The 52,716-nt window shown below is 45.0% G+C and overlaps 1 protein-coding gene and 1 non-coding gene across 2 annotated transcripts; both read right to left on the reverse strand.

Annotated features, from left to right (window-relative positions):
• Nucleotides 1-15,039: 15,039 nt before the first annotated feature.
• Nucleotides 15,040-15,146, reverse strand: LOC135270698 (U6 spliceosomal RNA). Its single transcript, XR_010338827.1, has one exon. It is a non-coding gene; the product is annotated as a U6 spliceosomal RNA (small nuclear RNA).
• A 9,207-nt stretch (nt 15,147-24,353) lies between these two features.
• Nucleotides 24,354-39,912, reverse strand: ATOX1 (antioxidant 1 copper chaperone). Its single transcript, XM_012466316.3, has 4 exons — nt 39,850-39,912; nt 32,784-32,859; nt 27,261-27,431; nt 24,354-24,490 (listed from the first exon to the last, which is right to left on the reverse strand). The coding sequence occupies exons 1-3, from the start codon at nt 39,853-39,855 to the stop codon at nt 27,307-27,309; spliced, it is 207 nt and encodes a 68-aa protein (XP_012321739.2). The 5' UTR covers nt 39,856-39,912; the 3' UTR covers nt 24,354-24,490; nt 27,261-27,306.
• Nucleotides 39,913-52,716: the final 12,804 nt, after the last annotated feature.

Below are 52,716 nucleotides of genomic sequence, written 5' to 3' on the forward strand. Positions count from 1 at the left end.
TTTCTGTCACTTACAGCTCAACCTGACTGATAGAAAAGCAAAACTGATGAAGCCTTCAGATACTTTTTTTTTTTCAGAGTCTCACTCTGTTGCCCAGGCTGAAGTGCAGTGGTGATCATAGTTCATTGCAGCCTCAAACTCCTGGGCTGAAGCAATCCTCTTGCCTCAGCCTCCAGAGTAGCTAGGACTACAGGTTTGTGCTACCACAGCTACTTTTTTTTCCTTTTTTGTGGAGACAGGCTCTCAGTATGTTGACCAGACTGGTCTTGAACTTCTGGCATGAAGCAATCCTCCCGTCTTGGCCTCCCAAAGTGCTGGGATTACAGGCATGAGCCATCTCATCTAGCCAAATAAGTTAAAATTTGATACGTAACATTTATAAGTGTGTCTATTGCTTCTTATTTAAGATTTCCAAGCAAACCTTGTATCTAAAACAGCAGTTCTTAAACTTTTGGTCTCAGGGCCCCTTTATTTCCTTAAAAATTATTAATTCCAATAAACAAAAGTTTATTGGAATTTAGTAGATGTTATTTGTCAATATTTATTGAATTGGCAATTAAATAGAGAATAAGACCTGGCACAGTGGCTCACATCTGTAACCCCAGCACTCTAGGAGGCTGAGGTGGGAGGATCATGAGATCAGGAGATCAAGACCATTCTGGTCAGCATGGTGAAACCCTGTCTCTACTAAAAATACATAAATTAGCTAGGCATGGTGACGCATGCCCCTAATCCCAGCTACTCAGGAGGCTGAGGCAGGAGAATCGCTTGAACCAGGGAGTTGGAGGTTGCAGTGAGCCAAGATCACACCACTGCACTCCAGCCTGGAGACAGAGAAAGACTCTGAAGACTCAGTTTCAAAAAAAAAAAAAAAGACAGAGAGAATAAAAGAGAAGCTTTATTCCAAGGGGTACACAAAAATAGGTTAACCTGATAGCACAAAGGTGTCAGACTAGTTGACCTAAGGACTTTTGAGACTGGAGTGCAGTGGCATGTTCTCGTTTCACTGCAACCTCCACCTCCTGGGTTCAAGCGATTCTCCTGCATCAGCCTCCCAAGTAGCTGGGATTACAGGAGTGCACCACCACACCTGGCTAATTTTTTGTATTTTTTAGTAGAGATGGGGTTTCACCATGTTGGCCAGGCTGGTCTCAAACTCCCGACCTCAGGTCTCGAACTCCTGACTCTGCCTGCCTTGGCCTCCCAAAGTGCTGGGATAACAGGTGTGAGCCATCATGCCCAGCTGACCTAAGGACTTTTTAAAACCTAAGAATGCAGAAGTTCACATCTCATTAGTCATCAGAACACGGTATCATTACATGTTAGGTAGCCATGGGTCATGTAACCTCTGGAAAACTCTACTGTGCACATATAAGAGAATGATAAAAGTAAATAACATGTTATTTACTTTTAGCAATATTATGAAAATAGTTTAGGCCTACAAGACCCTTAAAGGGACCCCAGACTGCACCTGGGAACTGCTGATCTAAAACATGGATTTTGGCCAGGCACAGTGGCTCACGTTGGTAATCCCAGCACTTTGGGAGCCTGGGGAGGGCAGATCACTTGAGATCTGGAGTTCAAGACCAGCCTGTCCAACACAGTGAAACCTTGTCTCTACTAAAAATGCAAAAATTAGCTGAGTGTGGTGGTGCACACCTGTAGTCCCAGCTACTTGGGAAGCTGAGGCAGGAGAATCACTTGAACATGGGAGTTAGAGGTTGCAGTGAGCCGAGATTGCACTTCATTCCAGCCTGGGCAACAGAGTGAGACTTCGTCTCAAAATAAGGAGTGGGTGGGGTAGGGTGAGGCAGGAGAATCGCTTGAACACGGGAATTGGAGGTTGCATTGAGCTGAGATTCCACCACTTCACTCCAGCCTGGGCAACAGAGTAAGCCTTTGTCTCAAAACAAGGAGTGGGTGGGGAGGGGTGGGGTGGTTCACACTTGTAATCACAGCACTTTGGGAGACTGAGGCGGGCAGATCACCTGAGGTCAGGTGTTCAAAATCACCCTGGCCAACATGGTGATACCCCGTCTCCACTAAAAATACAAAAAAAATTAGGCAGGCATGGTGGTGGGGACCTGTTATCCCACAACTCAGGAGGCTGAGGCAGGAAAATAGCTGGAACTCAGGAGGTAGAGGTGGCAGTGGGCCAAGATCTCACCATTGCACTCCAGCCTGGGCAACAAGAGCAGAACTCCATCTCAAAAAACAAAAACCAAAAACAAAACATGATTTTAATCAAATATTTAAGGAAGCTCTGACACTTTCAGTGATTTAAAAGTCTCTTAATAGGATGATGTCTAAGATTCTGCAGTAGAAGTTCATTTATGATTTATTGGGTTTGAGTTGGGGCCACCAGCATCCATTTCCCTTTCTTGGGAACTATGCCTTGATTTTCCTCTTGGCTGATACCATCTCCTACACTCTTAGCCCCACTTAGAAAAAGGGCATGTGACTAGGCTAAGCATGCCATTCCCCAGGGCCATAGTAACTCTTTCAGGGATGGATGTGAGATGGGATATAGGACTGCAACAGAGAATCTGGCATTCTCCTGGCCTTGACTAGGAGTGCATGTGAGATCCCGAGTGGCAGGAGCCTCCTCAAGGCCACAGAGGGAGGCTGCATAAACATGAGGCCAACAGGAAAGACAGTAGAGTAGAGAGAGAGAGAGACAGACACACAGAGAGAAACAGAGACGCAGACAAAAACAGAAAGAGAGAAACAGAGAAACAGAGCCAGACAGAAAACGGCAGACAGACAGAGAGAAAGAGACACCAAGAGAGACAGAGAGAAAGAAAGAAAGACAAAGACAGAAACAGAGACACAGAAGATACTCATCTTGGAACACTAGTCCAAGCCCCTAAACTAGCCTGGGGCAGACACTGTTACTTGTCTGCTCAACGTCCATTCTCCTCTTCTGCCTAATCAACAGACTCTCAATTCTGAATGGGAGCTCTGTGTCCAGCTCAAAGTACTAATCTTTCTAGACTCCTCTGCACTGCAGAGAGACCACAGGACGTGCTTCTCACCAACGAACTTAGAAGCAGAAATCAGTGCATGGAGCTTCTGGGGAAGCTTGTGAAAGAGGGAGACTTTGCCCTTTGTCCCTCTTCATCCTTCTTGGATGACATATGCAATACAAAGTGGAGCCCCAGGAGAATGGAATCCAGAAGGAAAGGCTGACAGAGGAACTGCAGCCTGATGATGGAACCCAACACCATCCTCACATGGCCAGATTGCTTGCAAAGTGAGGTAATAGCTTCTGGAATCAGGCGTCAGCAGAATGTAGTCCTATGTGATATACAGCCCTGCTCCTGGACTTCTCCTTTCCATGAGCCAATAAATCTCCTTTTTGCTTATACTAGTTTGGGTTGGGTTTTCCGTCACTTTAGACAGAAGAAATCCATTTCTGACTTGGAGGAGACATCCTGTTTACTCAACAGGTAAATGACATCTTCTCACATCTATGAGACAAGGTGAATAATAATTGTCCCTTTAAGAGAAAGAAGATGATATTCCTTACATGTGTGGCTGAGGGGGAATTTCAAAGCAGGAGGTAGAGAGAGGAAAGACATGTGACGGGGTGAAGAGGAGCCTTACAGGGAGGAGAAAGTTTCTTCTGGCTTCAGAAGGGAGCTGAAGCAGTGTCTGGGGCTGCTCTCTGGGTCATAAAAATAATTTTGATGACTCTATAGCCAAGCTATGTAGGGGAAGCTCCTCCAACTTTCAGCAAACTGTAGTTGGCCGTTACTCTTCTGAGGCATGTGAAGAACTACATTCTTCTAGGGGCTGGGCCTCTTCAAGACTTTTTCTCTTTCCTGGAGAGGGCAGGGAGGTGAGTGGGGGAGGATCAATGTGAGCATGAGCAAACTCTGTTTTTCGTTTGTTTGTTTTTTGAGATAGTCTTGCTCTATCACCCAGGCTGGAATGCAGAGGCACGATCATAGCTCACTATAACTTTGAACTCCTGGGCTTAAGTGATCCTCCCGTCTCAGCCTCCTAAGAAGGTGGGACTACAGGCACAAGTCACCATGCTCAGCTAATTTAAAAATTTTTTATAGGGACAGGGCCTTACTTTGTTGCCAGAGCTGGTTTTGAACTCCTGGGCACAAGCTCTCCTCCTGCCTTGGCCTCCCAAAGTGCTGAGATTACAGGCGTGAACCACAGTGTCTGGTCAAAATGGAGTTTTTTGTTTTGTTTTGTTTTTGAGACAGGGGTTTTGTTCTGTTGCCCAGGCTGGAGTGCAGTGGCATGAACAGGGTCATTGCAGCCTCAACCTCCCAAAGTCAAGTGATTCTTCTGCCTCAGCTCCCCAACCCAAGTAGCTGGGACTATAGGTGTGCACCACCATGCCAGCTATTTTATGATTTTTTAAATAGAGCCTGTTGCCTAGGCTGGTCTCTAACTCCTGGGCTCAAATAATCCTCCTGCCTTAGCTTCCCAAAGTGCTAGGATTATAGGCATGAACCGCCACACCCAGCCTGAAATGGAGTTTTCTATGAATTATTAATTAGATCCCTTTTCATACTCTTAGGGATATAAAAAATGAAGATTTTAGAGCTTTTGTTTATTTATTTTTTTCTTTTTCTGAGATGGAGTCTTGCCCCGTCATGCAGGCTGAAGTGCAATGGCGTAATCTCAGCTCACTGCAACCTCCGCCTTGTGGGTTCAAGCAATTCTCCTGCTTCAGCCTGTTGAGTAGCTGGGATCACAGGTGTGCCACCACGCCCAGCTAATTTTTTGTATTTTTAGTGGAGATGGGGTTTCGCCGTGCTGGCCAGGCTGGTCTCAAACTCCTGACCTCGTGTTCCACCGGCCTCGTCTTCCCAAAGTGCTGGGATTACAGGCATAAGCCACCGTGCCCAGCCAATTGCAGAGCTTTTAAATGATTTGTAACTGCAACACTTGTTTGCTTCAGTGTGGCTCTGCACAGACTGGGCCATGTGAAGCTTTGGGATTTCCCAGGGTCATGTTCTTTACAGAAGCAGGAGGTCAGCCCTACTGGTTCCCTCACACTATTCCAACTTCCCTGACCTCTAAACAGGCTACACAGCATCCTCCAGCCCCAACTATCCTCTCAGAAGAGTTGTTGGAATAAGGACAAAAACAACACCCTCTGTCTCTAGGTCCTTCTGGAACGTCCTCTAAGATACAAAGTCTCCTCTCAGGTCCATTAGCCCATCCCATCCTCCCTCTACTTCTGACTGGATTAAAAGCCTTCTGTACTGGAGGAGAAGGAGAAGCCTGAAAAGCTGACCAGCTGGACCACTAGAGTTGCTCCAGTGATTCTCCGAAGTGCCTCTCATCCTGAGACTTTCCTGTTGTCCTTGAGGCCCAACAGATGATTTCCCCAGCCCCCTTCCTAGGGAAAAGTAAGTGACAGCAGGCAGGAAGGTGTCGGGGGCCGGTGAGAACGGCACGTCTGCCGGGGTCTCTCGACCTGCAAGAGGGTCCCAATACCTGGAAGAGAGAGTGCGCGGAAGAAAAGACAGGACAGCTGGAGTCTGGAGGGCTGGCCCTAAAACCAGCAACTTTATTGTACACTGAGTTAGTATATATATCTTTTCCTACTTCATTTTACAGGAACATTCTTTGCCCCACCTCATTTACATAAGCATTCTTAGTCCCATCTCAATTATCAGAACAGATGCCATTATCTTAATAAAGGGAAGAGAGAGCCATCCGGCTACAAGCTTAGGCAGCGGAAAACACACAATGGGTACAATCAAGTCACACAATGGGTACAATCAAGTCATGGAGGTGGGTCTCATTATCAGGGTGAGGAAACCTATAGTTAAAATGTTAATGATCTATGCAAGTCATCAGAGAGGCGATAGACCCATTAACTTTGCAAATAGCAGTCACAGGAACAAGCATGGGACCCATCAATAGAGGGTAAACAAAGTCATAAAACTAGCCCAGAGCAGGTACTTCAAGAAACAATGCCTAGTAAAACCACACAGCCTTCACCCAGCATTTTAGGTCAGTGGACCAGAAATAGGCTTCTGCAAACTCAAACTTCTATTAAATCTCTCTTTCACTGGTCTTGACTGCTTCCAGGGGGTGAGAAACATGTCCGGGCTCAAGCTCCATTATGGCGGGGACACCGAGTGGTCTCAACGCTGGAGCGATCCCCACAGGAAGGCCCTGCTGCTGCAATGCCACTGTGTGCACAACCTAGAAAGCTGTGGCAAACAGAGACTTGTTGCAGGTTGCTCAGGCAGCTCCCCCAGATGGCACTGCTTTTCAGGGAAGTTGTGCCTCAGGTAGTGACTATCTGGGACTGGTGCTATGCCAGTGGTAAAAAGAATTTGCCAAGACAGTTGTAGGTAAGCAAAGCAGATTTGTTAGCAGAAGTATGAAAGTACATTGCAAGGGTGCAAGGAGCAAGTCAGCAAGAGAGGAGTTGACTGCAAGGAGACAAGGGCTTGCTGGGGAGTTTTAAGGATGGTGCTTGTGCTGTGTGCTGAAGAGCGCTTTGTACAGTACTGATAACACCAAGGTTGCAGTGAGCTAATGCACATTTTTCTACCAGCCAAGGTGTCTGGTGATAGTTGAACACAGGAAGATTATGAGTTATTTGCACAGAAGGGTTATGTGTCCTGGAGTATGAAGAAAGGCAGACATATAGCTTATCTGCTTTTTCTTTTTTCTTTCCCCTGCTCCCATCAGCCTGACTCCTTTTCCCTACTTAGGACTCCACAGGTTGTGGTCCCCACTACCTAGGGTTATCATATTTGCAGGATTTGAAGCTGCATCTGATCAGTTTGCAGTGTTCATGAATTGCTGCACAAAGAAAGACAGATACTCCTGGAAAATCCCAACATGTCCCACCCCCCCATCTGAAGGACAAGCTTTTGCACTAGCAGAAAGTTTGTTTCTACACTTAAACGCATATTATTCCCTTGCCAGGGTGTTGAATTAGACATCAAGAGGTTGGTGAAGGAGCACAGAATTGGAACAAAGGGTGATCTGAAGGGATGTGACATCTAAGTGGTGTGATGAAGTGTCCCTGCTCCTGTAGTAAAGTCTATCCTCACACAGTGGGAGGCATTAGTTCTTAGCAAAGAAGCTGAAGTGCAGCCTCTGCAATGCATTGTCTACACTCAAATTCTGATCCATTTTGAGTAACAATGTGGCCCTGGGCAAGTTACCTTTTTAGGTTGCAGTTTCATCTGTAAAATGACAAGAAAGAAAGCATTGGAACAAGTTAGTACTAGGCCCAGTCCTGCTATAAGTTACCGGTCACGTCAAGTAAATCTCTCAGCCTCTTTGGATCCATGCTTCCTCCTCTGAAAAATGAAAAGGGTTGAATCAAGTGTAGACTCTTCTACTATAACAATCTCTGAAACTCTGGAGAGAAAGTCTGAGCCACTCCCCACTAAGAAGCTGTTGCTGCTTGGATGCCTGAGTTTTCAATGCCTCAGTAAACTATATCACCTCTGGGGAACTCCCAGCGCAAGAGGGAAGACTGCTGAATGACAGAGTGCTTTTCATGATACTTGGCTAGGGCTGTGCTAACTTACACAATGAGCACAGTTCTCAGTCCTGAAGGCAACAAGAACACCCCTGCCAGTCTCCAGAGAGAAAACCCTCTGTAAGCTCATATATGGGGGCAGGACTTCCACAGAATTCTGGAATGTCAAAGCTAGAAAAGCTCTTAGGGAGTTTCTGGTTCAGGGTTTTTAAAGTCACATTCTATAGGTCTGCAGTTCCACCAACTATTAAAATTCATCTTATTTTGTATACCAGAAACTGCATTTAAAATTGTGGTTGAACAACAACAAAGACACCTAAATCAGTCAAATGTGAACAATCAGAGACCAAAATTCATTAATACACATCGTGGCAGATTCTGCTAGTGGTCCCCTTTTCCTTTGTTGTAGAAACTACACTTGAGTAAGGCCATAGTGCCCTGATTAAACTTCATCTCCCAGCCTTCCTTGCACATAGGTAAGGCAGTGCAATTAAGCTTTAGGCAATGGGATGTAAGCAAAGGTTGTGAGTATGACTTCTAGGAGTTTTCTTCAAGTGAATGAGAATGCTCTTCTCATTCCTCTTCTAGCTAGCTCTAATATGGACATGATGGCAGAACTCAATCAGTCATCTTGGACTTTGAGTTGACAGAGAGGAGGCGGCTTGGTCCTGATAATCACTGAGTTACCTTACTGAGTCACTTTCTTATAGTGAGTGCACTGGACCGCTCACCTCCAGATTTCATTTACATAAAGGAGACATACGATTCTGTCTTATTGAGGCCACTTCTGTTTGGGGTTTTGTGCCTTTTGCAGCTAAATGTAATTGACATATTTGTGTTCTCAGTGATTGACTGTATAATGCATTAGTAATATAATATAAATATAAAAAGAGCTTACCAAATAACCCTAAGGAAAACCACTCAGTTCAAGAAAACCACTCAGGTCAAAAAATAACAGTTTGCAGCCACCGTAGGAGCCCTCTGTGTGCTGTGTCGCAATCACAACCACCTCCTTGCTTCGAAAAGCAACCTCTGTCCCAACTTGTACAGTAAACATATCCTGTTATACAGTAATGACGTAACATTTCCTTAAAAAACATTTTGGCCAAAGACTACTTTTATCTGTTTTATTTGAGATGCTGCTTAAGACTTTGCTTGGAGAAGGGGGCGGGGGGAAAATAAATAAATAAAATTAAAAAAAAAAGACTTTGCTTGACAGAAGGCTTCTTCTAATAAAAAAGTTGGCCAATAACTGAAATAGTCTGACCCCCTCATTTGACGGAGGAAGAACATGAAGTCAGAGAGGGTAAAGAACTTTCTTGTTTTAAAACTGACAAATAAAAATTGTATATATTTATGGTGTACAACATGATGTTTTGATGTATGTATATATGCAAAAGGACTTTCTCATGTCAACTAGCAAATTAGAGGCAGAGTGGACTAGAACTCATGTTCTCCCTGACTTTTTAACATTTCATTTTCCAATCTGTTTCAGGGGAAGCAATCCTAGATACAAGGTACCAGCCATGTGCAATGACTCAAGGATGGAAAAGACTTGCAAATAAAGTCTCTAGTACAGGACATTCTATCTTCAACAAACACAAAACCTGCCTCTTTCCACTCAAATCTCAAGGGAAAGATGCTACCAAGGACCTTGACAATGGTTCTTCCCAGATGGCTTTGCATTTTAACACAAAGAAACATGTCAGCAAAGGTGGGGTCAGACACAGAGTGACACAGTGGGGATGCCGATCGGATGATTGGATGAAGTGATCTTCTTAGGCTGCCTCAGAACCCAGCACCAGGGCATCTCCCCCATAGGTACTGTGTGCACTGAGCCTGACACACAGAGGGCCTTGGAGATCACTGTGGCTAAGGGTGATGCTGAGTCTCTGGAGATCAGAGGTTTGAAATGCAGAGATGCAGGCAAGCCCCAGCTTTCTTGGCCATCTTCGCTAGACTGTTCTGACCAGCATGCGGCTGCTCCTAACTCAATTTCTGGAGAATCCTTCATGCTTATGAAAGCCAATTATTTATTTTTAAGATGGAGTCTCGCTCTGTCACCCAGGCTGGAGTGCAATGGTGCAATTTCGGCTCACTGCAACCTCCACCTCCCAGGTTTAAGTGATTCTCCTGCCTCATCCTCCTGAGTAGCTGGGATTACAGGCAGGCACCACCATGACTGGCCAATTTTTTTGTATTTTTAGTAGAGACAGGGTTTGGCCATATTGGCCAGACTGATCTCAAACTCTGACCTTGTGATCCGCCTACCTCAGCCTCCCAAAGTCCTGGGATTACAGGCGTGAACCACCTCGCTTGGCTAAAAGTCAATTATTTTATATTATGACAGATGCCTGTCATGCTTTTGTGTAGGAGATGGCAGTGTCCAAGATAACTCACTAGCTGGATTCCACAGCCTTCTTTATCTCAGATTCTTGGAAGTTTCTGGGTCAGGCCATTTCTGCCTTTCCCTATAGGTTAGAATTGGCAGACAACATTAGCAAAGATGTGACTACGTGTTCTGTGGGGGAGAAAAAGGGGTTCCAAGGACTAAAAGTTTGGGAAACAGGTGCATACTTTATTTCCTTTATGAAAAGTCTCAAGTACAGTATTAGTATGTTAAAGGATCTGAAAATCTCTACAGTAAATAATTTTGCTTGATTTTGATGGGTGTGGCATTTTTCAAACTTGTTTCGGCTTTAGGACCTCATGTTTTACTAATGGCATTCTGCACATGACAGTTTGGCAAATGATACTGCCACCTCTTTGATGGATAAAGCGTGTATTAATATACATAGGATAGACAACATGGCTGGAAAATCACCTTTCTGGCCCAGGTAGCCATCCCTTTGGAAAAGTACTGAATTATCTCCGACTCTGTAAAAATCCATTTCTAATAGCCCCAAGAAGCCACTGCAGAGCTGATCTAAGCCAGTCTGAGGTGGGTTCCCCAGGGAGAGCTGGCTGGGCCCCACAGCCTGGCACCAGACTTATTGTACCATGATCCCTGGCCAGCCGGCAGCCACCCAGTGTGTGTCTTGACTTGTTTTTCCTTCCTTTCCCTCCTCCTTTTAGAACACAGCTGAATGGCTCCAGTCTCTCAGCCTTGCTCCCAGCCAACACTGGACCTCTCAAAGTCTGGCCAACTCCTCTTCCAGCGCCTTGATAAACAACCCCCTCATGCTGGGAACCACAGCAGTGGGCTGTTTTTCTCCCTCATGCACCCCAGGAAACCTCTCCTCTTTGCCTGGGCTTTCTTCCCAGGGCCCTGGCTGCCAACCCATTTTACACCCATCCAAAGCCCAGTCAGTCACCTGAAGAAAAGGAGACTCACAGAAGGGCCAAGATGAAAGACTCTTTAATCCTGTGGCTTTTTGAGTTTTGTTTTTAGCAGGAAGACCTTATTTTCAAAACAAATTATTACGCAGAATTTACCAGTTTACAGAACAGATGAATAAAGACATTTATGGCAGACTTATTTATTGTAGCACAACACCAGAAAGACACGAAAAGTCCATCAGTAAGAAACAGATTTAATAAAGTTACAGTGAAGTCATACAATGGAATACTATTCTGCCATCTAAAAGCATGAGGCACCTCCCAACAATAATAGCACGAGTTCTGAGAAAATCTTTGTTTTATATGGACATGGTTTGGTTAACAGTTCATTTTAGGGCAAAGGCCAAGATTACTACTTGTCTTGTTAAAATTTACCATCTCTTATTCAAACTTGTCTAATGTTTATTTGGAACTTAAATATGGTGACCAAATATCCCAGTTCACTTAGGTTTCCTGGGATATAGGACTTTAAGTGCTAAAACAGAAAATTCCAGGCAAAGGAATGAGTTGGTCACCCTATACTTAACAGAAATCAACATGTTCTTTTAGAAAGAATAGGTAGATTATTACTAATTTTAGCCCATGTTAACAAGCCAGTATATTCATAAATAATACTGAACCAGTATTTGTACTTTAAATACGAGGACAAAACCACATGAACTGATATGAAACATGAAACTATCTCAAGATATAGTAAAAAGCAGGGGGAAAAGACAAGTACAGAACGGTGAACTGAATATGCTCTCATTTTTAAAGTTCTTTTCTCTCTCTCTTTTTATCCCCCTAAAGGTCAGAGCAGGGGAGCAGTGGGGGATCTGTCCACGTAATAAAATGAAGTTTGTGACATCTTGTCTATGTGTGTACTCCATCACAAGAAAATGGCTGGGCTGATTTTCACCAAACTTTGAGAATATGTTTGGGATAGTCTGACTTAATACAAATTGTTTGGCATGTGAAAATCGATCCTAGTAACCCTGGAGAGGAAACGCGAAGAGATAAGCAGCCATTCCCCGAAGCTGACACTAGTTAAACAGACGAGGCCTATGAGATCACCAATCAGAAAAGACTAACCAGGCCAGTCACGGTGACTCATGTCTGTCACACCAGTGCTTTGGGAGGCTGAGGGGGGCAGATCAGGAGGTCAGGAGTTCGAGATCAGCCTGGCCAGCATGGTGAAACTCTATCTCTACTAAAGATACAAAAAATTAGCTGGGCGTGGTGGCACAAATGCCTGTAATCCCTGAGGTCAGAAGTTTGAGACCAGTCTGGCCAATGTGGTGAAACCCCACCTCTACTACAAAAGAAAAATACAAAAATTAGCCGAGTATGGTAGCAGGCACCTGTAATCCCAGCTACTTGGGAGGCTGAGGCAGGAGAATTGTTTGAACCCTGGAAGTGCATGTTGCAGTAAACCGAGATCATGCCATTGCACTCCAGCCTGAGTGGCAGAACAAGACTCCATCTCAAAAAAAGAAAAAAAGAAAGAAAAAGAAAAAGAAAAGAAAAGATTAACCAGATAGCTTCAGGTTTATTGACAGGGAAAACAAAGACCGGTTTCCAGTGAGTCTCCAAAATAAAAGCCCATAAAGTAGACTCCCCAAATGGAAGGCCTCAGTCTACAGGCTGCCTCCCACAGGGGTGAGTACAGTCAGATGTCCATGTGTGTAAAGATGGCTCATGGTTTTCTGAATTAATTAGCTGGGCATGGTATGTACCTGTAGTCCCAAATATGCAGGAGGCTGAGGTGGGAGGACTGCTTGAGCCCAGGAGTTTGAGGCTGCAGTGAGCTATGATCATATCACTGCACCTAGGCAATGGAGCAAGACAGAGTCTCGCTCTGTCACCTAGACTGGAATGCAGCAGCGGAATGCACCACCACTAACTTTCATATTTTTAGTAGAGATGGGGCTTCACCATGTTGGTCAGGCTGTTCTTGAATAACAAAATTTTTAAAGTAGTTCTTCTGAGTAGAGTAGCTCTTTTGGGTATTAAGTCTTTCATTTGCATAGACAATTCCTGAAAGACGCATATGAAATGGGTAATAATCAGTGTCTCTGAGGAGGAGGACCATGGGTCTGAAATGAACAGAATGTATTTTTCATTATGCATCCTTTTGAGTTGGAAATATTTTCCGTTTATATATCAAGTCCTTTTTAAAAAATTAGAAAATATTTTAAGCATATAAAGAAACTGTAGAGATAACAAAGTTAACACCTCCTGGTTTTGACAAATCTTGACATTTTGCAATAAATAGTTCATACAGACCTCTCTCTCTCTCTTAATAAACAAAATGCACATACATATATATAATTGAATTATATGTATAATGGAAACCCAGTACTATTCCTTATTCTCACATACAAAAAGAAGTAACCAATACCTTAAATTTGGAGTTTATCATTCCTATACATATTTTTGTACTTTTAACACATATGTATGCCTCCCCAAATGATATATTTAGATTTTAAATTCTGACTGCTGTATTGCCTGATGTATAAATATGGTGTGATATAATTACTGCTTTTATCTTTTCAGTCTCCCTTAGATGGATATTTGTTTTTTGTTTTTTGTTTTTTTTAACAATTTACCATGTATAACTTTTTTTTTTCTTTTTAAGACAAGAGTCTTGCTGTGTCGCCCAGGTTGGAGTGCAATAGCACAGTCTTGGCTCACTGCAGCCTCTGTCTCCCAGGTTCAAGAGATTCTTGTGCCTCAGCCTCTCGAGTTGTTGGGATTACCGGTGTGTGTCACCACATTCGGCTAATTTTTTTTTTTTTTTTTTTTTTTTTTGAGATGGTGTCTCGTTCTGTCACCAAGGCTGGAGTGCAGTGGCGCTATCTCAGCTCACTGCAACATCCACTTCCCAGGTTAAAGCGATTCTCCTGCCTCAGCCTCCCAAGTAGCTGGGACTACAGGTGCCTGCCACCATGCCAGGCTAATTTTTGTATTTTTAGTAGAGACAGGGTTTCACCATATTGGCTAGGCTGGTCTCAAACTCCTGACCTTGTGATCCACCCACCTTGGCCTCCCAAAGTGCTGGGATTACAAGCGAGAGCCACCACACCCGGCCAATTTTTTGTATTTTTACTAGAGATGGGATTTTGCCATGTTGACCAGTTTGGTCTCAAACTCCTGGCCTCAGGTGATCCACACATCTCAGCCTCCCAAAGTGCTGGGATTACAAGTGTGAGCCACCATACCTGGCCTACATGTATGACTTCTATGATTAAAAGAAATAATGGACACAACAATAATCATCAATGTCTGCTAAAACCATGAGTTGAAGAGCTGATGGGAAGTTTATAGGATGGACTAGTCTGATAACACCTGAATCCATCTCTCCATCTTGATTACACACAGAAAGACAAGCAGATGTTATGTGCTGCCTGATATTATATAAGAGGATTTCACAGCACCATCTATGAAAGATTGTCAGCAAAAAATCAAAGCTTGTTCTGATGAAGCATAAACCTAACCACCATTTTACAGGAACTTCAGGGGACTGAGGAGCACATTGCACCATGGGATGCACTCAGTAAAATCTAGAATGACAGAAGACCCTCCTACACAAAAGACCCAACTTTCTCAATAGATAATTTGCAAGGAGAAAAACAAAACAGGGCAGGAGTAGGGTTGCTACAGACTAAAAGACACAAGAAACGTCAACCAAATGCAATGGATGGACTTTGTTTGCATCCTGATTTGAACAAACCAAGGGCCTAAAAAAAGAATAAATAAATAACAATAGAGGAAATTTGAACACTGGATATTTTATGATATTAAGAAATTTGTATTAACTTTTAGGTGTCATGATGGATAAGTTTGTTTTTTTTTTTAAATCCCATCTCTTAGAAGAAATATAATAATACAAAAATTATTCGGGGGGGTGGCCACATCTGTAGTCCCAGCTACTTAGGAGGCTGAGGCAGGAGAATTGCTTGAACCTAGGAGGCAGAGGTTGCAGTGAGCTGAGATTGTGCAACTGAACTCCAGCCTAAGCAACAGAGCAAGACTACGTTTAAGAAGAGGAAGAAGAGGAAGAAGAAGAAGGAGGAGGAGGAGGAAAAGAAATACAATAATAAAATGAAATGATGCTATTTGTTTCAGAATAACCCTGTGGGCGGAGGGGGGTGAGGGCAGGCAGTGGGAGATGCAACAAAACTGGCCATGAGTTGGTAATTCTTTGTTTTTTTTTTTTAAATTTTTTTAATTAACAAAAAAATATGGAATGCTTCACAAATTTGTGTGTCATCCTTATGCAGGGACCATGCTAATCTTCTCTGTATCGTTCCAATTTTAGTATATGTGCCGCCGAAGCAAGCACAAGTTTGTAATTCTTAAAGCTGGGAGATGAGTGTATGGGTTTCATGATATTATTCGCTTTACTTTCAGATATTTTTGGAAACTTCCATAATAAAATGTTTAAATAAAATCCAACTAGTTAATTACAACAAAAAGAGGTGTAGTCTTAGTAGGAAGATGGGTTGGAGCCCCACTCTCAGTTCCTCCCTTTTCCCTGAGGTACCTTCACAGAACCTTAGGTCTCTGTAGAACAGTTTGAAATCACTGATCTAGACCATGGATAGACAATTTTCTTCTGAAAAGGGCAAGATAGTCTAGGCTATTGGGCCATATGGTCTTCATTGCACTATCCAACTCAGCTGTTATAGTGTTAAAGCAGCCATAGATAATACATAAGTGAATATGACTGTGTTTCAATAAAACTTTATTCACAAAAACAGATGGTGGCTGGATTTGGCCTGCAGGCTGCTGTGTGCCAATCCTTGATCTAGATCAACCCCTTCCTTTTATTTGTTTTATTATTATTATTATTATTATTAATTATTATTATTATTGAGACAGGGTCTTACTCTGTCACCCAGGCCAGAGTGCAGTGGTGTGATCATAGCTTTCTGCAACCTCAATCTCCTGGATTCAAGCAATCTTCTCACCTCAGCCTCCTGAGTAGCTAGGACTACAGGCAGCTGCCACCACCTGGCTAATTTTAAAAATTTTTTGTAGAGCTGAGGGGTCTCACTATGTTGCCCAGGCTGGTCTTGAACTCCTGGCCTCAAGCAATCCTTCTGTATTGGCCTCCCAAAGTGCTGGGATTACATGCATCAGCCATCATGTTCAGCCTAACCCCTTCCTTTTAAAGTTGTGGAAAATGAGACCCAGAGGGTTAAAATGGCTCAAGATCACACACACACACACCCCCACCCCAGGACCTTGCAAGAGCAACTGCTGCAGATCCCAAGACTTGACTTTAGGCCTGCATATCTTTGGTGTTATGGGCAAATGAAAGCAAGCATATGGTAGGTGGGTGGAAAAAATCAGGGAAGCACAAGCTTATGTATCAGTTAGTGTCAGGTTCAGCTGTATGTATATACCAGTAAGCTGAAAATAACAGTAGCTGTCGCAAAAATGAAGGTTATTTCACTCTCACATAGAAACAAAGTCTGGAAATAGACAGTTTAAGGCTCATGTATAGAATTTATCATCTTCTAACTGAGTGCCATGGTGCATGCCTGTAGTCTCAGCTACTTTGAAGGCTGAGGCAGGAGGATCACTTGAGCCCAGAAGTTTGAGGCTGCAGTGAGCTATGCCCTCAGCACTGCACTTTGGCCTGGGCAACAGAGTGAGACCCTCATCTCAAAAAATAATAGATTAATAATAATAATAATCTTTGGAGACCTAGGTACTATCCTTAGCCCATGGCTTCAAGGGCTAAGGAAGGTGACAACATGGCCTGATATGACTACTAGTCCCACCATTACATCCTTCTTTCAGGCAGAAGGAAGAATATAGAAGGGTGAGGGCTTCCTAATGGCATCAGCTCATTTTAAGAAGTCTTTCTGGAATTTCTTTGTATCTCATTAGCCAGAACTTAGTTATATGTCACACTTAGGGGTAAAGGAACCTGGGGAATGTCATCTTTATTTTAGGTTGCAATGTGCCCAGCCATAAATTGGGTTCTATTACCAAGGAAAAGAGGATGAAAGACTTTTGAATAGACAATTAGCAGTCTCTGCCACAAGTTATTTGAACAACTGTGAGTTGGTCCTTTTCACCTGAAAAACTCCAGGCCTGGGGTGTTTAATGACTATGACAAAGCAGCATGAATTAATGGAAAGAGCACCCCAAGCTGCTCCCACTTCCCTATATGAACTCAGATAAGTCTTGCTCTGTTGCCTAGGGTGGAATGCAATTATCCTGTAATATCATAGTAAATTGGGTATTTGCATTAATAACAACAAAAAATGAGGCAGTAGGACTTTTGATTTCAAAAGGACTGTCCAGTTCTAAAACTCTTGAATTCCCAAAGCCCCTGACATCTCTGAGGCAGAGGCAGAGGCTTGAGGTGGCAGTAGGAGGGTTTCTCAGCTCTCAGGGTAGTGGGTGGTGGGGTGCAGTGAATTTGAGCTTTTAGTGACTCTGGGCTGTGCTTCCAGCCTTAACCTTCCACCTCCAGCCCTCCTTGCCATCTCAATGACTTTAGTGGCTTCTCTAACTACTAGGAACACAGGGAGAAGCATAGCTTCTGTTTTGGTTAAAAAAAAAAAAAAAAAAGTCATATACCCACAAACCAGTGCTTCTGTGAGGGTTGTTACCAAATTGGACTCTGGAAGGGGCAGTGACTGAGGAAAGTGCAGGCTTGATGTTGGGAGTAGCCTGATCTAGCAGGCTTAGTCCTTTTACAAAGTTGTAAGATCCAGGGACACGTTCTCAAAGGTGTAAAAGAGAGAAGCCAGGCCAGGTGCAGTGGCTGATGCCTGTAATCCTAGCCCTTTGGGAAGCTGAAGTGGGAGGATTACTTGAGCCCAGGAGTTTGAGACCAGCCTGGATAACATAAGTAAGACCCCATCTCTATAAAAAATATTTTAAAAATTAGCCAGGTGTGATGGCAGGCACCTATGGTCCCAGCTATTTGAGAAGTTGAGGTAGGAAGATCGCTTGAGCCCAGGAGGTCGAGGATGTAATGAGTGAGCTGTGATCACATCACTGCACTCCAGCCTAGGTGACAGAGTGGGATCCTGTCTCAAAACAAAAAACACAACAGAGAAGCCAGGCTTTGTTGAGCCCCTACCACTCCGGGTACTTTATGTGCATTACCTCCAATGTAGGTGCCATCCAGAGCCACAACTCCCAGATAAGAACAGAGGGAGAAACTCACCTTGGTTCCCACTGTACGATTCCAGGCTGTGCTCCCAGCCTTAACCTTTCACCTCCAGCCCTCCTTCAGTAACTTCCCTCAGTAAGCTCTCTCCTTACCAAGTCAGGAACCCTGTGAGTTGGCATAGGATTAGTGGAGGCCCAGAATGGTGTGGCTTTTCCATGTTTTCTCAGCTTCCACTCTCAAAAAGTAATCAACAAAAGGCCTAGTGACCAGGTGGTCATCATCATTCAAAACTCTGTTTCCAAGGAATGACTGAGGGAGGGAATTTGGGATCTGCCTTGGGAGGTAGAGCAGAAAGGGAGTAGCAGGGAGGAGAAAGGGAAAGACTTCTGCCTCTGAGGAACCAACACAGGGAAGGGCTAGGCTGATGCCATATGCATCAGGACAAACCCAGCCCAAGTCCAGAGAACTGACAGGGATGTAAAGGTTCAACATCAGAACTTCCCCTGGCAGAGCCATTCAGAGCAGAGCCAGCAGCTCACAGTGCTCCCTTTCAGGGGCAGGGCTGGTGTGCAGGTGAAGGAAGGCTCACGGACCACCCATCAGAAGGAGGGCATGTGGACATCAAGCTGGGTGGCTAACTAGATCGTCTCTGTTTCCAAGATCCTATAATGATAATAACAATAGTGAAACTGAGCTCCTTCAATGGGCACATGTCATCTCCCTCCACTCTAAGAAGATATTACTCTCACTTAACAGGTGTGAAAACCAAGGTCCTGGACAGTTCTATTTATTTATTTTTCAGAGATGGCGTCTTGCTCTGTCACACAGGTTGGAGTGCAGTGGCGTGATCATAGCTCACAGCAGCCATGACCTCCTGGGCCCAAGTGACCCTCCTGCCTCAGCCTCCCAAGCAACTGAGACTACAGGCACCTACCACCTTGCCCAGTTAATTTGTCCTGGACAGTTAAGCTACTTGCTCAAGGTCACACATCTGGTAAACAGTCTGTTTATCCGCAGAGTCACTAGTCTTATCCAAGATACAGCCTACTTCTAGGCATCTAGGGATCTGTGATTCTAAAAGGATTAAGATCCTTGGAACCCATGATAAACAGACCAATGGGAGGTGATATCCTTATTTTTAAAGGCTTTGATTTTATTGTAAGGCCCTAGTCAGTAGTCATGGGATTTGCCGAGGGACATAAAGACTTTCCTTCTCTGAAGAAGCAGATTAGAAAACTTGTCCTCTTAAACTAAGTGGCCACAGCCCTTAAAGACATGGAAATCTAAAAGAAGCTCTGATGGGCACTCCCAAGAAATTACAGACTTGGGCTTTTTAAGACACTGGCACTAATTAAAGGAGAATGTCACGGAGAGGGCGGTGACCTGAACAACCATTCACCTCCTACACAGCACAATCTTGAGGTTCCATTTTGCTTTTCATAACATGCCAGGGGTAGAAAGAATCTAGATCTGAAAATTTTCAGACTTCAGTTTTCAAACTTCTAGTCATATAATTGTGACTTTTTGGTCAAACAAAAAGTTTTATTTGTGGAATACCATTATCAAGAATTAGGCACATGAAGATTTTTAATTCTCACAATAGTCTCAGTACTGTTATGACCCCCATTTTCCAGATAAGGAAATTGAGTTGCACAAAAGAATCGGTAACTTTCCCAAGGTCACAGTTTTGTTTTGTTTTTTAAGACGGCTCTGTTGCCAGACTGGAATGCAGTACCACAATCTTGGCTCACTGCAACCTCTGCCTCCTGGGTTCAGATGATTCTCCTGCCTCAGACTCCTGAGTAGCTGGGACTACAGGGGAGCACCACCACACCCGGCTAATTTTTTGTATTTTAGTAGAGACAGAGTTTCACCCTGTTGACCAGGATGGCCTCAATCTCCTGACCTTGTGATCCGCCCTCCTCAGCCTCCCACAGTGCTGGGATTACATGCATGAGCCACCATGCCTGGCCCAGGTCACACAATTTTTAAGTGGTGAAGGAATTTAAATCTGGATCTGATGAAGTCCAGAACATGGCTTTGTATCACTGGGCTATAGGAGGAAGCCCATTAGATAAAATTGTAAGTTGGGCCAGGCACAGTGGCTCATGCCTGTAATTCCAGCACTTTGGGAGGTCAAGGCAGGATGATGACTTGAACCCAGGAGTTTGAGGGGGCAGTGAGCCGCAGTTGCACCACTGCATTCCAGCTTGGGCCACAGAGCAAGGCCCCATCTCTAAAAAATAAAAATAAATTAAAAGATAAAAAGTAAAACTATGAGTTGAGCTGGCTTGGCTTGGGTTTGGGTGTGTTGGCTTGGGAGAGTCCAGCTCACTGAGACTTTCCTTTGTGCCCTGTATGGCCCTTGGAAACCTTAATAGCACCAAAGCAGTTTAAAAAAACTGGAAATAAATGTCCTTCGATAGAGGAATGAATCACACCTTCTGGTATATTCATTCAATGGAATACTTAATACTCAGTGATAAAAAGATTAAAATTTCAAAATATGTTGAATGAAAAAGCTAGACAAAAATGAGAGCATACTGTGTAACCGCTTTTATATAAGACTCTAGACAATGCAAACTAATCAATAGTGACAGTATGCAGATTGCTGGTTACTTGGGGGTAAGGAGAGGGTGGGAGGGATTGCCAAGAAGTACCAGAAAACTTTTTAGGTGATTAACATGGTCACTATCTCAATCGTGGTGATGGTTTCATGAGTTTCTCTCTCTCTCTCTCTCTATGTGATATATGTATCTTCATTATACACTTTATCCTTTCAGTAGGAGATAGCAAAAAAAAAAAATTTTACACTTTAAATATGGGCAGTTTATTGAATGAAATTATACCTCAAAATAGCAGTTAAAAAAAACTTCAGCTGGGTGCAGTGGCTCATGCCTATAATCCTAATACTTTGGGAGGCTGAGGCAAGCAGATCACTTGAGCCCAGGAGTTCGGGACCAGCCTGGGCAACTTAGTGAAACCTCGTCTCTACAAAAAAAATACAAAAATTAGTCGGGCATGGTGGTGTGTGCCTGTGGTCCCAGCTATTTGGGAGGCTAAGGTGGGAGGATTGCTTGAGCCCAGGAGGCAGAGGTTGCAGTGAGCCAAGATTGTGCTACTGCACTCCAGCCTGAGTGACAGAGATCCTGTCTCAGAAAAACAACAACAACACACATACACACCACTTCAAAATTCAAAAGACTTGCTCAAGCTCACTCAGCATGCTGATGGGGAGTCAGGCCAGACCAGAGCCCCGCTGTGGCTCAATCCACTGTGAGGAAGGACGCTTCCCCCAGATACAGCCCCCAGGTTTCACCCTGAACTGAGGGCCAGGGTAGTTTCTCTCCAGTCATGGTAATGTGGGTACTGGACAAGCCAAGGCTCTGGCCACCAGGCAAATGGGTAGGTCAACAAGGCAAAGTTGGTGGGAGCTTCACCCCATCAGGCACAGAAACAAGGGCTGGTAACTGGGAACACCCTAGGGGAGGCTGTACTCACAACCAGGGATCTTTGATGCAAATATAAACCTGCTAGAAGGATTAGAAGAGACAATCTGTAAAATTATCTGGGCCCACATCTACCATGTGTGAGTGACTGTCCTAGTCCACTATCTTATGGAGACTAGGTAAGGATGGAATGAGATAAATGCAAGGGCATGACACTTTATACAGGCATCCCCCAAATGGTAGCCATTACTCATCTATCAATTATTCCCTAAGTGCTTGCTCTGAGAGCAGAGGGAACAGATGCTTGGGCTGATCCTCGAGGCCAGGAAAGATTCGTGGACAGAAAGCTTCGCCACAGCACTGAAGTTTTCGAGATAAATGCTTTGAGGGCCAAGAGGAGAAATAAATTACTTCCAGCTGTGGAGAGGTTTCATGGAGGCTGTGGTATGTAAGGGAGGGAAAGGAATTTGTACATGGAGACAAGGGGGGCTGGTGGAGATCATTCCACTTACGGGGGCAGCATGAACAAAAGCAAGACACCTGAGGAGCGGGCTGGCTGGCTGCAGTGAGGAGTGGGAAAGCCTGGAAGGGTAGGCTGGGGCCAAGTGCACGGGGAAGCCCCAGAGAAATATGTGGACACATCTGCTCCCCACCCCCACCCCTGCAGAAGCCTGAGCTCCGCTCTGTGATCTCATTCATTCTGTGGACAGCCAGCTGGGCTGCTGGCAGGCGGGGGAGCTTCTCCAATGCTCTGTGGCCTTGGAAGAACAGAGCCAAGTGCCTCAGCTGGAAACTTGGATTTCTGCTGGGGGTGGTGGTGCAGAGAGGACTCAAAGGAAATGAACCCCTCTGAGAAGCACTCGCCCTAACAGGCACCAGTGTCTCAACTCTTGGGCGTTCCCAATGGGCCAGCCAGTCTGCACCAGGCCTCCCAGGGAAATTGAAAATGGAAAAAATCCTCAAGTTTGTTCTCTTAGAGCCCACAGAAACTTTTTTGAAAGAAACGGTCTTAAACTTCTCTGTGGATGGACAAGTCCACAAGACATTGCCATCTGGTGGCCAAGAAATGCATTTACCTTGTAGGCTGGGAAGGAGTCCCTGTACCCCTGAGGGACCACAAAGTCAGAAACGGCCCGGAGATTTGTTTAGTACTTCCATAATGGGACGAAAATTATGCTAGCAACCAGTTTAGAGTTAAAATAAAGTGTTATTTCTGGCGACCAAGTTCCCTGAAGTGCAGGCATTATACATTGTGCAGATGAGGAAACTGCCTGTGAGACAGATGCAGTGGCTGGTCCCATGTCCAGGCTGGTCAAGTGCAGAGCCAGGTCTTATCCCAGTCTTCAGGAGCCCTGGGTCCCCAGTAAGCACCCAATAAATGGTTAAAGTGGTGATTCTCAACATGCGATCCCCAAGAGCCTTTCAGAAGGCACAGGAGGTTGAAAACGTCTGTAAGATGCCTTTTCCTCCTTAACAATTGTATAGTGAAGTTTTCCAGAGTCTAAATGAATGCAGTGACTCTATCTATTCCCAATGGCTAATGGGATGTGTGCTTGGGTATTTTTCTTTTGAAAATTCCTGTTTTAATTTCTAATGTAGTATAACCCACACAACCAAAACTGAGATCCTCAATAATTTTTTAATTTTTTTTTCTTTTTTTCTTTTTTGTGATGGAGTTTTGCTCTGTCGACCAGGCTGGTGTGAAGTGGTGTCATCTCAGCTCACTGCAACCTCCACTCCCACCCCCCCACCCCTGCCTCGTTTAAGTGATTCTCCTGCCTCGTTTAAGTGATTCTCTTGCCTTGTCTTCCCTCAGCTGGGATTACAGGCACATGCCACCAGGCCCAGCTAATTTTCGTATTTTTAGTAGAGATGGGGTTTCATCATGTTGGCCAGGCTGGTCCCGAACTCTTGACCTCAGGTGATCCACTGCCTTGGCCTCCCAAAGTGCTAGGATTACAGGCGTAAGCCACTGCGTCCAGCTGAGATCCTCAATAATTTTTTTTTTTGAGACAGAGTCTCACACCGTTGCCCAGGCTGGAGTGCAGTGGTGCAATCTTGGCTCACTGCAACCTCTGCCTCTCGGGTTCAAGTGATTCTCCTGCTTCAGCCTCCCGAGTATCTGGGATTACAGGCGCCCACCACCACGCCCAGCTAATTTTTTGTATTTTTAGTTGAGACAGGGTTTCACTATGTTGGCCAGGCTGGTCTCAAACTTTTGACCTCATGATCCGCCCACCTTGGCCTCCCAAAGTGCTGGGATTATAGGCATGAGCCACCACACCTGGCCTGATCCTCAATAACTTTTAAGAGTATATGAGATCTACTTGGCTGGTCGCAGTGACTCACGCTTATGATCCCACCTTGGCCTCCCAAAGTGCTGGGATTATAAGCCTGGCCAACATAGTGAAACCCTATCTCTTTCTTACTGCTAGATTAGCGTTCCCTTCAAATTTGAGTGATTTTGAACTAGCAATCACTGCTTAATAAATTTACATGTATCACCTCATTTAACCCCCACAACCACCATTTGCAGTAGATGCGATCATCACATTTTATGTCTGTGAACACTGAGAGGTTAAGTGGCCCAGCTGGGAGGTACTGGAGCTTCAACTCTATCCCAGGAAGGTTGTCTCCACAGCCTCTTCCCACTATTCCACTTGCCTTAACATTTGATAACCTTTTGTGTAATTCACTTGATACACAAAAATTGTTCAAAATATAGAGTCTATGAAACTGGTGAAAAGAAAGGGAATCACTGATCTGGGTCAATGCCTCCACTTTACAGGTGAGGAAAAAATGAGGCCCAGATAGGGTAAGTGATTTGCTAAAGATCACACAGCAAAGAATCAGAATCTACAGGGTGTCTGACTCCCAGGTGGGAACTCTCAAAACTCAAACCCAAGTAAACATAACCAACTACATGTGAGCAAGCAATACCAAGACCAGGCAAGACAACATCTCCAACAAAAGCAGCTCAATTTTATTTCGAGGAAGCTAGAAAGGAACAGAACAACTGAGGGTCTCTGCAGGAACACCATTGCTCAGCAAGACTGCCAAGTCCCAGGTCTGTCTGGAAGCCAGGGGAGGATCAGGAGCCTAGGAAAGATAGAAAGTTAGCTGGAACAAAGGCGCCATCTGCTGTGCACATAGCAATATTGCAAAGGCAATAAACGTTGCACTAAGATAATGTAATTCCTTTTATATGACATGTCCAGGGTAGGCAAGTCCAGAGTAGCAGAAAGCAAATTAGTGGCTGCCAGAAATGGAGAGATGAGGAGTGGGGAGTGACTGCATAATGGATAGAGGGTGTGTTTCTGAGATGATGGAAGAGTTTTGAAACTAGAGAGAGATGGTGGTTGTACAACATTGTGAATGTACCAAATGGCACTAAATGATAGACTTTAACCCATTTATGCCTAATGTTTCATTAGTGGAACGCTAAACTTGTGGGAGTTAACTTATATCCTACTGCTCAAGATCATCACCAAGGGGCCGGGCGCGGTGGCTCACGTCTGTAATCCCAGCACTTTGGGAGGCCGAGGCGGGTGGATCACGAGGTCAAGAGATCGAGACCATCCTGGTCAACATGGTGAAACCCCATCTCTACTAAAAATACAAAAAATTAGCTGGGCATGGTGGTGCGTGCCTGTAATCCCAGTTACTCAGGAGGCTGAGGCAGGAGAATTGCCTGAACCCAGGAGGTGGAGGTTGCGGTGAGCCGAGATCGGGCCATTGCACTCCAGCCTGGGTAACAAGAGCGAAACTCCATCTCAAAAAAAAAAAAAAAAAAAAAAGATCATCACCAAGGTTTGATTTTTCACACAAAAAAGTGCAACATGCAGCATAAATGGGTTAAAATAGTTAATTATAATATCTTGTGAATTTCATCTCAATAACATGAGAAAACATGTTTCCTATGAGAAAAACACATTAAGCTACATGTGATTTACATCTAACAGATAATATTTTTTGAGTTAAAAAAAATTCATATGCCCAGGCCTGGAGTTTCTAATCTAAGATGTGTGTATTAGGACTCCCCCATGTATATAGTTGGCTCAGGAAGAGGTTTTTTCCTTCTCTCCCTCCATTCCTTCTTGTTAGAGAGCACTTTTATCAAATACAATCTTACAGAAAAGCCCAATATGACATAGGGCTGTTTGGGAGCTCTGGAGAGTCCAAACATATGAGGGGAGCCTTCATATGTGGAGAGATTTCACAGCAACCCCCACAAGGCAGGAAAGCAGGTTGGAGGTTTCAGCCCCATTTTACAGATGGGAAGACCAAATCTCTGTAATACAAAAAGTGTCCAAAGTCAGTGTGAAATGAGGACAGAGTTAGAATTAGAATCCTAGATTCCAGGCCGGGCACAGTGGCTTATGCCCGTAATCCCACTTTGAGAGGCTGAAGGGGGTGGATCACAAGGTCAGTTTGAGACCAGCCTGGCCAAGATAGTGAAACTCCATCTCTACTAAAAATACAAAAATTAGCCTGGCACAGTGGCAGGTGCCTGTAATCCCAGCTACTTGTGAGGCTGAGGTGGGAGAATCGCTTGAACCTGGGAGGCAGAGGTTGCGGTGAGCCAAGATCGCATCACCATACTCTAGCCTGGGAAAAAAAAAAAAAAAAAAAAAGAATCCTGGATTCCTGGATTCCTATTATTCATCCTGGGCTCATTCCTGCACATGGGTTCTATCTATGGATGAAAAGTGCATGATGAAAACAGATGCCTGTGACATCTTGTGACTTGCATGTGATGTCACCATATGGTGACAGAACACTCCTGTGGCTCAGGTTCCAAATGTACACCTTTGGGAGGGAACTATCAGTCAGCTGTGGCTGGCTCCTATCTGGAGAGTCTCCTGGACCCATTCACAGGGACAATGCCACCAGTAACAGTTACAGAAATCCAATTCAGGATATCTGACTGTCTTCCTGCCTTTGCCACTCACCTGGGTGGGGCTTTGGTTGAACCACTTCCCCTCTCTTGGCCTCATTTTTCTCAATCACAGTCAGGGCACCAAATCACATGAGGGATGTGGTGATCATTGCAGTTCGTGAGCCAAAGACACTAGGAGGGCCCTGCTGAGACTGTGGCTGGATCAATGAATAAGGTCTGCCTGGTTCCAAAGTGAAGAGTGCTGGCACAGTGCCCCTTACTGCCTCACTGGATCACATAAAAGTGAAGGCAACATCTAGCTCAGACATGCTATTGTTTTTGTACCAGGCTGGACAGAGGGCATGCTCAGGAAGCTGACAACAGTTTCAAGTAGAGAGAGTGGCACAGTCTGAATTAACTTACTTGGTCAGGGCACAAGAGAACAAGGCCCAAGGCAAAAGTGTCAACTCTGATGAGACAGTTTATCAAAGCCAGAGCCATGCGTAGTGATATGTGCCTATAGTTCCAGCTACTTAGAAAGCTGAGGCAGGAGGATGACTTGAGCCCAGGAGTTAAAGGCTACAGTGCACTATGATCACACCTATGAAGAGCTACTGCCCTCCAGCCTGGGCCACATAGTGAAACACTGTCTCAAAGAAACAAACAAATCAAGAAGCCAAAGATGCATTGCTTAGGGTCATATACTATAAACTTAAACCCTGCTAACCATGAAATGCAACCCCTACTCCTAAAGAGGACTCTGGGAGACATTACGCAGTGCTCTGTCCAATCACAGGGGCTGTAAGGATTCCCTGAACTTGTGATTTGCATTAGACATATATTTGTAACCACTCCAAAGAAAGTGGACAGTGGATTGAAAAGAACCCAGGGGCTCTCCTGCTCCACTCAAGCTCTCAAAGGCCAAGGTGTTAGCTCTGATGAGAAGTGTGAGCAGCAGGTTTGTTCAGCAAGTGCTGGAGCCTTACCCACCTGCCCCCTTTGGTCCATCCTGCGGGCTGTGGGGACCAGGTCCCTGCTACTCAAGGCCAAGGTAGGAAACAGTCTTTCCTGTTTTCTTCAGGGTTGCAAGCAGAGTGTCCATGCTGTGCTCAGATTCAATGCAGACCTTCTTGTTGGGCAGGTCAATGTCATACTTAACTCCTGCAGGAAGAGGAAATGGGGTGTGGGGAAAGGAAGCAGAGACCCTCCCAGTTACAGCAAGAAAGAGTTCATGCTCTAAATTACTACTCACAACTACCCCTTCCCTTTCCTCTAGAGCAGGGATTGGCAAACTTCTTCTGTAACGAACCAGAAAGTAAATGTTTTGGGCATTGTGGGCCACATATGCACTCTGTTGTATATTCTGTGTTATTTATTTATTTTATTTTATTTATTTTTGAGACAGAGTCTCGCTCTGTCGCCCAGGCTGGAGTGCAATGGCGTGATCTCAGCTCAATGAAACCTCCGCCTCCCAAGTTCAAGAGATTGTCCTGCCTCAGTCTTCCAAGTAGCAGGGATTATAGGCACCTACCACCACAACAGGCTAATTTTTGTATTTTTAGTTGAGACGCGGTTTCACCGTGTTGACCAGGCTGGTCTAACGCCTCAGCCTCACAAAGTGCTGGGATTACAGACGTAAGCCACCACGCCTAGCCATTCTGTCTGTTTTTATAATTCCATTCTTGAATGTACAAAAATAGGCTGTGAGCAGGATTTGGCCCATGGGCTGTAGTGTGTTCATCCCTGCTCTATACTAGGGCTTTTTGAGACACAGACACACTCTGTTGCCCAAGCTGGAATGCAGTGGCACGATCTCAGCTCCCACTGCAACCTCCACCTCCTGGGTTTAAATGATTTTTGTGCCTCAGCCTCCAGAGTAGCTAGAATTACAGGTGTATACTACCACACCTGGCTAATTTTTGTATTTTTAGTAGAGTCAAGGTTTAGTCATGTTGGCCAGGCTGGTCTTGAAATCCTAACCTCAAGTGATCTGCTCGCCTTGGCCTCCCAAAGTGCTGGGATTACAGGCATGAGCCACTGCACCCAGACAATTTTTTTTTTTAATTGCAAATGTAATATAGACACATTTTTTTTTCAAAAAAGCAAACATTTCTAAATATAAGTAGAAGGAGTAAGGCCCCCTACTGATCCTACCCCTAGAGAAAAGTACGGCTTCTATCCAGACTGTCTCAGATAGACAAATGAAAAATAACTCCTCCAAATGGTATCATACTGTATAAACAGGTCTTGCTAATATTTTACTTTTCTTTTTCTTCATTAATTTTAATTTTTTTTTTTTTTTGAGACAGGGTCTCACTGTGTTATCCAGGCTGGAGTACAGTGGCACAATCAGGAATCACTGCAACCTTGAACGCCCAGGCTCAGGTGATCCTCCCGTCTCAGCCTCCCAAGTTGCTGTAACTACAGGCACACGCCACCATGCCTGGTTAAGTTTTGTATTTTATGTAGAGACAGAGTTTTGCATATTGTCCACGCTAGTCTTGAACTTCTGGACTCAAGCGATCCACCTGCCTAGGCTTCCCAAAGTGCTGGGTCTACAGGTGTGAGCCACTGTACCTGGCCCATTCTCTTTTTTTTTTTTTTTTTGAGATAGAGTCTCATTCTATCATCCAGGTTGGAGTGCAGTGGGGTGATCTCGGCTCACTGCTGCAGCCTCTGCCTCCTGGGTTCAAGTGATTATCTTGCCTCAGCCTCCTGAGTAGCTGGGATTATAGGCATAAGCCACCATGCCTGGCTAATTTTTGTATTTTTAGTAGTGACGGGGGTCTCACCATGTTAGCCAGGTTAATTTCAAACTCCTGACCTCAGATGATCCACCTGCCTTGGCCTCCCAAAGTGCTGGGATTACAGGCATGAGCCACTGCACCCAGCCCCATTCTTTTATCAAAAGCTACCATCTTCCACAGTGTGGAAGATCTTCCACACATCTACTTAATTAATCCACTGCTAAAGGTCACTGAGGATGCTTCTAAGTTTCACCACTATCACAATAATGTTATAGTAAACATACTTCAACTTGTCTTAAAAAACTTATAAAAATATTTTTATACCATGAATTCACAGAATGGAAATTGTGGGGCAACAGATGTTTGGCACATTTTTAATGTTTAATAGACATTGCAAAATCACCCTCCTAAATGGCTATGCCAATTTAAAGCTCCCCAGCAGCCCATGGGAGGACTTAGAGTTTTATTCTGACAAAAGAGTGTAGAAAGAAAGGAAAACTCTTGGTAGGTTCTAGGCCTGGCCCCACAATTGACTTGCTGGGTGACCACGGTTGGGGGGGTGGAGAGGGTCGGTGGGGGGGTCCTGCTTCTTACAGCCCTCAGCTACCTCATCTGTATATGAAGGAGTCGGGGCTGGCCAGCTCATGTGGTCTTTCCAGCTCAAGGATGCCACTAGTCTGTGATTCCTCAGCCCTAGCACTGTTCTTTCAGGGTCCTAAGCAACTCAGAAAACCCTCCTGACCCTTCTCAAGAGGTCATATAAGAGGGGACAGTAGGAAAAGATGGGGACAAAAGATGATGCTGAAGCTCAAAGGCAGATCCTCCAGCAAGGGACCTTAAAAATCATATGGTTGGCTGAGCATGGCGGCTCATGCCTGTGATCACAGCACTTTGGGAGGCTGAGGTTGGTGGATTACCTGAGGTTAGGAATTCAAGACCAGCCTGGCTAACATGGTGAAACTCTGTCTCTACTAAAAATACAAAAATTAGCTCAGTGTGCTGGCATGTGGCTGTAATCCCAGCTACTGGGGAGGGTGAGGCAGGAGAGTCGCTTGAATCTGGGAGACGGAGGTTGCAGTGAGCCGAGATCGCGCCATTGCACTCCAGCCTGGACAACAAGAGTGAAACTCTGTCTCAAAAGAAAAAAATAATTAGCCAGGCTTGGTAGTGGGCACCTATAATCCCAGCTACTCAGGAGGCTGAGGCAAGAGAATTGTTTGAACCTGGCATGGGGAGGGAACGCAGGTTGCAGTGAGCCGAGGTCGCACCACTTCACTCTAGCCTGGGCAATAGATCGAAACTCCATCTCAAAAAAAAAAAAAAAAAAAAAAAGCATTAACAGCAAAAGCTGATACAGATATACAAGATATAATTCCCATACTACAGCTGGGGAAACCCAGGCCTGAGGAAGAAGTACCCACAGTCACGTAGCAAGTCAGCAGCCAGGTTTTTTCCACTACCTCAGGTTCTTTCACATTAAGATCCCAGTTCACAGGGCTAGAGGCCAACCACTGACTCACTGTGGGACTCTGGGCAAGTCACTTCTCCTCCTGGGCACTGGCCTCAATATCCCCATTCCAAAGATGGAAGTACAGCTCAGAGGACTGCTAATGAGATCACGTCCATGTGGAAGCCATTTGAAAACTTAATGTCATTATTATTTGCGGTTTAAAAAAATTTTTTTAGAAGATTGTGTGATAGTTCATGTCAGGGAGAAAGAAAAGGAAAAAATCTGAGAAGGCTGACTGAGCGCAGGCACTGCCAAAACTGATCACAACTCAATTATTACCTCATTCAGCCCCAGGGCCAGATCCCAGCCCTCTCTGGGCCTCAGTTTCCCCAGCTGTGAAATGACAAGGCTAGATGAGAATGGCTGTTCAAAAGAGGTGCTTTAAGAATATCTGCAGGCCAGGCATGGTGGCTCACGCCTATAATCCCAGCATTTTGGGAGGCAAAGGCAGGTGGATCACTTGAGGTCAGCAGCTCAAGACCATCCTGGCCAACATGGTGAAACCCCGTCTCTATGAAAAATACAAAAACTAGCTGAAAATCACCTGAACCCATGAGGTAGAGGTTACAGCGAACCGAGATCACGCCACTGGACTCCAGCCTGGGCAACAGAGTGAGACTCCGTCTCAAAAAAAAAAAAAAAATCTGCATGTGAGTGATTCAAAATTAATTAAAAACATTTTTTTTGAAGTAAAGAAATAGAAAAGGACAAAATTTAAAAATTGTTACCATTTTAAAAATCTTTCTTTTTTCTTGGAGACAGGTCTTGCTAACTGCAGCCTCAAACTCCCGGGCTGAAGTGATCCTCCCACCTCAGCCCCACAAAGTAACTGGGAGGACAGGCATGTGCCACCATGCCTGGCTAATTTTTTTGCTATTTTTTGTAGAGATGGGGTTTTACCATGTTTCCCAGGCTGGTCTCAAGAACTCCTGAGCTCAGGCAATCTGCGCACCTCAGCCTTCCAAAAAATGCTGGGATCACAGGTGTGAGCCACTGTGCCCAGCCCCATTTAAAAAATCTTAACAGAGGCCGGACACAGTGGCTCATGCCTATAATCCCAGCACTTTGGGAGGCCAAGGCGGGCAGATCACCTCAGGTCGGGAGTTCGAGACAGCCTGTCCAACATGGAGAAACGCTGTCTCTACTAAAAATACAAAATTAGCTGGGCATAGTGACACATGCCTGTAATCCCTACTTGGGAGGCTGAGGCAGGAGAATCACTTGAACCCACGAGGCGGAGGCTGCGGTGAGCTGAGATTGCAGTGAGCTGAGATCGCACCATTGCACTCCAGGCTGGGCAAGAAGAGCAAAACTCTGTCTCCCTGCCCAAAAAAAAACTTGTTTTCTTTTTTTTTTTTTTTTTGGTATTTTTAGTAGAGACAAGGTTTCACCATGTTGGTCAGGCTGGTCTTGAACTCCTAATCTAGTGATCAACCAACCTCAGCCTCCCAAAGTGCTGGGATTACAGGTGTGAGCCACCACGCCCAGCCCAAAAAAAAAAATCTTAATAGAAAACGACACTCAGATGTGTCATGCAGTACACACTGGAGATGACCAACATTTTAACTAGTACTGCTATGGCTCCAGAGCTAGTCCAGAGCTAGTTAATTTGGCTAAATCCCAGCTCTACCATTTACTGGCCATGTGATCCCAGATAAATTACTTAACCTCTCTGAACTTCAGCTGTCTCCTGTTTAACACAGAGCTAGTCAAAAAAGCTATCTGAAATGGCTGTGGTGAGGATTAAACGATGTGATCCACATAAGCCACTCATAAACTAAAAAGAGTGTCTGGGTGCCATGGCTCAGGTATGTAATCCCAGCACTTTGGGAGGCCCAGGTGGATCACCTGAGATGAGAAGTTCGAGACCAGCCTGACCAACAAAGTGAAACTCCGTCTCTACTAAAAATATAAAAATTAGCTGGGCGGTGCCTATAGTTATTGGCAGGTGCCTATAGTCCCAGCTACTCGAGAGGCTGAGACAGGAGAATTGCTGGAACCCAGGAGGTGGAGGTTGCAGTGAGCCAAGATCGTGTCACTGCACTACAGCCTGGGCAGTGGAGCAAAACTCTGTCTCCAAAAAAAAAAAAAAGAAACTAACAAGAGTACTTGGCACATGCTAAGTACTCAATACATTTTAGTTTTACTGTTATGATCAGCTTCTAAGCATCTCCTGCTACGTCTGCATGTATCTGAACATGGCACAAGTGGATCTGTCTCCTCTATCTCACCCGCAACTGAGGGCCACTCACTCACCTCCAAGCTTATTGAGGACCCGAGAGACAGCTTCAGCGCAGCCTCCACATGTCATGTCAACGGAGAACTCGTGCTTCTAAAACAAACAAAGAGGGACCATGACCTCAGCCCTGCAGAGTGACCCACACACGATGCCAGCAAGCAGGCCCACTCAGGCCAAGATAGAAGGGAGAGAGACTGGGCAGAACGTGGTTGCCATCAGATTCATCAGGAGACTATTTCTGAGCCCCAGTCTTTTCAATTGTAGAGTAGCTAAGAGTTTCTACCTCACAGGTTGTATTCAATGGAATCATCCCTATAAATCCCATAGTAGTGTCTGGCACATAGTGAATGGAATCACCTGAAGATCTAGCTTAAAATGCTTTTTTCCTGGTCCTAACTTCAAAACACTTGATTCTTGAGCTATGAGCTTTGTCTCAGGGCCACCAATAACTCTGACAGGGATGAGCCCTCATATTCTGAACAATGCTGATATGGTGGGCCCACTTATGAACGAGAAAATTGTTTTCTGCATTAGAATCACCTGCAGTTTGCAAAAAATACAGGTTCTCATCAGCAGGTCTGGGCTGGGGCATCTGTTATGTCTAGTCATTATCCCAGATGACTCTGCTTTCCTCCAAGGGCCTCGTTCTCAGAGGCAGCATCTGGGTCCAGGGAAGAGAAAGGATTGCCTGGGTTCCCTAGTGGGTTGGAGGCCAGGCAGGAAGGGATCCCAGGCTCCTAGTCTGCACGTAAGCTCTAGAGTCTCCAGAATATCTAACAGATCAAGGGTTTGAAGGTAAGCTCCCAGAAGACAGGGGTTTTGTTCAGTTCACTGCTGGATCCCTAATAATTGGAAAAGTGCCTGGATAGAGTAGGTACTTACTACATTTTTTGAGTCAATGGATAACTGACATGGCTGGTTTGAAATTCTGGGTCTTTTGCTTTGCTTTCACACAAGGATTACTTATCCCAATACTTTATTTTAAAATCTCTGCAAATGAGACCATCTGAAATCAGATAAATCTGGCTTCAGATACTAGCTCTTGCACTTACCAGTTGCAAGGTCATCAATAAGTTACTTCTCTGTGCATTGGTTTCCACATTTGAAAATTGGGGTTAAGAGTCCGGCTCTAGATTTGTGAATGGGATGAACATGGGATTTTAAGTGTGGTAGCCAGCATCCAAGATAGCGTCAATGATCTCTGCATCTGGTATTTATGTTCTTGAGCAATCCCATTCCAAAAATGTCTCGGGTTGGTCTGTGTGTTTTATAGAATACGGCTTAAAGTGAGGTTATGTGGCTTCTGAAGCTGTAACAATGTCATAAAACACACTGTGGCTTCTGTCTTGTTCTCTTTCTGGGATCACTTACACTAGAGGAAGTCAGCTACCAAATCATAAAGATATTCAAGCAACCATAAAGAGAGGTCCAGAAAGTGAAAGACCAAACACTCAAACTAACAAGCATGTGAGTGAGCCATCTTGGAAGTAGATTCTCCAGCCCCAGTCAATCCTTCAGTTGAATGCAGCTCCAGCCAACATCTAATTGCAACTTCATGAGAGCCCCTGAGCCAGAGCCACTAGGCCAAACTCTTTCCAAATTCCTGATTCTCAGAAACTGTGTGAGTTACTATAAATATATTTGTTGTTTTATACTACGAAGTTTTGGGATAATTACTAAAGAACAATAGATAACTAATACATTAAAGAAATTAGAGCCTAGTACTAGGTTCCAGTGGGTAAAAAGTTAGCTATTGGATTATTACGGTGATTAATTTCTTCCATTTGTCTCTCCTCTTTCCCTTCAAAAAAGAATGGCTACATTTTTCATGGAGCACTTCAAAATATTTCAAGTCTATTACCTCATTGGAATTCTGGGTATAGTGATATATCTTGCTAGACAACCTCAGGCAAAATCTCTGTTCCAGAAGGGCTCCAGTTCCCTAATCTATACCAAAAGGGTATTAGCTAAGTCAATTTTTTTCAACTTCAGTGTGCGTAGGAAGAAATCTGGGGACCTTGTGGAAAGTACAGCTCCCAGGCACCTGCCTCAGCTGGCTCTGTGGATGTGGTATGGGCTCTGCCACTCGCCATTTTTAACTTACTGGGGAGAGACAGGGAGGCAAAACTACAAGCCTGAGAATAAAGTGGCTAAGTGGCTTCTCAAACTCTTTCCAAGTCTCTAAACACCTCTGAGTCTGGATTGTCATTGTGCTCCACAGAGGCAACCAAGACCAAGAGTAAAGCAGCTCGATTTTCCACTGCTGGACTGTCTGACCTTTGTGACTAGTAAACCACTACTTTTATTAAGGCCAAATCTGCAAAATCTGACTTCAAGAAAATGATCAGTCTTTTCTTCTAGTTAAACATCTCTAATTTTTTTCATCTTATTTCATGACTATTTAAAGACAACAACAATAACAAATTCTGGAAAAAAGGATTTGTAGTAGGTATTACAAAATCTTGTCTTTAAAATGCGGTCCTCAGCCCAACAATATGAGCATCACCTGAGAGCCTCTCAGAAATGCAGAATCTCAGGTCCCTCCCCCGAAATCCAGAATCGGAATCTTTAACAAGACACCAAAGTCATTCCTGCCACAGTCTGAGATGATGCTCTCCTCTATTAAAAATTTTCTTTAGGCTGGGCACTGTGGCTCATGCCTGTAATCCCAACACTTCGGAAGGTGGAGGCAGGCGGATCACCTGAGGTCGGGAGTTCAAGACCAGCCTGGCCAACATGGTGAAACCCCCATCCCTACTAAAAATACAAAAATTACCTGGGCATGGTGGCGTGCATCTGTAATCCCAGCTACTCGGGAAGCTGAGGCAGGAGAATCACTTGAACCCGGGAGGCGGAGGTTGCTGTGAGCCAAGATCCTGCCACTGCACTCCAGCCTGGGAGACAGAATGAGACTCTGTCTGAAAAATGAGTTTGGTCATTTTTCAACAAAATGATTTTGGCCATAGCCAAACTCATTTGTTTACTTGTGCACTAGAATGGCAATGAGTAGTTGTAACAGAGACCCTATGGTTTGTGAAGCCTAAAATGTTTACTATATGGGCCTTGTAAAAAAGTTTGCTGAGTCTTGCTCTAGGATAACCAGCAGAAAATCAAGATTCATCAGTGGTTTGCACTTATATACTGAGCCAAAGCTTTGAAGGGTTTGCAAGATCAACATAAGAGCTAAATCTATTGGTTGTCTATTATATGTTAAATTCTCTTTATATAGTATATAAATTAGTCCTCACTGAGCCTGGAAAGAGAGCTATTTATCTTCACTCAGGAGGAAAGTGTAGTTCCCAAGAGTTCACTAGGTGGCCTACAGTCATGTGGCAAATAACTACTGAGTATGGAATATGAAGCTAGGCTTTCCTCGCTCCAGGCAAATCTTGCTGGTTCTGGAACAGCAAAGTGCACCGCCAGCCCTCATAACCCTGACTCTCAGCAGAAGTTCTGAAACTAGAAACACATTTTTAGGGAGCACAGTTTTTTGCTGCCCAAGGACCTAACGGCAACAGATAGCTGAAGCTTTCTGCTGCTGATTACAGGGAGTAGGTCTCATCTCCCACAGTACAAAAGTCAGAAGCAAGAAACCAGCTTCTGGGTATAAACATTACAGTTCAGTGCTCTCCTCCTCCACCTCTGAGGGGCAAAAATAAATTTGAGAGTGATGGAAAATCTATTTCATGGACAGAGTAATCATTTCTTTATAGGAGAATCTCAAGATTGGCTCTACCACTGGATGCATGACTGGGTAGTCCTGGTTCCTCAGGGCCTCTGGGGTCTTTTATAAAGACTTATAAAATGGATAGATTTTAAAAGCCAGTAGGTTTTAAAAGTCAGTAGGTGGAACAATTCTTTTTTGTTTGTTTGTTTTTTGAGACAGAATCTTACACCCAGGCTGGAGTGTAGTCGTGCAATCTCGACTCACTGCAACCTATGCCTCCTGGGTTCAAGCGATTCTCCTGCCTCAACCTCCCAAGTAGCTGGGACTACAAGCGCTTACCAGAACGCCTGGCTAATTTTTTTGTATTTTTAGTAGAGACGGGGTTTCACTGTGTTGGCCAGGGTGGTCTCGAACTCCTGACCTCGTGATCCACCCGCCTCAGCTTCCCAAAGGGCAGGGATTACGGGCGTGAGTTACTGCACCTGGAATAATTCTTTTTTTTTTTTTTCTTTGAGCTGGAGTCTCGCTCTGTCACCAGGCTGGAGTACAGTGGCACAACCTCAGCTCACTGCAACCTCCGCCTCTGGGGTTCAAGTGATTCACCTGCCTCAGCCTCCTGAGTAGCTGGGATTACAGGTGCATGCCACCACGCCCAGCTAATTTTTGTATTTTTAGTAGAGCGGGCTTTCACCATGTTGGTCTGGCTGGTCTCAAACTCCTGACCTCATGATCCTTCTGCCTCGGCCTCCCAAGGAACAATTCTTTAATAGAATCTCAGAACTGGGAGGGTGGGGAGGAGGGGGTCATTTTGTCCAGACTGTCTCCCCCAGAAGAGAAATTCTTTTTCAAATATTCAGGATATTCAGTCCTTGAACACTCTAATGTTTACTAATACTAGTATGTGAATGTCTACTATGTGCCAGGCATTGTTCTAAACACTCTACATGCATTATCTTAATTGTCACAACAATCCCATGAGGTAGGTACTAGTATTATCCCTTCTTGACAGATGAGAAAATAGGTTTAGGAGTTAGTTTACCATTCGCAGTGATTCAGCTAGTGAGTAGGGACTGAATTGGACATAGTCAGTCTCTAAAACCTCAATGCTTAACCAGTGAGATCTTGTTAAAATGGGATTGAACACTGCCTGCCTATAGTTCTTTCTTTCTTCCTTTGAGACAGGGTTTCTCTTTCACTTTGTCACCCAGGCTGGAATACAGTGGCATGATCATGAGTCACTGCAGTCTCGACCTCCCCAGCTCCAGCAATCCTCCCACCTTAGCCTCCCAAATAGCTGTGACTATAGGCACGGGCCACCATATCCGGCTCATTTTTTGTATTTTTTGTAGAGACAGGGTTTCGTCATGTTGCCAAAGTTGGTCTCAAACTCCTGCATTAAAGTGATCTGCCCACCTGGGCCTCCCAAAGTGCTGGGATTACAAGCGTGAGCCACCGTGCCTGGCCTTATCTGCCTATAACTCTAGCCTACTTGTCCTATGTCTACACAGGAGCTACCGTTTCCTGGGGACTAGATATGTCAGTGGCTCGGTGACATGTTTTACTGGCATTTTTCCAATTAATACTAACAACAGTCCTGTGAACTCAAAGTTTTTGTCCCTGTCTTACAGATGAGGAAATCAAGGCAGTGAGCAACTTGCCTGAGGTCACCCAGTTGGCAAGCTGGGGCACAGATTTTCAGAGGTTTCTAGGATCCCAAACCCTGTACCCTCAGGCATTTGAGAAAACTCTCAGGTAACACACTCTTCCCTTTCCAATTATATACACATATACACACACACACACACATATACACACACACACACATATATACATACACATATATACACACACACGCACACACATACACACATATACATACACATATATACACACATATACACAGATATATAAATGCATACACATATATATATACACACACATATATATACACATACATATACACACACACACACACACATATATATATTCTTCCCTTTCCAGTTTTGAGGCAGTCCCTTGACTAACACCCTCCTTCCTTCAGCTGTTCATCTTGTGGTACATGGTGCCAAGCGCCCTCCTCATTCCCATCATCTGCTCCAGAGGGTCTTTTGTTTGTCAAAATCCCCAGAAAAAGACACAGAATACAGTGATCATCAAGCTGGCCTTTTCCTCATTGCCACCCCCGACAAAAAAACCTGGTGCCCAGCCCCAGGGCAATTAATACTGTCTTCTACCATTGCCTCAGGCAGACTTGCTCAACTGGTAGGGCTGATTCTATCAGATTCCTTGTCCATACTTTGTTGTTAGAGGATTTGTCTCAAGGCACCTGGCAAGGCTCAAGGGAAATGACACCTGAGATGTTCGTGGCTCTGCCCAGGGGACCTCAGACTCACCTGCCAGCTCCCAAAAGCCAGGCTACTAAGATACATGGCATCTGTGGGATACTTCGGGGTATCTACCTGACCCAGAGCCATTAGTTAGACACTCTGAAGAAAATGCAAAACACCACATGACCCTAACCAAGATGTAACTGAGATCAGAGCTTCTTCCCAAGCCGGTGTGACCGCTTTTGCCAGGCACCTCCCATGTGACCAAGCTGGAGAGATGGGAAGCCTAAGCATAAGTTGGCTCTGCCAACTTCACCACCACCTGGAATAAGTTACTGGGCTTTTTATATTTTTATCTGCCAAAGGCCTCAATTCTTTTTATAAAAAATGAGGCCATGAGCAGCAAGGTATATGTGATAAGACTGAGTGATCTGCAAAGGCAGGCTAAGACTGACTTCCTAGACTCTGCCACTGAGCAACTGGTGACTTGGCGGGGGATTCCTGAACCTCTTTGGGGCTTATGGGTTCAGGCTGAGAAAGTGTCTCCATTCAGTGTCCCCCAGAGCTGACCTGAAAAGTAGGCCAGAGTGGGCAGGGAAATGAAAAAAAGCATGAACCTCTGAAAACCTGCCAGGTCCGTGAGGCAATAACCGGGTCCACCCCTTGCCCAGAGCCTCCCCACCGCCCTCCTTCAGGCCAGCTCCGCGGGCAGGACAGCCAGGAGGAAGGCTCAGGGACTAGGCGTCTCAGTTCCTGCCGGTCAGCAACCTCCCGCCTCCTGCTGAGCGACCCCCTACCCCCTCTCCGGGTCTGTTTCTCCGGGTACGCAGGGAAGGCGTGGGCTTGTCGCCCCCTGGAGGCCTTCTAGTTCCGACGTTTTGAAGCCTGGCTCCTAGATTAAACTCCCTTCGGATCCCATTTTCTGGAGGGTCGCAAAAGCTGGGGGCTGGGTGGGATAAGCCGGGGGACAACAGCAGCTCCGGTCGCGGCCTGAGCCCTTTAAGAGCAGCATCCGGTCAAACAGCTATGCAGCCGAGGAGCAAGCCGGGGACTGCAAGTCTGCGCGGCGGGGACGGCGCAGCCACTCACCGGCATGACTGAGGCAGCAGCGGTGCGGCGGCGGTGCGGCGGCGAGGCGGCGGTGAGGCGGCAGTGGCAGTAGCGCCTCTCTGAGCTCGGAGGGCGGGTTCCGCTGCATATCTGAGAGTGCGCGTTGGAAGCCCTGTCCCGGAGGCCCCGCCCCCTCCGGGCCGGATCGCAGCCAGACGCACCGCCTCCTTCCCATTGCCGGGGCCCGTGGTCACCCTGCCTGGCCAGAAGGCTGCGCTGGCCTCCATCGACTGTCGGCCTTTTTCAAAACGTCTACTTCAGGTCAAGCTTGTGTTAAGGAATACCAGAGAAGGTCACCGCCTTGACCAGGACTGATCCATGCATCCCTAAAAGGACAGTGTCTCTCATTTATTCACCCAGTCAGTATTTATTGAGTGTCAGCCATCTAGGACGCAGCAGTGGAAAAGACGTAGCAGGAGGCCGCGAAGGATGCAGGCGGTGATAGTGCAGGGTTACAGGAACTGTCGTGGCAGCGGAGGAAGGGCCCTGACTGGAGTGGGGTGGGGGCGGTTGTGGAAGAGAGGCGGCTTGGGGAGGAGGCAATAATCTGGACCTCAGCCTTTATCGCCCTCTTACAGGGTCTCTGTCTAAATGCAGTAGCATTGGGGGTTAGGGTATCAACATAGGAATTTTGGGGGACACAATTCATGTCCATGGCAAAGTACAGTCTATAGCAGAGCCATACTGACTAGAGTTTTAATCTCAGCCCTATCATTTACCAGCTGTGTGAACTTGGGCAGATGAATTTACTCTCTAAGCCTCAATATCCTCACATATAAAATGGGGACAGTTAAGGTGACTATACAATTTTTTTATCTAAACCTTTTGCTAGAGAAATGAGATGCTATTAATAATTTTACCAGGACAACAGGTAAACACCATGACTGTTCTAGGCAAACAAGGACACATGGTTCCCTCTAAGAAACCTACTTTGCAGTATTGGAATAAATGTAATGCATGCAAACTGCTTAGCACATCGCTTGGCACATGGTAGGCACCAAACATATATAAGTATTCTTTAATTGCTAGGCCCTCTGTTGGCCTCCCTGGCACTGGGTCTTCCCCTGCTCACAAAATACTCACCCCTTAACCCTTCATCCCCTACCCCACCTGCCAGGAATTCCCTAATGATGGAAGGGAGGGTGGCAGGGAGGAGAGGGAAAGTGGGTTCGGGCACATTAGGTCCTGTACAGGCAAGGCTTAGCATCTTGCTAGTCCTGGGTGCAACTGTGCACTGGGGCTAGGGATTGCCAGATTGCCGTAAGGGAGGGTGGAGAGTGGACAGAAGGGAAGGAAATCCTTCCCAAAGGCAACAGTGCGCAGGGCAAGCCACCCACAGCAGAAGAGTGAATGTTTTAGAGAATTAGGGGTAGGGGTTAGGGGAATGGTTAAGCACAGAGAGCAATTTAAAAAGAAGACAGCTTTATAAAGATCTCTTAATGATTGCAAATAAAGACCAGAGGAAAATATGCCAGATTGTAGTTCCTACATAAATATATACATACATTCCATGTATTTACATAAAAATAAGCCTGAAATGAACCACAGCTAATGTTATTAGTAGCTATCTTGGATAAATGTAGGATTTGCAGGTGGAATCCCAATTTGCCTACTGTTTAATTTTCAAATAGTGAAAAGTAGGTCTCCCTCCTACCCTGACCTCTCCTTCTTAAACAAAAGGCATACTATATACAGTTTTGCACCCTGCTTTTCTCACTTTATAAAGTATCTTAGAGATTATTCCTGGACCAAGTATAGTGGCTCATGCCTGTAATCCCACTGCTTTGAGAGGCCCAGGTGGGAGGATCACTTGAGCCCAGGAGTTTGAGACCAGACTGAGTAACATGGTGAAACCCCAGCTCTGCAAAAAATACAAAAATTAGCTGGGTGTGGTGGCATATGCCTGTGGTCCCAGCTACTCAGGAGACAGAGGTGGGAGCATCATTTGAGCTCAGGAGGTCAAGGCTGCAGTAAGCCATAATTATACCACTGCACTCCAGCATTGGTGACGGAGCGTGACCCTGTATGAAAAAAAAGATTATTCCTGAGTAGTACATATCTTTCTCCAGTATGATGGTTCTGCAGAGAGGTTAAAAAAAAATAGTACATATCAATCCTTTTCATTCTTTTTTTTCCCCCAAGATGGAATCTTGCTGTCACCCAGGTTGGAGTGCAGTGACAAGATTTCAGCTTACTGCAACTGCCTCCTGGGTTCAAGCAATTCTCCTGCCTCAGCCTCCGAAGTAGCTGGGATTATAGGCGTACACCACCATGTCCAGCTAATGTTTGTATTTTTAGTATTTTTAGTAGAGATGGTTTTTGACCATGTTGGCAGGCTGGTCTCGAACTCCTGACCTTGTAATCCACCCACCTTGGCCTCCCAAAGTGCTGGGATTACAGGCATGAGCCACCGTGCCCAATCCCTTCATTTTTTTTTTTTTTTTTGCTTTTTTTAAATTAATGTTTCCTTCAGTCTTTTTAGTGCTATTACTAATTTGTACCATAATTTATTTCATCAGTCCTATGGCAGAAATCATTAATTGGCTAATCCAACACCCATTCCCAGACTTTTTTTTTTTTTTTTTTTTTGAGACGGAGTTTCGCTCGTTACCCAGGCTGGAGTGCAATGGCGCGATCTCGGCTCACCGCAACCTCCGCCTCCTGGATTCAGGCAATTCTCCTGCCTCAGCCTCCTGAGTAGCTGGGATTACGGGCACGCGCCACCATGCCCAGCTAATTTTTTGTATTTTTAGTAGAGACGGGGTTTCACCATGTTGACCAGGATGGTCTCGATCTCTTGACCTCGTGATCCACCCGCCTCGGCCTCCCAAAGTGCTAGGATTACAGGCTTGAGCCACCGCGCCCGGCCCATTCCCAGACTTTTTACTCTTGTTCCTGTAGAGGCTGGAATCCCTAAATACTTGTTTTCCCATCCTTCTTTGTGGCCAGGTGTGCCCATGAGACAAAAGCTGCAGTCGGCTAGGTCTTTGAGACAGCTCTTGCTTTCCTTAGCACTCCTTTCCCTTTACTGCCTAGCACACGGATGTGTTATCTAGAGTGTAAAAGAATAAAAACAAAATAAAGAAAAAAAATAGAGTGCAAATGCACCTTCTTGCAACCAGAAAGGCAACATCAAGAGAGTCACAGAAATGCTGGTTTTGACACTGTAGAGTCACTGAAACAATGCCAGCCACAGCTGGCCTCCAGACTGGTTATGTGAGAAATGTAAGCCCATCCTTACTTCACCTACTACTAGTCCGCTTTCTGAGACTTGTCCCTGACACCTTCCTTACTGATATAGTCCCTCACTGATGGACATATAGGTTGCTTCCACATCTTTTAATGCTATTAATAATGTAATGATGGTCCATACACATACATCCATACTTAAAACTTAATGTAGAAAAAATTCCTAGATGTGGGATTGCTGGTTATTCTAAATTTTGATAGATATACCTAACTGCCTCCCAAAAAGGTTTTATCAACTACATTCTCATATCCCCAGATCAATGTTTATTTATCCTCACTTATTCCAATATTGTAGGTGATTTTTTACTTCCTTTTTATACTTTTGTCATAGTTTCTATAATAAATATGCATTAAGAAAATAATCACAGGGAAGATATTTTTAAAAAGCAGAGTTTAGGAATTCTGGGTTCCCAGCTGCCTAGCAGTCTCATTACTATCCCTGTAAATGGGGTAAGTCAGTTCATCACTAAGCCAGTGAGCCTGGGAAATGGGCATATCAAGTCCCTGCCCTTTTTGGCTGACAAGTGTTGTTGCGAAGATAGGAGTGTACACACTGTAGTCATGTGTTGATGGTGGGTTCTTCCTGGTATAATCTATTTCTAGATCCAGCCTCCTGGGATGACCCTTTCTTTGACAGATGCTGGGGAGTTTAATTCTTTGCAAAGAAGGGTTTTGTAGCTGCTGCCTGCTCCCTGCTACCCCCACCGCAGAAAACCAAGTGTCTGTTTTTGTATCATAACAAAGGTATACACTATTTGCCTCACTGCTTTATCCACCAAGACCCTTCGTCTAGGACAAAGATTCTGAGCTGAAAGGGCTCTCAGAGCAGCCAAGGCATGCATGAAAAGAGAAGGGCTATGAAGTGGAACCTGAGAGCTGAGGGAGCAGGGACTGCAGGCTTGGGAGCGGCAGCATGGTGTCATGCAGAGCCACATGCTGGCAGAACTAAGTCTACAGACACATTTTATTCAGTTCCTAAAGTATTCAAAATACTTTTGGATTAGTTGACAACAGTTAAGAATCCTCAGTATGCTTGTACAACACTGTGAATATACTTAATGCCACTGAATTATACACTTAAAAATGATTAGAAAGAGGAATTTTATTTTCCGTTTTACCACAATTAAAAATAGGGCATGGTGGCTCACACCTGTAATCTCAACACTTTGGGAGTCCCAGGCAGGAGAACTGCTTGAGCCTAAGGGCTCAAGACCAGCCAGGGCAACATAGTGAGACTCCGCCCGTCTCTACAGAAAATTTAAAAACTAGCTGGACATGGTGTGTGTGGCTGTAGTCTCAGCTACTTAGGAGGCTGAGGTGGGAGGATCACTTGAGCCCAGGAGGTCAAGGCTGCACTAAGCTGTGATTGTGCCACTACACTCCAGTCTGGGTGACAGAGCAAGACCCTGTCTTAAAATAAAAAAAAAAATATTTATTTATGTATGTCTAGACTGACATGTAAGATTAATTGCTTCCTTAATGCAAGTCTAGGAAAAGCATTATTAAAAAATAAAAATTCTAAATAGTTTTTAATTTTTATTTTTTGAGACAGGGTCTTGCTATGTCACCCAGGCTGGAGTATGGTAGTGTCAACATGCCACACTGCAGGTGTGACCTCCTGGGCTCAAGTGATCTCCCTACCTCAGCCTCCTGACTAGCTGGGACCACAGGTGCATACCACCGCCCCCAACTATTTTTTAAATATTTTTGCAGAGATGGGGTCTTGACATATTGACCAAGTTGATCTCATAAGCAGTACTCCCGCCTTGGCCTCCCAAAGTGCTAGGATTACAGGCCTGAGCCACCGAACCTGGACTAAAGTAGTTTTTAAAAAGGGTGATGGCTGGGTGTGGTGGTTCATGCCTGTAATCCCAGGACTTTGGGAGGCAGAGGCTGGCGGATAACTTGAGGTCAGGTCAGGAGTTCAAGACCAGCCTGGCCAACACAGCAAAACCCTGTCTCTACTAAAAGTACAAAAATTAGCTGGGCATTGTGGTAGGTGCCTGTAATACTAGCTATTCAGGAGACTGAAGCAGGAGAATCACTGGAACCTGGGAGGCAGAGGTTGCAGTGAGCAGAGATCACACCACTGCACTCTAGCCTGGGTGACAGAGCAAGACTCCATCTTGAAATAATAATAATAATAATAACGATGGTGAAACCTATTCAACTAAAGTCCTCAGAATATTTCCACTGTTTTTTTTTTTTTTTTTTTGAGACGGAGTTTCGCTCGTTACCCAGGCTGGAATGCAATGGCGCGATCTCGGCTCACCGCAACCTCCGCCTCCTAGGTTCAGGCAATTCTCCTGCCTCAGCCTCCTGAGTAGCTGGGATTACAGGCACGCACCACCATGCCCAGCTAATTTTTTGTATTTTTAGTAGAGACGGGGTTTCACCATGTTGACCAGGATGGTCTCGATCTCTTGACCTCGTGATCCACCCACCTCGGCCTCCTAATCCACTGTATTTTTAAGTGAGACAAAAAGTTTTGTGTATTATTAGTAAATAAAATGCTAAAAAAAAAAAACAACACTAAGTCACATAACCTAGATTTTTAATATCTCCTGAAAAACTGAAAGATCTGGAAACATGTCTGTAACTGGCAGGACAGGCCAGGTAGTATCGTAGTAATGAACCATTCCAAAACCTCAATGGCTTAAAACAACAAAGATTTATTTATCATGTGATATGCCCATAACAGGCTATGTAGGTTGAAGTTGGAGTAGCTCTGTGCAAATTGCTTTTGCTCAATGTGAAAGTGTCCTGCCAAAATTCATATGTTGAACCTAATTGCCAATGTGATAGTATTAAGAACTGGGGCCTTTGCAAAGTGATTAAGTAATGATGGAAGAACACTCGTGGATAGGATTAGAGAATTTATAAAAGATGTTAAAGGGAGTACCCTAAACCTTTTTTGCCCTTTTGCCATGTGAGGGGACAGTGATCATCTTAGAAGCCATCACAGTCCCCAGCACTCTTTAGTTGACACCCAACATAGCAGCCAGTGGTCAGAGAACATTTGCCATGCTGTCCTCTTCCTCCTTTGTTCTCTGTACTCCTGGGGCTTCGGTTTTCTGAAGTTGTGTTTAATAAGACAACCCAGACAAACTTGTGTTCAGTTCCTCGCTGTTTCAGGCATTTAATCTCTCTGACCCTGTCTCTTTTTTTTGTTAAATAAAGATAATAATTAGACATAGCTCATCATGCTGTGGTGAGCAATAAGACAATACTCAAAATATTCAGCTTAGTGACTAGAACACGTTAAGCACCCAGAAACTATTCTTAGGGTTATGACAATTTAGTTTTTAAAATAACATATGGAAAAAAAAATTTTTTTTTTGAGATGGAGTCTTGCTCTGTCACCCAAGCTGGAGTGCAGTGGCGTGATCTTGGCTCACTGCAACTTCTGCCTCCTGGTTCAAACAATTCTCCTGCTCAGCCTCCTGAATAGCTGGGATTACAGGTGGGCACCACCATGGCTGGCTAGTTTTTGTATTTTTAGTAGAGATAGGGTTTCACCATGTTGGCCAGGCTGGTCTTGAACTGTTGACCTCGTGATCTGCCCGCCTCAGCCTCCCAAAGTTGTTGGTATTTTTAAAGCATATATGATATACTATATATAATTTGCAAGACAGTTTTTAAAATTATCAATCTGCTTTGGAAATTTGTTTTTTACATATAATATTACAAACATTTAAAAAATATTTGACTATAAACACACACATATATGCACATATAAAACTAGCTCAATCTTTTAAATTGCTACAAAATTTTTTCTAGTATGTATATATTAAATTTACCTATTCCCTAAAAGACATTTAGATTATTTTGCCATATTATAAACAATGGTATAACATTTTTGCTCTCTGTATATATGTGGGAGTATTTCTTTAAAGTAGATAACAAAAAGTAGAATTTCTGCATCATAGGGTGTGTGGATTTTAAATTTTACTAGATGCTAGCAAATTGCCCTCAGAAAGGCTATGCTAATTTATATTTTGTACTAGCAGTATATGAGAGTAATTATTTCTATCAATGTGCGAAATGGAATGAACTTGCAAAAGAAAAGAAAAAAAAGAAAGAAAAAAAGAGAGAGTAATTATTTCTAACACCCTTGCCAACATTTGGTATTAGCAAAGTATCATTTTTCACAATATCATGATTGAACAATTATTTAACTTCTTTTTGTTTTAGTTTCCCTATCTGTTGAAATGAGCTGTTTGAAGATTAGATGAGCTCTTTTTTTGGGGGGAGGACAGAGTCTCACTCTGTCACCCAGGTTGGAAGGCAGTGGCACAATCTCAGCTCACTGCAACCTTCGTCCCCTGGGTTCAAGCGATTCTCCTGCCTCAGCCTCCCAAGTAGCTGGGATTACAGGCATGTATCACCATGCCTGGTTATTTTTTGTATTTTTACTAGGGACAGGGTTTCACCATGTTGGCCGGGCTGGTCTTGAACTCCTGGCCTCAAGTGATCCGCCCAACTTGGCCTCCCAAAGTACTGGGATTACAGGTGTGAGACACTGGGCCCTGCCTTAGATGAGGTCTTATGTATATTTTATTCTTCTTTCTTTTTTCCTTATTGGGCTTTTGAGTTTCAAGTGCTATAAACCTGAGTCTGATTCTAAGCCCTGGCACTTTCCAGCTATTAGCCAGTCATTTAGCCTTTCTGAGCCATAGTTTCTACATCTGTAAGAGTTAATACTTCATAGGATTTTTCTAAGGATGACTTGAAAAACTGTAATTAGCACTGTGCCTGTCACACAATAGGTGCTTGATATACATGCTATGTTATTTATCCTACTTCTAAGCCACAGGAAGTGAGGACTTATATATAGCATGTGTACCAGTGTGCAGCAAAGAACTTTCTGCAAAGAGCTTTGGCTGCAGATTATCAGGATTTGCCATGGACTCCAGAACTCTCAAATCACTTGGAAATTTGTCTATGCAGCATTATCTGGTGTCATGCCTGAGACAATGGAGGAAAAGCCCCAGTTTTTCAGGGGTTTTTCAGAAGACTATGCCCTTTTCTGTATTCATAACTGTATCTTCCTTCCCTAGACAGTATTGACAGTGGGTAAAAGAACATGGACCTGGGCAGGGCACGGTGGCTCACGCCTGTAATCCCAGCACTTTGGGAGGCCGAGGCGGGTGGATCATGAGGTCAAGAGATCGAGACCATCTTGGTCAACAAGGTGAAACCCGTCTCTACTAAAAAATACAAAAATTAGCTGGGCATGGTGGCACACACCTGTAGTCCCAGCTACTCGGGAGGCTGAGGCAGGAGAATTGCCTGAACCTAGGAGGCGGAGGTTGCGGTGAGTCGAGATTGCGCCATTGCACTCCAGCCTGGGTAACAAGAGCGAAACTCCGTCTCAAAAAAAAAAAAAAAAAGAACATGGACCTGAAGTCAGAGTCCTAGCTTCTAGCCTTAGCTATGTGACCAAAGGCAAGTTGTTTACCTTTTTGAGTCTGTTTTTGTACTTGAGAAGTAGGAAATAGGGATGTTGTGAATATTAAACAAGATTGTTCTTGGAAAGAATTTTAGCAAGGTGCCTGGCTCATGGTCAATGCTCCATAGAGTCTGAGGAGGTTATGTATTTGCCAAAGGAGGGAAGAATCCAATTGGTATGTCTTTCTCAGCCAGTAAAAGGACTCTCTGGATCTTTGCATGATTTTTTTTTTTTTGAGACAGAGTCTTGCTCTGTTGCCCATGCTGGAGTGCAGTGGCATGATCTCAGCTCACTGCAACCTCTGCCTCCTGGGTTGCAGTGAATCTCCTGCCTCAGCCTCCTGAGTAGCTGTGACTACAGGCGCCTATTTTTTGTATTTGTAGTAGAGGTAAGGTTTCACCATGTTGGCCAGGCTGGTCTTGAACTCCTGGCTTCAGGTGATCCATCTGCCTTGGCTTCCCAAAGTGCTGAGATTACAGGCATGAACCACTGCACCCAGCCTGAATCTTTATATGATCTTTGCATGGTAAGGAGCAAAAGAAAAGAGGTTAGCACTATGCCTTAAACTTATGAGTAAGAAAAGAGGTTAGCACTTTTCAGTGGAGGTGAATTAAAACTTGGATGCCTCATTTTCAAAACCTCTTGTAAGGCTGGGTAAAGTGGTTCATACCTGTAGTCCCAGCACTTTGGGAGGTTGAGGTGGGAGGATGGCTTGAGCCCGGGGTTCGAGACCAGTCTGGGCAACACAGTGATACCTCATCTCTACAAATTTTAAAAAATTAGCTGGGCTTGGTGATACATACCTGTGGTCCCAGCTACTTGGGAAGCTGAGGTAGGAGGATCACTTGAGTCCAGAAGGTTAAGACTGAAGTAAGCTGTGATCTTGCTAGTGCACTTCAGCCTGGATGACAGAGCAAGACCCTGTCTCAAAAACAAGAAAACCCTCCCAAAACACCCCTCTCATATACCTACCTGCAAGGGTTAATGTATTACATCCCTTTTGTTTTAAAGATCAAAATTTCTATATTATAGTTCCTCATATCACAATTAAAATCTACTTAACACTAATTAAAATAATACAGACATGTTTAAAAAAAATCACACAGCCAGGGATGGTGGCTCACACCTGTAATCACAGCACTTTGAGGCTGAGGCAGGAGCACTGCTTGAGGCCAGGAGTTTGACATCAACCTGGGAAAAAAAGTGAGACCCTGTCTCTACAAAAAGATTAGCTATGTACAATGATGGATGCATGCCTATAGCTACTGGGGAGGCTGAGGCTAGGGAACTGCTTGAGCCCAACAGTTCGGGGGTGCAGTGAACTATGATTGTGCCACTGAACTCCTGCTGGGTGACAGAGTGAGACCCTATCTCAAAAAAAAAAAAAAAAAAAAAAAAAAGAAGAAATCACACAGTACTGTAGGGTACAGAACGAAAACTAAGACTTTCTGCTGTCCTAGTCAAAGTTTGTCCCCATTAATAACCATTAATACATTAATATTCACTAACATTTTCTGGTGACTCCTTCCAGACATAATCTGGCACGTATAACAGCAAAAACATATGAGAACAAATATGTAGTGTAGATAACTAAAGCAATACATATGTCTTAACAGACATAATCATCCCCTGCTAGCCCTCTTCATTATACAAATCCAGGCATACTTTTCTCATTATTCTGCATTTCGCTTCCTTCATTTACTGATTATCTCTTGGAGACTGCTCGATAACTATACAAGTAGATCTACCTCATTTTCTGTATGGTTGCATGACAGTCTACTGTAAGAATACTGTTTTGTAGTACTGTATCTAACCAGTATCATACAGCCAGATATTTCGGTTGTTTTCTGCCTTTCTACTACAAACAATGCTGCAATGACTATTAGTAACTCTTTGCAGAGTTTTTTCAAGAATTTTTGAGAGTCTCATTTTGGTGCCCAAGCTGGAGTACAGATCTCCACTCGCTGCAACCTCTGCCTTCTGAGCTCATATGATCTTCCCACCTCAGCCTCTCAAAGTGCTGAGATTAGAGGCGTGTACCACCATGCCCTGGCTAATTTTTGAAAAAAATTTTTTTTTTGTAGACGAGGTTTCACATGTTGCTCAGGCTGATCGCTCAAACTCCTGACCTCAAGTGATCCACCCACCTCCGCCTCCCAAAATGCTGGGATTACAGGCGTGAGACACTGCACCGGGCCTGCTGCTTAATATTCTATATTACGTGTATATCTCTGTCAAACAGCTTGTCGATTGATGAACATTAAGTGTTCTGTTTTTACGTATTTTAACAACGCTGACAAAGCTGCAGTGAAAATCTTGGCACGTCTTTGTAAACAAATGTGGCTATCAACCAAGAAGTGACATTATTGTTTTGGGGGACAGACATAATTTTACTCGATATTTAAATTGCTGCCGGGCGCGGTGGCTCACGCCTGTTAATCCTAACACTTTCGGAGGTCGAGGAAGGCAGATAACCTGAGGTCAGGAGTTCGAGACCAGCCTGACCAACATGGTGAAACCCCGTCTCTACTAAAAATGCAAAAATTACCCAGGCATGGTGGCACGCATCTGTAATCCCAGCTACTTGGGAGGCTGAAGCAGGAGAATCACTTAAACCTGGGAAGCGGAGGTTGCAGTGAACCGAGATGGCACCACTGCACACCAGTCTGGGTGACAGAGTGAGACTCCATCTCAAAAAAAAAAGCTTGGCAAAAAGCTTTTCATCACTTAAAACTCCCTCTGAAAGTAAAGAGTAGCCATGTCCTTCATCGCGAGTCACCTGGGTTAAATTACTAATCTGTAAATGTTAAATTTCGCCAATCTTACTAGTTTTTCCATTTGGAGAGTCATGTTGTGAAATGCCAATCACTTAGTGTACCTTTTAAAAAACTTTGCAAGGCTTCTCCAGGGCCCTCAGAATAAAGGCCAGATTCCTTTGCAGGGCTAACAGGATCTTGGAGATTCCCTACTCCAGGAAACTTCCAGTGGCTTCTCTCCTGGGGCCTGTTCCCTCGTTTTGGGAGCGCCTGGGCAACCGCCAGCCGGGAAGCTCATTTCAGACTCAGGCCTGGGGCTCCACCGACGCCGACGGAGCCCGGCTGCTGCGGGAGTGGGGCCCTGAAGGACCAGAAGGGACTTTCACTTCGCCTCCTGGGCCTCCCGAGTTTCAGGCTCGGGCTAGTCTCGCGCAAAGAGGCGAGTGTGTCCGGCTCCCCGCAAGCTGCGGCCTGCGGCCGGCACCCGTGCTCCTTCGGCTCGCCCTCCCCCGCCCCTCCGTCCCCCGGGGCTCCACGTGCTTCATTTCCAAAATTCTCAGCAAAACTCCGCTGGAGACCCTCCCGCCTGGTCACATGCCTGGAACGAGAACAAACCGGGGCGTGCCTGTGCCCGACGGCTGAGAACCAAAGCTATTTCCATAGAAAATGCCCACGGTGTCCCAGAGGGCCCGGCCAGCCTTGAGACTCAGCCTGGCCAATGCCCGAGACGGCAGACGGAGCGGACCAGTTGCCCTTTAAAGGCGCAGCGACGAGAATAAGCCCCCACCCGCGGCAATTCGAGGCTGCCAATATTGGCGGGGCTCGGGACGTGGCGCGAGGGCCCACACTCCACCGGAGGACGCGGGGACTACCGTGCCTCAGCCGCCACAAAGGGAGCCTCGCCACACGCCCGCGGCCGCTCCGCAGCGCCCGCCCTGAAGCGCCCGGCGGAACGGCGCGCTCTCCTGCACCCCCGCGGGCGGCGCGGTAGCGACTATCCTCCCTCTACCCCGCAGCAGTGCTGAGTAATGGTGAGAGCCAGCAAGGCTCTCGGCCGCCGCACGGAATACAAAAGTTGTAATAAAAAAGAAGAAAGCAACCCGGGAAACTTTGCCACTTGGCTCCCCAGGTACCAAATTGTGCTGAAAAGGCGAGGTAAGGGCCTCAGAGGCCAGATCCAACAAGGGGAAGAAAGAAAAGAGGGCAGAATCCGCAGCCTGCGCAGCCTCACAACCGCCCAGAGGGCACGGCGGCCCTGAGGCTTGGTCTCTTCAGAGCAGCGCAACCTCCGTGTCAATCAGCTCCTTCCGGCGTTGCGATTGGCCACAGGCTTTCTTGGCCTCTCGGGCGCCCGCCTCCTAGTTGCTTGGGGTTTACTTCCCCAAAGTA

Source organism: Aotus nancymaae, unplaced genomic scaffold (genome assembly GCF_030222135.1).
Source record: "Aotus nancymaae isolate 86718 unplaced genomic scaffold, 86718_ANA_hifiasm-v0.15.2.pri h1tg000064l_1, whole genome shotgun sequence".
Taxonomy (NCBI): domain Eukaryota; kingdom Metazoa; phylum Chordata; class Mammalia; order Primates; family Aotidae; genus Aotus; species Aotus nancymaae.

What these genes read in the sequence shown, in the direction of transcription:
- ATOX1 (XM_012466316.3), bottom strand. An exon ending in GGTCCTCAATAAGCTTGGAG is followed by an intron (nt 27,432 to 32,783) that starts GTGAGTGAGTGG and finishes CTCTTCCTGCAG; the next exon opens with GAGTTAAGTATGACATTGAC.